Source organism: Bos javanicus, chromosome 12 (assembly GCF_032452875.1).
Source record: "Bos javanicus breed banteng chromosome 12, ARS-OSU_banteng_1.0, whole genome shotgun sequence".
Taxonomy (NCBI): domain Eukaryota; kingdom Metazoa; phylum Chordata; class Mammalia; order Artiodactyla; family Bovidae; genus Bos; species Bos javanicus.
Window position 1 is genome coordinate 40658685 of NC_083879.1, and position 72089 is coordinate 40730773.

Here is a 72089-nt window from a genome sequence, read left to right on the forward strand (position 1 = left end):
AATTAGTGAAATGATAGTATTCACTAATTTTAGTTTTTGTAGGGGAACATTTATTGAGGTGTTTTGTTTTTTGGTTTTTTGCTGCATTTTAATCACCTTTCTCTTTCCTGAATTTAGTAAAATGTTAGATTCTCAATTATATGACTTCTAATATACATCTTCAAATACATATGTTAGATTTCCAATTAGATCTCTTCAATTATCCCTTATACCATCTTTGTCAATTCATGTTTTCTGCAGCAAGGAATTATCATGTTCTCACCTGTGTTGTACCTGATTAATAATGTAAGAATTATGCCATCCAGGCTGTAGTAAAATTGCCTTAGTGTTCTTTGCTGGTTATATAGGTCATGGAATACTTGCAAAGCTAAGTCACCTTTGGCCAGTTAAGTGAAGACTAACATGCTATTACACATTTATACAGACAGAGATATCAAATTAGTAAAATTATTTTATGTTCTAAGAATTTAATGTTGTTTATATATTTAAACAATAATTTCCATTTAATAACAAATTATTAATCAGTTCAGTTTGTTAATTGGATTTTCAAAGACGATTTTCTAGTTACCATTCAGCATTTTAAAATTACATTTCATACAGAGATCATAAAAGTTTTTTTAAGTTACATTTTCTATAAATGACATAGACTGTGGTATTTGAAATGATCAAATGACCTCCTCAAGGATTTAAAGACTAAAATTTTCAACTGTAATATACTAGTTCTATATTCCAATCAAGGTTAAAAATAAAATAAAATTCTTTTGTGCCCTGTACTTCAAAAGTTCCTTTAATCCAGATGTCTTATTATGACTAACCGACATTAATCAATCAATCACAGGAGCTCTTCTGTCACAGCAGGTTTTATTGTCCCTGTCTCACAGAAGAGGCTAGACTATTATTCTGTATTTCTAGGAGAGGAGAAGGTTGGAATTATGCAAAAAGAATGCTGAGGATTATTTGAGTTATCACTGTTTAGAAAATGACAATGCAGAATTTTAACACCACAAAAAGACAATTAGCACCTTTTAAGGTTGTGCAAACTGGCAAGTGTAGTAAGCTCCTTGAATCATTCTTTTGCTTCAGTATTAGCTCTTTTCTTTGAACATCTTTCTTTCTTTTTTTTCTTCTTTTTTTTAAGGAAAACCTAGGCCAAGGTCGGAGAAGGCAATGGCACCCCACTCCAGTACTCTTGTTTGGAAAATCCCATGTACGGAGGAGCCAGATAGGCTGCAGTCCATGAGGTCACTAAGAGTCGGACACGACTGAGCGACTTCACTTTCATGCATTGGAGAAGGAAATGGCAACCCACTCCAGTGTTCTTGCCTGGAGAATCCCAGGGATGGGGGAGCCTGGTGGGAGGCTGTCTATGAGGTCACACGGAGTCAGACACAACTGAAGCGACTTAGCAGCAGCAGGAGCAGACCAAGGTATTCAAATGGCAAAGGAAAGCAGGTGACAAAAAGCTTCACTGTTTGAATGACTGAACTAAATTTATCCCAATTTGCTATATTTTTATGACTGACAATGATTATAGATGTCAAGTTTGTAGCTCTAACAGTTACTACACTATAAACTGACATTTCCAGTGCCACTATTTTATCATGATTACTGTGTAAATAAAGAAAATATTGAACTTTCAGATTTCATTATTGGTTGTTTAAGACTTCATGTAAACATAGATCTCATAACAAATGTTTTCCCCATCCCAGAAATGACTCAAGTAATCACTCAGGAAGTATGAAAAAATGATTTAAAGATAGTAAAAAGAAAATTAATATAAGCTTAATTTTAAATACTTTGATCATTTTAAAGTCATGCAATTTTAAGTGACATATACAAAACTTTCTATTTCTTGTGTATGTATAATATTTATTTTTGTAGCTAAGAACTGTTCAATTAGAATATCAAGTTTGATCAATTCATATTTATATAAATGATAAATGTTCAAACATAGCATGCACATTATTTGAAAACACCTCTATTTGCACTTAAAATAGAAATAGAAAAATGTTGAGATAAGGACATGTTTCCAACACAACTATATTTGCCCAAAGATAATTGGGAAATTATTTTTCATAGATATTAGATCTTTTTCAATTTAAAATAAATATAGTACAGATTTTAAAACATTTCTTTCAGTAGTCCTACTTCTTATTGTAAGAATATGTTGTCAAAAATATGAATTTATATTACTTGAAACAACAGCATTGTAGTCATTTTCATTCCTTGTTCCCCTCCCCCAATTTCTTTATGCATATATTTCTTTTATGCCTATTTTTCCTGTGTGTGTGTGTTTTTTTTTTAATAAGCTCACATAATAATCTGGGAGCCAAATTTGTTACTTGATATGCACATAAATAGACTAACTAATATATGGCAGAATGAATAAGCCTCATTTTTCTCATATAGACTCCTCACAGGAAACAAATTCAATGGACAGTCCCCTTCTAATTGAATTAGGATGAGTCAGGGAGACTATGCATATTCCATTGACTCCAGCAGCCTCTATATCACTGATAACACCCAAGTAATGAATTTAGGGCCTGCTCAGCCTTTGCTAGATAACTGATACAATCTTTGTTTGGGGTTTGAGTCAATATCATTCTGTTTACAAAAATTGTGTGTGTGTATACATAATTCTTTAAAATAAACTTTTTTCTTAAAAAAAGATCTTATTCCACAGTACACACTAATACAATCCTTTTAAAAATCCTAAAAAGTACATCATCTTTTCAATCCTATGCCTATGAATCAACAGTATGTCAGCCTCAAACAGATTGGTGAAATTTCCAGAAAGGATTGAAAGAGCCTCAAAGAAACTTCTTGGCTTTATGGTATGGGGTCATCATAAGAGATATTCATTTTTTAAAATAGCATACTACAAGAAACATTAGCTGTAGAGATTACAAGAAAGCCTAATTAGGAAAACTTTCCTTGTAAACATGTAACTTGCAAAATATAACAAAGTGCAGTAAGTACCCCTTACAATTTCAAAATGATTAGAAATCTTTCAAGTCACAAAAATATTTATGCAGTGTGTTAATTTTAGAAAGTGAATTGCATACATGTTTGAGTGCAAGATCAGTATATCTAAAGCCTAATTGCAAGTTAACTGTTTAGTTTCTAGAGGTAACGATTATACCAATAAAAGTGTCTTTAACAGTTATGCTGAAACAGTAATGAAATGAAAGAGTAAGTATCTTCTAGTAATATTTGCCCCTCACTAAGGAACTCACCTGGCTTTTTGGCATATTACAACAGATAAGTATATCCTAAAGACCAGGTAACACTTTGGGTAAGCACCACAATTAATAGAAAAATGTGGAAGGTGAGAATTACATGAAAGATTATAAAACACATAAGGGACAAATTTTGTGGTATAAATCTATTCTTTAATCCATCAAACATCTAACTTAAAAACATACTATTTTAAATATATGTTAAAAACATAGCTAATATAGTTTAAAACTCTCCTATATACTCAGCACATAAATATTCAAATAACTATATTTCAAGCATAATTCAGCCAAGGGCTCTTACTGTTTGTTTGCAGTGAGTCACACTATACTGTTAGTCCTTTCTACTTTGCTAATTCTCATCACAATCTCTTTCCTCTGTATTTCAGACTTTAAAGTTTTTGCTTGTTACATTAATCAATAGTTCTAATGCTCAATAGCAGTTTCTTGTTGATATACATAGATATACATCCAATTGTGTCTAATCTTCATATTGTTCCAGAATGTTTACTGAATTTACTATCGTAAGCCTGGTCTTATACTAAAGTTGCATTCTCTACTCATGAGTTAAATAACAATTAATTAACCTGCTCTGTGTTTCTTAACCTTTAACATAAATACAAATGACCTAGAAATGTTGCTAAATTAAAATGCATTCTGATATATTGGATCTGTGGTGGACACTGAGGTCCTGCCTTTCTGTCATGTTCTGAGAGCATCCTAATGCTGTTGATCAGTGGACTAGTTTTTAAGCAGCAAGGACTTAAAAGGCATCCTAGAGACAAAGTGTCATGCCTCAGAGGAATAAACAAAACAAAAAGAGCATTGGAACAAGGCCTATGTCTATCACTGTAACATACAGGGATTCATTCTATTACCAAACAAACTTTCAACACAAGTAATGCTCAGAGGATCAAGAAATTTACACATCACTCATGTATTAATTTGATTTAGCTTGTTTTCTTCCCCGCTGAGATTAGGTATCTTGAGCTAAACTTTCGTTTTACTTTAAACTCACTAGGACTGAGGAAGAAGTCTGTTTGGAGACTGGCCCCCTTTGGGGAAAGGCAGGCTGCATGCAACAGAGAAGGAGGACTCAGGGCATTTACTGAGCAATATGAGGGTAGCAGGCCACAGAGGAGCACAGGAGGTGCCAACAAGGAGGTGATGGAATACATGTGTGGACTCCTAAGCTCACAAACGATTTCTACTTTTTTGAAATGTATCTCCCTATATCCCATCGACATGAAAAGCAAAGCAACTATAGTCACAGGGTGTGGGCTCCTCCTGCTGCTGCTGCCAAGTCATGGCAGTCATGTCCGACTCTGTGCGACCCCATAGACGGCAGCCCAACAGGCTCCTCTGTCCCTGGGATTCTCCAGGCAAGAATACTGGAGTGGGTTGCCATTTCCTTCTTCAATGCATGAAAGTGAAAAGTGAAAGTGAAGTCGCTCAGTCATGTCTGACTCTCAGCGACCCCATGGACTGTAGCCCACCAGGCTCCTCCGTCCATGGGATTCTCCAGGCAAGAGTACTGGAGTGGGGTGCCAACCTGCCAGAAATTGTCTTTCCATTCTGCCAACACTTGATTATGGTTTATGAAGATACTTCGTTCAAGAGAGACAAATGAACCCTTTTATCAAAGAACCTAGATTTACAAAAGAAACACTGCAAGATCAATCTAATCACTTTCTGAACAGGAAGTGATGTATATTCAGGCGTAACTAGAAGCAGTAATTTTCATTTCATGGACCAGAAACCCAAAGGAAGGTTGAGGAAGAGAATAAGAAAAATGAAGATGCACAGAAGAAACCAGAGATGGAGAACTCCTTACAAGCTATTAGCTTTAATAATATCTATTGAAAGTAGTGAAAGTGTTAGCTACTCAGTTGTGTCCGACTCTTTGAGACCCCATGAACTATAGCCCTCCAGGCTCCTCTGTCCATGGAATTTTCCAGGCAAGCATACTGAAGTGGGTAGCCAGTGCCTTCTCCAGAGGATTTTCCTGACTTACAACCAAGAGTCTTAATTAATACAAGAAACTAAGCACAGCGACTTGGTGGTTTTGCTTGACTCTATTCTTGATTAAATTATCCTTTGAAGGACTAAAATATGAACTATGATAACATGATTTACATGTTATAATTGTAAGGGAGAATTGAAAGAGTAAAAAATCAGATGTTTGTATTAGTGGTTTTCAACTTGAATTTATCTCTTAGGAGACCTTGTTGAGGTAGAGGCCAGGGATGATGCTAAATGTCTACAATGCGTAGAAATGCCCCTCCTTCACTTGCCCCCCAACCCACACACATGATGATGGCATGGTGTGGCATGCATGTTCGGTGGAGTCTAACTCTTTGTGACCCTATGGACATTATCCTGCCAGGCTCCTCTGTCCATGGAATTTCCTAGGCAAGAATACAGGAGTGGGCTTCAATTTCCTCCTTCAGGGTATCTTCCTAACCCAGGGGTCAAACCCACATCTCCTGCATTGGCAGGTGGATTCTTTACTACTAACCTACCTGCGAAGCACACACATACACACACACACATACGCACACACACATATTCCAAATAATTATCTGACTGAACCTGGCAGTAGCACCAAAGTTGGGGAACATTTCTTCAGATGTGTAGTATTTGCATTTTTATATATTACAATTAATTTCAGCAAATTTATATTTAATTATATATCTTAATAGCCAAATCAAGAGTTAAAATATTACTGGAGTTAATTTGATAACCTTTAGGAAAATGGACAAAATATGTTATAAATTTTGTCTCTGGAATACTAATTGAAATCTGGATAAAACAAATCTCTCTTCCAACTATTTGTGACAAATTTTCTATTTTTGTAGAAGGCATGGAAAATCTATAAACCAACTATTGAGTCTAAGTGTGACCATTTCTGTCCATCCTTGTTTTTAGAAAATGTAAGATTTTTAAATGTATATATGAGGCATTTTTATTGGTTTTATATTAATGTGTAATATATCCAGTATAAAAGTTAATTTTATTATTTTAAGTCATTATGTCTATCAATTCACAATTAAAAAAAAAATCTATCCACTCTCAAATTCTCTGACAAAATAAGATTGCCTTAGTTTCTGTGATATGTTTGTGACTTGTTTGGGCTGTTCCATCAAGTTAAAAAATTAAAAGTGCAGTTACTTCAAATAGAAGAGGAAGACCTCCCTTGGTTATAAAACTGTAAGTTCCAACAAAACATAGATGTGCTTAATCGCTCGGTCATGTCCGGCTCTTTGTGACTGTAGCCGGCCAGGATACTCTGTCCATGGGATTCTCTAGGCAAGAATACTGGAGTGGGCTTCAGTTTCCTCCTCCAGGGTATCTTCCTGATCCAGGGGTCAAATCCAAGCCTGCCCCTTCTCAGGCGGATCTTCCCGACCCAGGGATCGAACCTGGTCTCCTGAATCACAGGCAGATTCTTCACCATCTGAGCCACCAGAGAAGCCCTAAAACATGGATAAATCCATTCAAATATGCGATTATGTACAAGTTAAAAAAAAAAAAAAGACTAATGTAATTCATCTGGTTAGTTGTTAAGATTTCTTTCATCCTGGTTATGATAGTCTCAATAACTTATTTTAATTCCTTCAAAGGATACTGATCACACATTTTTATTCTCAGGTTTTTAGGTCAACTTAATTGTTCCTGGAAATTTGCACAATAAACTGCAATAATAACCTTGTAAGTTACCAAAAACTTGCCGAATTAGGTTAAATATTCATTCAGAGAGAAACAAATATGCTGAAGAAAAATTGAGTACTAGAAAAATGAATTTTATACTATTTAACTCAAGAATCAGAATAATTTCTAACTGATAAACAGCGCCATCTAGAGGACTTTTTCTGAAATGCATATTAAAACTGTCTAAATGCGTTAAATGTATGATTTATGCTATAATTTTTATTTTCTAAATTTCATAAACCTAGTAAGTTATTTTCTATCTTTCATGAAATTAACTTTGTGGAAAAATTAAACTAGTAAACCATTTTTGCTATGATTTCAAGTCTAAATACTAATACATTGTCAAAATATTATTTGATATAATTATTAATTATAATGTTTTTGCAAGATAGTAATGTATTTTTGATATTTAGTAAGCTAATTATAATATCATAATTCTAGTCCTGTCCTTGTAAAACTATATTCGAGTCAATAGCTAGAAAACCCAGCAATACAATGACGTTTGTATATAATGTATACACATTACAACAAATGTTTCTTTCAGAAAAGTGATAAAATTGCCTGTGCTATTCTTGTTATTTCCTCCTTTCTTTCCTCTTTTGTGTTAGTTTCAACATGAACACTTTTCAGTCCTGGTTCATTAATGTACACATTGTGCTGATTTCTAAGGTCTATTTTTTGAAGAGTTAATCAGTGGTGGCTGAGACTCTGTGGGGTTCTCAGGACCTAAAAAGGTATAAAAAGAGAGATACCTTGCTGTGTTGCCTATTTAAATAGAAATAATAGTGCCTTAACACAAAGTTTCCATTGTCAAAAATTGGTGAAAAAAAGAGAAAAATATCCATTCTAAAGTTGTGACAATCAAATATATGCATATCGCTAATATTATACAAATAGTACTTACTGAAATTTATTTTTATATGCTCTTGAATTCCAGATTGGTTACTAATGAAATTTGTCAAACAGTCTACTTTGTATCATTTGTAATCATGTGAGGTTTATTTACAATTTTTTTGAGATGACTAGGATTCTATTTCGGTATAATCTTTATATTACATCTGCACTTAAACTGCTAGAGATTATTAATTCTGTTATTAGGAAGACAAAGAGGAGTGTAAATTTCAAATCAAGTCAAACAAGACAGATACATAGCATTAAAATGTAGTTCTGCAAAGCTGCTATAAAGCTGTCCAGATGCCTAGTTGAAGGGAAAATCTATGACAAGTGAGTATAAAAGTAATTTTTCTTTTCATAATTTGATGTTTTAATTACAATGAATATCCCTGATAGAGTCCAATACAATTTCATTCTATTATTGTTTTACATTTATGTGAGAAAAAATTACAGGGTTAACGACAGTTATGGAATGCTGACTGGCATAACTATTACCATTTCACATCTGCTGTTTCAGTTGGAAATGATCTCTGGTGGGAAAGGAAGGAACTGAATCAATATCAATGCACATAAGAATAATCACTTATTTTGTAGTGGAGACTTTGATATTTTTATATTATTTGACATTACACATTTACATATTTTATTTTCTAATCAAATTAAGAAATACATATGGAAGAAATAGTATACCACAGAGTAACAGAAAATGTGGAAATGTTGGCCACCTTTCTCTACTTGAAGCTTTGGACCCTTGCCTTTTAATAAGAAAAATGTTATGTGTAGAAAAATAGTACAATCCTCTATCTAGATTCAGCAATTTTTAGTATCATCTCGGATTTCCTTGATCTCTTCTCACATTTGCTCAACCATCTGAAAGTAAGATACAGACCTGTCATTGCAAAATTATTCAGAATGCATTTCCTAAGAATAAGGACAGTCTCCTCCATAATCTCAGTATCATTATCACACTTAAGAAAGTAGTAATAATTCCATAACATCATTTAATATCTAGTTTATTATTCAATTTCTTCTTCTCATTCTCAGAAAGTTTATAGCCATTCACAAATGGCTCTTCTAAATACAATGCAATCTAATTTATGGTTCGGTTCAGTTCAGTTCAGTTGCTCAGTCATGTCCGACTCTTTGCGACCCAATGAACCACAGCAAGCCAGGCCTTGCTGTTCATCCCCAACTCCTGGAGTCTACCCAAACTCATGTCCATTGAGTTGGTGATGCCATCCAACCATCTCATCCTCTGTTGTCCCCTTCTCCTCCTGCCCTCAATCTTTCCCAGCATCAGGGTCTTTTCAAATGAGTCAGCTCTTCGCATTAGGTGGCCAAAGTATTGGAGTTTCAGCTTCAGCATCAGTCCTTCCAATGAACACCCAGGACTGATTTCCTTTAGGATGGACTGGTTGGATATCCTTGCAGTCCAAGGGACTCTCAAGAGTCTTCTCCAACACCACAGTTCAAAAGCATCAATTCCTCGGCGCTCAGCTTTCTTCACAGTCCAACTCTCACATTCATACATGACTACTGGAAAAACCATAGCCTTGACTAGATGGACCTTTGTTGGTAAAGTAATGTCTCTGCTTTTTAATATGCTGTCTAGGTTGGTCATAACTTTCCTTCCAAGGAGTAAGCCTCTTTTAATTTCATGGCTGCAGTCACCATCTGCAGTGATTTTGCAGCCCAGAAAAATAAAGTCAGCCACTGTTTCTACTGTTTCCCCATCTATTTGCCATGAAGTGATGGGACCAGATGCCATGATTTTAGTTTTCTGAATGTTGAGCTTTAAGCCAACTTTTTCACTCTCCTCTTTCACTTTCATCAAGAGGCTTTTGATGAAATTTATGGTTACATTGCCCTTATTGTTACATCTCTTTAGTCTCAGTTTAAAACAGTTCTCATTTTATGACAATTTATTTTTGTTGACTTTAGGGTAGTTGTACAGTGGACTATTTCACAATCTTATTTGCTTAATTGCTTCTTCTTGGTATCATTGACTTGATTCTCTGCGACCTGTATTTTTATCTTGGAGTTAGATGTAAAATGGTGTTGTTCACTGAATATGATTTGGATCACACACATAATTTTAAATATTATAATAGTTAGTTTTAAAAAATAAGAAAAATAAGGTAAAATTAATAACATATTTCATTCAGCCCCATACATCTAAAATGTAGTTTATCATGTAACCAATATAAAAATGTTAATGATAATTGTTAACATATTTTACCTTCTTTTTTTAAAGTTCTTTATCCCTAAAGTGCTAACTCCTGGACATGCTCACTCCCAGAAGCTATTGTGTCTCCATTTCCCCAAGGATAAGGAAAAATGATATCCAGCTTGTTGTTTGGCAGAAAAAAAATAGTCTTTAGTTGCAGCATCTTGAGTATAAAGACAGTTTTCTCCACTTCATCATTCAGCAGATATTTAACATTAAAAGAAAGAAGGCTACTTGTAATTGAAGAAATGAATTCACGGCTAGGTGGCTAGGGTTTCTACTATTTTTGCAAAGCCATTTGAGGAAGAGCCGGGAGAAAAGGAATCTCTGTTCTGCTGTCAGAGTTGCCATGGCTTCTGCACTGTCTTGAAAAGCCTGTACATAATCACTTCCCTGATAGCTCAGTTGGTGAAGAATCCGCCTGCAATGCAGGATACCCTGGTTTGATTCCTGGGTGGGGAAGATCCGCTAGAGAAGGGATAGGCTACCCACTCCACTATTCTTGAGCTTCCCAGGTGGTTCAGCTGGTAGAGAATTCGCCTGCAATACAGGAGACCTGGATTTGATCCCTGGGTTGGGAAGATTCCGTGGAGAAGGGAACTGCTATCCACTCCAGTATTCTGGACAGGAGAATTCCATGGACTGTATAGGCCATGGGGTCGCAAAGAGTCAACACAACTGCGTGACTTTCACTTTCAATCGCTGCTCATACAGGGGAAAACACAGAAAAAAAACAGAGAGAAAAAAAAAAAAACACACAGGACCAAAAAGCAAACCAAAGAAACAGATTTCCCCAGACCAGCGAGAGCTTTGTGTTCCCCATGAAGGGTAGAGGTGGGTTCTTTCCTACCTCAGCCCTGAGTTGCTACAGGCAGCCCACATATCTTCAATCAGTAGCACTACTTGGAGTACATGGGAGCCCAGTTCACCAATAGGTGAGGCCAGCAACCTACCGGAGAATGTACCAGGAATCCTCAATGACAGGAGGAGGCCTGAGAATGAACTCTGTGGGGCTCTCTCCTCCCTCCTTCACTGAATCCAGCACGCAGACCAGCCTTTCTACTGTCCTCCTGATTTTCCCTTCAGGACTCCTCAGTTCCCACGCCTGTGCAGAATCCAGCCTGCTGGGCAGTTGTTCTGATGTGTCAGGCTCTCTTTTGTCCCCATCCCTTTTTGGGAATAGATCTCAATTCATAGAACATTCAGTTCAGTTCAGTTGCTCAGTTGTGTCTGACTCTTTGCGATCCCATGAATTGCAGCACGCCAGGCCTCCCTGTCCATCACCAACTCCCGGAGTTCACTCAGGCTCACGTCCATCGAGTCCGTGATGCCACCCAGCCATCTCATTCTCTGTTGTCCCCTTCTCCTCCTGCCCCCAATCCCTCCCAGCATCAGAGTCTTTTCCAATGAGTCAACTCTTTGCATGAGGTGGCTGCACGCCGTGCATTTCTCTTGCCACACAGAATTATCTCCGTAACCGCACTCAGCTTCCTGAGTGAGGTGAAACAAATTTCTAGCCTTCTGTTAACATTTTATGAGGTCTCAGTCAGGAAGCAAGTAAAGAGTTTATTTTTTTCTAACAATCTTTTTTAAAGCTTGGAAAAAGAACGCAAGAAATTACATCTGCAAGAAAAAATATGTAATTTTTCTTTAAATATACTTTATTATTAAGACTTCATATTTTATGAGATTCATAGATGTATTGCCATCTCAAATAATTTATTCTTTAAAAAAGATCACATCCACACAGTACTTAATTACATTTGTGGATATTGCGGTTTTCCAAATGTGGCCATTTTATTGATTTTGTTTCAAAAGTACTTTCATTTATTTCATATTTTAATTAATGAGAACCTGCTTTATAGTAGAGGGAACTCTACTCAGTGCTCTGGTGTGACTTAAATGGGAAGGAAATCCAAAAAAGAAGGGATATGCATATGTATAGCTGATTCACTTTGCCGTGTAGTAGAAACTAATACAACATTGAAAAACAACTATACTTTAGTAACAGTTGTTATAAAGGAAGGATATTTAAGAAACAGGAAAGTCTGTTATCAGTATGAATTATACTTGCTGTTTGCAATTGTGATAATCTGTTAGGGTACACTGACTTCATTTACCACTTTGTATCTGAAATTTATATAATCTATTTAAATTCAAGCTTCTAATACAATGCTATCAGTTCAGTTCAGTTCAGTTCAGTCTCTCAGTCGTGTCCGACTCTTTGCGACCCCATGAACCGCAGCACACAAGGCCTCCCTGTCCATCACCAAGTCCCGAGTTCACCCAAACTTCTGTCCATAGAGTTGGTGATGCCATCCAGCCATCTCATCCTCTGTCATCCCTTTCTCCTCCTACCCCCAATACCTCCCAGCATCAGAGTCTTTTCCAATGAGTCAACTCTTCACATGAGGTGGACAAAGTAATGGAGTTTCAGCTTTAGCATCATTCCTTCCAAAAGAACAGCCAGGACTGATTTCCTTTAGAATGGACTGGTTGGATCTCCTTGCCATCCAAGGGACTCTCAAGAGTCTTCTCCAACAACACAGTTCAAAAGCATCAATTCTTTGGCGCTCAGCTGTCTTCACAGTCCAATTCTCACATCCATACATGACCACTGGAAAAACCATAGCCTTGACTAGACGAACCTTTGTTGGCAAAGTAATGTCTCTGCTTTTTAATATGCTGTCTAGGTTGGTCATAATTTTCCTTCCAAGGAGTAAGCCTCTTTTAATTTCATGGCTGCAATTCCCATGTGCAGTAATTTGGGAGTCCCACTGTTTCCCCATCTATTTCCCATGAAGTGATGGGACCAGATGCCATGATCTTAGTTTTCTGAATGTTGAGCTTTAACTCAACTTTTTCACTCTCCTCTTTCACTTTCATCAAGGGGCCTTTTAGTTCCTCTTCACTTTCTGCCATAAGGGTGGTGTCATCTGCATATCTGAGGTTATTGATATTTCTCCCAGCAATCTTGATTCCAGCTTGTGCTTCTTCCGGTCCAGTGTTTCTCAGGATGTACTATGCATATAAGTTAAATAAGCAGGGTGACAATATACAGCCTCGACGTACTCCTTGTCCTATTTGGAACCAGTCTGTTGTTCCATGTCCAGTTCTAACTGTTGCTTCCTGACCTGCATATAGGTTTCTCAAGAGGCAGGTCAAGTGGTCTGGTATTTCCATCTTTTTCAGAATTTTCCACAGTTTATTGTGATCCACACAGTCAAAGGCTTTGGCATAGTCAATAAAGCAGAAATAGATGTTTTTCTGGAACTCTCTTCCTTTTTCCCTGATACAGCGGATGTTGGCAATTTGATCAGTGGTTCCTCTGCCTTTTCTAAAACCAGCTTGAACATCTAGAAGTTCACAGTTCACGTATTGCTGAAGCCAGGCTTGGAGAATTTTGAGTATTACTTTACTAGCATGTGAGATGAGTGCAATTGTGCAGTAGTTTCAGCATTCTTTGGCATTGCCTTTCTTTGCGATTGGAATGAAAACTGACCTTTTCCAGTCCTGTGGCCACTGCTGAGTTTTCCAAATTTGCTGACTTATTAAGTGCAGCACTTTCACAGCATCATCTTCAAGATTTGAAATAGCTCAACTGGAATTCCATCACCTCTCCTAGCTTTGTTCATAGTGATGCTTTCTAAGGCCCACTTGATTTCACATTCAAGGATGTCTGGCTCTAGGTGAGTGATCAGACCATCGTGATTATCTTGGTCGTGAAGCTCTTTTTTGTACAGTTCTTCTGTGTATTCTTGCCACCTCTTCTTAATATCTTCTGTTTCTGTTAGGTCCATACCATTTCTGTCCTTTATAGTGCACATCTTTGAATGAAATGTTTCCTTGCTATTTCTAATTTTTTTGAAGAGATCTCTAGTATTTCCCATTCTGTTGTTTTCCTCTATTTCTTTGCATTGATCGCTGAGGAAGGCTTTCTTATCTCTTCTTGCTATTCTTTAGAACTCTGCATTCACATGCTTATATCTTTCCTTTTCTCCTTTGCTTTTCCCTTCTCTTCTTTTCACAGCTATTTGTAAGGCCTTCCCAGACAGCCATTTTGCTTTTTTTGCATTTCTTTTCCATGGGGATGGTCTTGATCCCTGTCTCCTCTACAATGTTGCGAACTTCCGACCATAGTTCCTCAGGCACTCTATCAGATCTAGTCCCTTAAATCTATTTCTCACTTCCACTATATAATCATAAGGAATTTGATTTAGGTCATACCTGAATGGACTACTGGTTTTCCCTACTTTCTTCAATTTAAGTCTGAATTTGGCAATAAGGAGTTCATGATCTGAGTCACAGTCAGCTCCTGGTCTTGTTTTTGCTGACTGTATAGAGCTTCTCCATCTTTGGCTACAAAGAATATAATCAATCTGATTTTGGTGTTGACCATCTGGTGATGTCCTTGTGTAGAGTCTTCTCTTGTGTTGTTGGAAGAGGGTGTTTGCTATGACCAGTGCGTTCTCTTGACAAAACTCTATTAGACTTTGCCCTGCTTCATTCTGTATTCCAAGGCTAAATTTGCCTATTACCCCAGGTGTTTCTTGACTTCCTCCTTTTGCATTCCAGTCCCCTATAATGAAAAGGACATCTTTTTTGGGTGTTAGTTCTAAAAGGTCTTGTAGGGTCTTCATAGAACCATTCAGCTTCAGGTGCTTCAGCATTACTGGTTTGGCCATAGACTTGGATTACTGTGATATTGAATGGTTTGCCTTGGAAACAAACAGAGATCATTCTGTCGTTTTTGAGATTGCATCCAAGTACTGCATTTCGGACTCTTTTGTTGACCATGATGGCTACTCCATTTCTTCTAAGGGATTCCTGCCCACAGTAGTAGATATAATGGTCATTGGAGTTAAATTCACCTATTCCAGTCCATTTCAGTTCTCTGATTCCTAGAATGTTGACGTTCAGTCTTGCCAACTCCTGTTTGACGACTTCCAATTCGCCTTGATTCATGGACCTAACATTCCAGGTTCCTATGCAATATTGCTCTTTACAGCATGGGACTTGACTTCCATCACCAGTCACATCCACAGCTGGGTGTTGTTTTTGTTTTGGCTCCATCCCTTCATTCTTTCTGGAGTTATTTCTCCACTGATCTGCAGTAGCATATTGGGCACCTATGCACCTGGGGAGTTCCTCTTTCAGTATCCTATCACTTTGCCTTTTCATACTGTTCACGGGGTTCTCAAGGCAAGAATACTGAAGTGGTTTGCCATTCCCTTCTCCAGTGGACCACATTCTGTCAGACCTCTCCACCATGACCCGCCTGTCTTGGGTGGCCCCACACGGCATGGCTTAGTTTCACTGAGTTAGACAAGGCTGTGGTCCGTGTGATTAGATTGACTAGTTTTCTGTGATTATATTTTGTGTGTCTGCTCTCTGATGCCTCTTGCAACTCCTACCATCGTACTTGGGTTTCTCTTACCTTGGACGTGGGGTATCTCTTCACAGCTGCTCCAGCAAGGCACAGCTGCTGCTCCTTACCTTGGACGAGGGGTATCTCCTCACAGCCACCCCTCCTGACCTTGAACGTGGAGTAGCTCCTCTCGGCCCTCCTGCGCCTGCTCAGCCACCACTCCTTCCTTGGATGTGGGGTTGCTCCTTACACAATGCTTTCAATGGCTGACAAATAGTATTCCCCCATGTAACTTATGAAAATTCATTGTAAACATTTTAACGAGACCAGGTTAGTAGCTAAATTATTTTATTTAGTTCCATAAAAACGTTGTGATCTATTCACATTAGTGATCAATTCCACTTTAAATTTATTTTACTTTTAATACTCTTTTTATCCAACAAAATATGGCATTCATATGTGAAATGTTTTTCAGAGTTGCAGTAACTTCTTAAGTTATAAAGTTATACAAACTCCTGAGGGCAAAAGGAGATCTTTAAAAAAACAGTATGATATAAAGGGTGGATGATTCCTCTCAAGTTGTCTTTTTCGTATTACCCCAGTTCAGCTGCCAGTAGACTGTTGTATGTCACCTCAAGGCCCTCTGAAACCCCCATTGTCCTCATCTTCACTCCCACCACATTAGTACATCCAGATAAGTATGTCTTACATATTTATATCTATTTCAAAAAACATCTTTGTGTGTGAATACTCAAAGATCAACTTTATCAATATTGGTGGGGACATTCTAGAAATTTAATCATTCCCATATGCTTAATTTTTCTAAAATACTAAGGTATATTGGCCATCACAATACATGTGTCTTCAATTCTTTTGTATCTCTATAGATAAATATATAAAAATGAGATTGTTGGGGCAAAGGAAATGCACATGATGTTGATAACTATTTCCAAACTATAACCTTCCTGATAGATATCAGCTTAAATATACACCAAGAATATATACTCAAATTCTTTCCAACATTGAATGTGGTCAATCTTTTAATTTTTTTAAATCAATCTGGTAGGATAATGTTATTTTTAACTTTCATTTATTTGAACACTACTGGATCAGTGACTTCTAAACATGTATAGTTTCATTGAGTTAGACAAGGTTGTGGTCCATGTGATCAGTCTGGTTAGTTTTCTGTGACTGTGGTTTTCATTCTTTCTGCCCTCTAATGAAAAAGGATAAGGGGCTAATGTAAGCTTCCTGATGTGAGAGACTGACTGTGCGGGAAACTGGGTCTTGTTCTGACGGGCAGGTCCATGCTCAGTAAATCTTTAATCCAATTTTCTGTTGATGGGTGGGCTGTGTTACCTCCCTGTTTGACCTGAGGCCAAACTGTCCACTGGAGACTTTAGGACACTCACAGGCAAGTCCAACTCAGTCTCTTGTGAGGACACTGCTCCTTTTTCCTGGTTCCTGGGGTCCATGGGGTATTTTTTGTGCCCTCCAAGAGTCTGCTTCCCCAGTCCTGTGGAAGTTCTGTAATCAAATCCCACTGGCCTCCAGAGTCAAATTCCCTGAGGGTTCTCAGTGCTTTTGCTGGTTCCCCAAGTTGGAAAATCCATTGTGGGTCCTAGAACTTTCTTAATAGCTCGAGAATTTCTTTAGTATAATTGTTCTGCAGTTTGTGGGTCATCTGTTCAGCTCTATGGTGGGTAACACTGCGTGACCCAGGTCTGCTGCAGCCACAGACCCTGTCCCAGTGGCAGGCCACTGATGACCCATGCCTCCGCAGGGATCATTTAAACACTCAAAGTGTGTGAGGCAAAATGGCAAAATGGTTGTCTGAGGAGGCCTTGCAAAGAGCTGAGAAGAGAAGCTAAAGGCAAAAGAGTAAAGGAAAGATTTAGCCATCTGAATGCAGAGTTCCAAAGAAACACGAGGAGAGATAAAAAAGCCTTCCTCAGTGATCAATGAATGCAAAGAAATAGAGAAAAACAATAGAATAAGAAAGACTAGAGATCTCTTCAAGAAAACTAGAGATATCAAGGGAACATTTCATGCAATATTGGGTGCAATAAAGGACAGAAATGGTAGGGACCTAACAGAAGCAGAAAATATTGAGAAAAGGTGGCAAGAATACACAGAATTATACAAAAAATATCTTAATGAGCCAGATAACCATGGTGGTGTGATCATTCACTTAGAGTCAGATATCCTGAAATGTGAAGTCAAGTGGGCTTTGGAAGTATCACTATGAACAAAGCTAGTGGAGGTGATGGAATTCCAGTTGAGCTATTTCAAATTGTAAAAGATGATGCTGTGAAAGTGCTTCACTCAATATGCCAGCGAATTTGAAAACTCAGTAGAGGTCACAGGTCTGGAAAAGGTTAGTTTTCATTCCAATCTCAAAGAAAGGCAGTACCAAAGAATGTTCAAACTATTGCACAATGGCACTCATCTCACATGCTAGCAAAATAATACTCAAAATTCTCCAAAGCAGCCTTCAACAGTACGTGAGCTGAGATCTTCCAGATGTTTAAACTGAATTTAGAAAAGGCAGAGGAACCAAAGATCAAATTGCCTACATCCGTTGGATCATAGACAAAAAAAGAGAATTCCCTAAAAAAGTCTATTTCTGCTTTATTCATTATGGCAAAGACTTTAACTACATGGACTACAACAAACTGTGGAACATTCTTAAAGAGATGGGAATACCAGACCACCCTACCTGCCTTCTGAGAAATCTGTATGCAGGTCCAGAAGCAACAGTTGGAACCAGACAGAGAACAATGGACTGGTTCCAAATTGGGAAAGAAGTACATCAAGGCTGTATACTGTCACCCTGCTTATTTAACTTATATGCAGAGTACATCATGTCAAATGCCAGGCTGGATGAAGCACAGGCTGGAATCAAGACTTCCAGGAGAAATATCAATAATCTCAGATATGCAGATGACACCACCCTTATGGCAGAAAGGGAAGAGGAATTGAAGAGCATCTTGATGAAAGTGAAAGAGGAGAGTGGAAAAGTTGGCTTAAAGCTCAACATTCAGAAAACTAAGATCATGGCATCTGGTCCCATCACCTCATGACAAATAGATGGGGAAACGATGACAGACTTTATTTTTGGGGGCTCCAAAATCACTGCAGATGTTGCCTGCAGCCATGAAATTAAAAGATGCTTGCTCCTTGGAAGAAAAGCTGTGACCAACCTAGACAGCATATTAAAAGGCAGAGATATTACTTTGTTGACAAAGGTCCATCTAGTCAAAGCTATGGTTTTTCCAGTAGTCATGTATGGATGTGAGAGTTGGACTATAAAGAAAGCTGATCGCCAAAGAATTGATGCTTTTGAACTGTGTTGTTGGAGAAGACTCTTGAGAGTCCCTTGGACTGCAAGGAGATCAATCCAGTAAATCCTAAAAGAAATGAGTCCTTAATATTCATGGGAAGGAATAATGCTGAACCTGGAGCTCCAATAATTTGGCCACCTGATGTGAAGAACTGACTCATTGAAAAAGACCCTGATGCTGGGGAAGATTGAAGGCAGGAGGAGAAGCGGACAACAGAGGATGAGATGGTTGGATGGCATCACCAACTCGATGGACATGAGTTTGAGCAAGCTCCAGGAGTCGGTGATACACAGGGAAGTCTGGCATACTTCAGTCCATGGGGTCACAAAGAATCAGACATGACTCAGTGACTGAACTGAAAAGACATTTTGATATACTGTATTGTGTACTTTTTGTTAGATACTTCTTCATGTCACTGTTTTCTAAGAAATTTATATTTTTCTTCCATAAATATAGTAGATTATAATGCATTTTGAGAAGTAAAACTGTCAGAAAAATGCAACTATTTTTGTCTCTTGTTTGCCTATCAGCCTCAATTATGGTATCTTTTTAAAGAACCAGTTTAAATCTAAATTTAATCAAATCTGTCAAGTGTTCCTTTTCAATTCTTAGTTTCATGTCTTAGCTATAAGCGTCTTTCAGTTCAGTTCAGTCAGTTCAGTCGCTCAGTCGTGTCCGACTCTTCGCGATCCCATGAATCGCAGCACGCCAGGCCTCCCTCCATCACAAACTCCCGGAGTTCACCCAGACCCACGTCCATCGAGTCAGTGATGCCATCCAGCCATCTCATCCTCTGCCGTCCCCTTCTCCTCCTGCCTCCAATCCCTCCCAGCATCAGAGTGTTTGCCAATGAGTCAACTCTTCGCATGAGGTGGCCAAAGTACTGGAGTTTCAGCTTTAGCATCATTCCTTCCAAAGAAATCCCAGGGTGGATCTCCTTCAGAATGGACTGGTTGGATCTCCTTGCAGTCCAAGGGACTCTCAAGAGTCTTCTCCAACACCACAGTTCAAAAGCATCAATTCTTCTGCGCTCAGCCTTCTTCACAGTCCAACTCTCACATCCATACATGACCACAGGGAAAACCATAGCCTTGACTAGACGGACCTTTGTTGGCAAAGTAATGTCTTTGCTCTTGAATATACTGTCTAGGTTGGTCATAACTTTCCTTCCAAGGAGTAAGCGTCTTTTAATTTCATGGCTGCAGTCACGATCTACAGTGATTTTGGAGCCCCCCAAAATAAAGTCTGACACTGTTTCCACTGTTTCCCCATCTATTTCCCATGAAGTGATGGGGCTGGATGCCATAAGCATCTTTACTCAACCAAAAATCCTAATAAATATTTATTAATTAATTAGTTACAGGCTTTAAACATATTTTACTTAACTATCCTTTATACAAATCTACTCTAACTTGACAATAATAATAAAAATCAAATCTCAAACGTGAACAATATTTTATAGAAGAATATTGATACTTTTTTTTTTTTTTTACCAGAAATGTATCCAAGTTTTGAAGAAAATTTGAACAAAACAAACATGTAGCCCAGCTATAGCTTATATACATGGAGGAGAGCAGCAACCCACTCCAGTATTCTTGCCTTGAGAATCCCATGGACAGAAGAACCTGGTGGCTACAGTCCAGAGGGTCACAAAAAGTCAGACATGATTGAGGACACATGCAAGCAAAACTTATATAACATGTCACAAGTTAAGAATGCAAGATGAGTAAGAAGTCAGTAAGTTTTTCTGACTTCTCACAGCTGTTAGGTTGAGGTAGATGATGGGAGAGATGAAAAATCTCACTTAAAAAACTGATTTCTGTTTCATATGATTTCTATATTCCACCTAGCAATATTTCCCATAAGTATTTACTCAGCTCTTATGCAAAGATAAAATATAGATCTCAAGAAATAGGTTTCATGGTCAACTAGTTTTAAAATAATCTATTTAAAATATGTATAGTTCAGGATTTCAGATAACATTTCATATGGTAATAGTTATTATCATTTAATAGTAGAAACAATGTTTCCCAAATTGTTTTACTGAAAAAACAGTCTTACAAAGTAGTAGTAATGAAAAATGTCTGCTTCAGAAAACAATAAGAAGTGTAATTTTTTACGATATAAATGTAATAAACATATATTGCTTTATATGCATATATGTATCTATATACACACATTAACCTGATTATTCTGGGAAATTCAGATTTTTCACCTTTCATGCCTCTGGGAAAGGAAAAGTTCAGATAACTTAGAAAGACAACGCTTATCTTTTGAATTTCAAAATATGCTTTAATATTCATCTCAAAGGCATTAATTTGAGAGAAACAAAAATTGGGTTCCAAAAGCTTGGATTTGAGAGCTAAGCCCTCAAAGTCTGTGGGGTCTTAGTTGTGAGATCCAGCAAAATTATCATTTAAAAGTCTATGCTGGTTTCATGTGATCAAGCTCTGCCTGGCTCCAGTGCCAGCTCCAGGCAGCTGCATGGAAGCCCAGAGAATAAACACTTTTTTGCTATGTGAGCGACTACTACCCACAACTACATGACCAAGAAACTACTTTGTCCTTTTCATTTCTGTCCTGCCAAAAATAAACAAACTTAAAAAAAGTATCTCAGTCTTTTCTTATTTAAGAATGTACATTTTAGGTGTTAATTCAAAGTTCAACTCCATCAGAGCTATTTATCTCATATCCTCAGATTTCTTCTCTACGGCCCCTCACCCCAAGGTCATTTTCCCTTTCTTCATTTCCTTAATGCCACATGGCAAGGAACTCTCAAGTAGGGCACCTCTTCATCCAGAATATCTATAGCCTTAATATTTACTTTTGACTTGTAACACTAACCCCCACCAATTTCTTCAGTCATCTGCTCTTTTCATTCTGTGGTATCTGTTTCATTCAGTGCCCCCTATACTTATTTCCTGATATGGAACATGCATTTCTTTTGACCCAAATAAACTAATATTTCTGAGGTGAGGAGAGTGTGTTGCATTCTTTTCCTTTGAATGCTTTGTATTTCCTGGGCACCTGATAGGCTCTATATAATTACATGTTTCATAAATTATTTTGTAAAAAATGTAAGCACTCTCAAATATTCCCACAGCAAACTTCAATACTTACTAAACACTAGAAAATGGAACTAAGGATCTAGTCATTACTTAATACAATTTTTTTTTTTTTTAATCCTTTGGGCTTCCCTTGTGGCCCAGCTAGTAAAGAATTCTCCTGCAATGCAGGAGTTCTGGGTTTGATCCATGGGTCAGGAAGATCCCCTGGAGAAGGAAAAGGCTGCCCACCCCAGTATTATTGCCTGGAGAATTTTATCCTTTAGACCCCTAAAAAGTTTCACCTATTTTTAACCTCTCTGAAAAAAACAACAATGACAACCACTGTTTTATTATAAATGTTTCTCTCCATGCTGCTACAGAAAAGGGTGAAATGACAAGGTCTCAGCATGATAAGAGCATTGATAGAATAGGAGGTCTTCAAAGGGGCAGTGCTGCAGTCACTTACTTTTCTGTTTTCAACCTAGAAATTGACCATATTTCCCTATTTTCAACCTCAGCAATTTCTTCCTGGCAACTCATTAGGTATATCCAGGGATAATTTCAAGAAAGCTGTTAAAAAATGGTTAAAGTTGTTCTGATCCCTAGCAGATTTATCAACTCAGTTCAGTTCAGTTCAGTCACTCAGTCATGTCCGACTCTTTGTGACCCCATGGACTACAGCAAGCTAGGCCTCCCTGTCCATCACCAACTCCCAGAGTTTATTCAAACTCATGTCCATTGACACAGTGATGCCATCCAACCATCTCATCCTCTGTCATCCCCTTCTCCTCCCGCCTTCAATCTTTCCCAACATCAGGGTCTTTTCAAATGAGTCAGTTCTTCACTTCAGGTGGCCAAAGTACTGGAGTTTCAGCTTCAGCATCTGTCCTTCCAATGAACATTCAGGACTGATTTCCTTTAGGATGGATTGGTTGCATATACTTGCTGTCCAAGGGACTCTCGAGAGTCTTCTCCAACACGACAATTCAAAGCATCAATTTTCCAGCATTCAGCTTTCCTTACAGTCCAACTCTCACAGTCATACATAACTACTGGAAAAAACATAGCCTTGACTAGATGGACCTTTGTTGGCAAAGTAATGTCTCTGCTTTTTATTATGCTGTCTAGTTTGGTCATAACTTTTCTTCCAAGGAGTAAGCATCTTTTCATTTCATGGCTGCAGTCACCATCTGCAGTGATTTTGAAGCTCAAAAACATAGTCTCTCACTGTTTCCACTGTTTCCCCATCTATTTGCCATGAAGTGATGGGACCAGAGGCCATGATCTTAGTTTTCTGAATATTGAGCTTTAAGGCAACTTTTTTACTCTCCTCTTTCACTTTCATCAAGAGACTCTTTAGTTCTTCTTCACTTTCTGCCCTAAGGGTCGTGTCATCTGCATATCTGAGGTTATTGATATTTCTCCTGGAAATCTTGATTCCAGCTTGTGCTTCATCCAGTCCAGCACTTCTCATGATGTACTCTGCAGATAGGTTAAATAAACAGGGTGACAATACACAGACTTGACATACTCCTTTCCCGATTTGGAAACAGTCTCTTGTTCCATATTCATTTTTAACTGTTGTTTCTTGACCTGCATACAGATTTCTCAGGACACAGGTCAGGTGGTCTAGTATTTCCATCACTTGAAGAATTTTCCATTGTTTGTTGTGATCCACAGAGTCAAAGGCTTTGGCATAGTCAATAAAGCAGGAATAAATGTTTTTCTGGAACTTTCTTGCTTTTTCAGTGATCCAACAGATGTTATCAATTTGATCTCTGGTTCCTCTGCCTTTTCTAAATTCAGCTTGAATATCTGGAAGTTACGGTTAACGTACTTTTGAAACCTGGCTTGGAGAATTTTGAGCATTACTTTGCTAGCATGTGAGATGAGAGCAATAGTGCATTAATTTGAGCATTCTTTGGCATTGCCTTTCTTTGGGATTGGAATGAAAACTGACCTTTTCCAGTCCTGTGGCCATTGTTGAGTTTTCCAAATTTGCTGGCATATTGAGTGCAGCACTTTCACAGCATCATTTTAGGATTTGAAAAAGCTCAACTGGAATCCCATCACCTCCACTAGCTTTGTTCATAGTGACGCTTCCTAAAGCACACTTGACGTCACATCTCAGTATGTTTGGCTCTAGGTGAGTGACCATGCCATCATTATTATCTGGGTCATGAAGATCTCTTTTGTCTAGTTTTTCTGTGTAGTTGAGCCACCTCTTCTTAGTATCTTGTGCTTCTGTTAGGTCCATACCATTTCTGTCCTTTATTGAGCCCATCTTTGCATGTTTGCTCTGATTTTCTTGAAGAGATCTCTGTCTTTCCCATTCTATTATTTTGCTCAATTTCTTTGTACTGATCACTGAGGAAGGCTTTCTTATCTCTCCTTGCTATTCTTTGGAAATCTGCATTCAGAAGGGTATGTCTTTCCTTTTCTCCTTTGCCTTTCATTTCTCTTCTTTTCATAGCTATTTGTAAGGCCTCCTCAAACAGCCATTTTGCTTTTTTGCATTTCTTTTTCTTGGGGATCGGAGAAAGCAATGGTACCCCACTCCAGTACTCTTGCCTGGAAAATCCATGGACAGAGGAGCCTGGTAGGCTGCAGTCCATGGGGTTGCTAAGAGTCGGACACGACTGAGCGACTTCACTTTCACTTTTCTCTTTCATGCATTGGAGAAGGAAATGGCAACCCACTCCAGTATTCTTGCCTGGAGAATCCCAGGGACGGGGGAGCCTGATGGGCTGCCGTCTATGGGGTCACACAGAGTCGGACACGACTGAAGCGACTTAGCATTCTTGGGGATGGTTTTTATCCCTTCCTCCTGTGCAGTGTCATGAACCTCCATTCATAGTTCTTCAGGCACTCTGTCTATTAGATCTAATCACTTGAATCTATGTGTCACTTCCACTGTATAATTGTAAGAGATTTGATTTAGGTTAGATCTGAGTGGCCTAGTGGTTTTCCCTACTTTCTTCAGTTTAAATATGAATTTGGCAATAGGAGTTCATGATCTGAGCCACAGTCAGCTCCCGGTCTTATTTTTGCTGACAGTATAGAACTTCTCCATCTTTGGCTGCAAAGAATATAATCAATCTTATTATTCTGTGATATTGAATGGTTTACTTGGAAATGAACAGAGATCATTATGTTGTGTTTAAGACTGCGTACAAATACTGCCTTTCTGACTCTTTTGTTGACTATAATGGCTACTCTATTTCTTCGAAGGGATTCTTGCCCACAGTAGTAGGTATAATGGTCATCTGAGTTAAATTTACCCATTCTAGTCCATTTTAGTTCGCTGATTCCTAAAATGTTGATGTTCACTCTTGCCATCTCCTGTTTGACCACTTCGAATTTGCCTTGATTCATGGACCTAACATTCCAGGTTCCTATGGAATATTGCTCTTTCCAGCATCAGACTTGACTTCCATCACCAGTCACATCCACAACTGGGTATTGTTCTTGCTTTGTCTCCGTCTCTTCATTTTTCTGGAGTTATTCCTCCACTGTTCTCCAGTAGAATATGGGCAACTATCGACCTCAGGAGTTCATCTCTCAATGTCCTGTCTTTTTGCATTTTCATACTGCTCATGGTAGTGTTTATCAAGTCAGCATTGGTTTATTTGAAAGCATCTGTGATTCAAAGGTGATAGGATTTAGATATGTTGAAGTAATTAATTCAAAGTCACTCTTTGTATCTTGAATAAACTGCTCTTGGTTATCCTATGTTGATCTCTATTATCTAACTAAAAATTTTAAATGGATGTAGTTTTTATTTTCTTTATGCTGTACTGCCCTTTTTTTTAAAAAAAAAAATAAGGATCATTGGCTAAGAGACAAATATAATTTTAGAACAAATTAATGTTATTAATCCCAGGCATCATATAAAATCCATCCTCTGAAGTAAAGTTCCAATAGTATATTAGCATTAAAGCCATTCTAACCTGCTTTCCCACTCCCTTCACTTTAGGAAAAATGATTCATCATTGAGCACGATGGCAAATACTTTTTGAGTGCTTACTCTGCAAGACACTTCACTATTTTACAAATGCCTCATGTAAGCCTTTTCATGCATTTTCAAACTTATATCTTCACTTTACGGATAAACACTTTTATTTAGAGAGGTTAAATGCCATGACAAATTCATATTGTTTATTAGTGGCAGAACAGGACTTAAAAATTATTTTATTCTTATTTCAAAGTCCAGGCTATTTTTCTAAGACAGACTTTTCCAAATCTATAGCAATCAACTCAATTATATTAATAGTTCTTCAAATGTTAATTTCTCACTAAATTTTCCATTTCCTGTAGTTATTCCATTAAAATGCTTGAAACTCTTAAACTGTGCCTAAGATATATAGCAAATATTTGGAAAACTTTGCTAAATGAAATCAGCTCCATAAACCAAAACACAACAAAGTAAAACCTCACATTTTTGAATGCAGGTATTTAAATGGATTTTGTGTCATTGTTCTCATTTTTTAATGATCTCTTTGTTCTTTCTCAATTTGTTTCCATTATGTATTCTATTCAAATATGGTATTCTGTATTCTGTGATGAGATTGTATAAGCAAGTAGATTAAAAATATGTTGGAGCCCTTGCTATGTTTTGCTTAATGACAGAACTCAGCAAATATTTAATCTTTGATTAGTGACTTTTCCACCAAACCTCTGTGATCCTCATTCCTATAAATTATTTTAATTTTACCAGTATTAACTTCTGTATTAGTTGGTTTAATTTTATGAGTCTTGATTTTTAACTGTAAAAGTAAATATAATATCCCTGGATGTTGGGAGAAAATCTCTGTATGAGAAACTAAGAATCCTTTACTAATATTTACATTTTAAATATTATATATATGTATATGTATCAGTTGGTATGTTAGCATATAAAACTAGGTAATATAAAATATCAAAATTTTACTTGCCTTTAAGCTTTCTTTAAATGTGAAACATTTCAGTTCAAATGTATATATATTTGGAAGTGATTTATTATCATCTTAGAAAATACAGCAGATAGTTTGGTATATTTAAAGGGGAAAATTCTAAACTATACGTGCCTTGAATAACCTTTGTGAGAATAAATGATTTTTAATGTCTTTTCAAATTGTCACATGCAAACATCCTTTAAAAGAAATACAAAGTTTACCAACCTCAGAATTCTAAACTTTCCAGAATTCCAAACTTTGTTCACCATTATAATGAGGACTTCACATAAATCTATTCTGCTTCTGCTGCTGCTGCTAAGTCGCTTCAGTCGTGTCCGACTCTGTGTGACCCCATAGACTGCAGCCCACCAGGCTCCGCTGTCCCTGGGATTCTCCAGGCAAGAACACTGGAGTGGGTTGCCATTTCCTTTTCCAAAGCATGAAAGTGAAAAGTGAAAGTGAAGTCTCTCAGTCGTGTCCAACTCCTAGCAACTCCATGGACTGCAGCCTACCAGGCTCCTCCGTTCATGGGATTTGCCAGGCAAGAGCTCAAATCACTTCCAGTTCTTACTCAACTATTGAGCCTGATTCCTGTTCCCTGGAAGAAATGGTGAATTTCAAAATTAGTATGAAATAGCAATAATAGAAAAAGGCAAATTGCATTTGCAATGGATATTAATTGCTCCAGGACACCAGAAGTGAAAGAATTGTGACTTTTGTTTTTCTTGCCAAGCAAATAAAATTCAGTTCTGGAAGTCCATTTGCAATGGTCATCATAAAGCTCAATGGCATACATTCCTAAATACACAGTTAGGGCCATGGTTTATTCTGGGGATACTATTAGCCAATAAATTTGGAGGAAATTGTGTAAGCTGGAGTAGGAAGATGCCCATGGTCATCAACCATTGTGTGGTAAAACACTTGAAACACAGCATTTTAAAAGAAATATTACAGACAATTAAATAGGCAATTACCAAGAAAAAATATGGAGAATAAAAGATGAGGATAAAATTATGAAAATGTGGTATTGTGTGATTAACAAGTAGTTCCTTTAAGAATATCAATTGATTTCATTCCTGAGAGGGACATCTGGGATAATTTTATGAATTATAGCCCAGTTAGTCCTATTTGCATACTTATTTTTGCTTAGTACAATGCAGTAAAACATAAGATTATGGGACATTTATGGAATTGTATATATTGAGGAAAAGATAGGAAAACTACTATAAGTGGAGATCATTTTGGTTAATAATTGCAGGTATCTTTTTTTGTTGTTTTTTTACTTTTTTCTTAAAAATGGAAAAATTAAACTAACAACATTAAACAATTTTGAAAAGTTAAACACAATGTTGAAAAGTGAAAAGGGAAATCAACTAAACAAGAGATAATGAATAAACAATTGAATTAATGCCAATGACCCTGGATCAGAAATAGAGAGGTAGAAAGCTGTGAAAGCAAGGATTTCAAAAAATATTCTTAAGAGATCATATTTACTTACTCCTTTAATGAGATTTCTGAAGTGATTAGTAAGCCTGCCAGATTTATAGATGTCACTTAGTTTTTAAAGAATGAAATAACATATAAATATAAAAATCTAAAGATGATCAAACAAGATTATATAAATGAAGGGAGGAAAAGCATATGAACTTCACACTAGATAGTGCATAGTGACATGTAGTAGATATGAAAAACTTGCGTCATTTTTTTTTTATATGCCTAGTCACCCAAGGTGTCAGATCTCACCACATCGAATAACCAGCTTTGTCTCTTTATGTCATTAGCCTTTACATAAAGAATCGTTGTTGCTTTTCTTGTTTAGTTGCTAAGTCATGTCCAGCTCCTAGTGTCTCCAAGAACTGTAGCCTATCAGGCTGCTCTGTCAAGGGATTTTCCAGACAAGAATATTGGAGTGGGTTGTCCTTTCCTTCTCCAGGGGATCTTCCCAAACAAGAGCTCAAATCTGCATCTCCTGATTGGCAGACAGATTCTTTAGCACTGAGCCACCAGGAAAACCCAAAGTTATTTCATTTTTCATTTGATTCTCTATTAATCAGTCATACTCCAGGATAAAATAGTTACTTGTGAGCTTTGCCTAGAAGATTTGCCAAGAAGTTGAGAATTTTTAGTGAGGAATGTCGAACACAAAACAGACAACATTATTGTGTGCTTCCATAAAATACTGATATACCCAGTCCTGAAACACTTCAAGCAGGAAATTACCACATTGAGAAAAGTCCATAACAACACAATAAATTAAGGCAATGATCCCCAGTTGGTTAGTGGATGATAAAATAAGTAACCATAAATCATGGTCCACAAGGCCATAACCTCCAGACTTGAATTATACATCAAACTCACCTTGACATTCTTTGAAATTTCAGATGTTATAGCTGATTCTTGAACAACAAAAGTTTGAACTGTTCGGGTCCATGACTATGTGGGTTTTTGTTTTTCAATAGTAAGTAGTATATTGTGACACGATCTTCTGTTGGTTGAATCCACAAATATAGAACTGCAAATATGGAGGGAACCTGGGATGTGCAGGAATCCATTATATGAAGAACAGGCTACACATTATATGTACATTTTCCATGAGGAGGGTCAGTGTCCCTAAGTCCCATGTTTTCCAGGGGTCAACCTTATTATGCCTCATTGGAAACATAATGAATCAGAATATCTTGGGATGTTTAGATGTCTGTATTTTGCAAAGTTACCCACAGAGGGTAATCATAATTATAGCATACATTAGTAATCTACTTCTTTACTAGTGGCTCCCATTAAGGGTTGAAAAGACAAAATTGGGAACTGTCATCAGTACCTAGGTCTGTGTGATAGTTTCCAAAATCTTAATTTTCCAGCCAGTAGGGCAAGAACATCACAGTTAATATCTTCCTCCCTTTGTGTATCATCTTCATATGAGCATAAAAGGCATATGAGGACCAAGGCATCTGTTTTGTGTGTGTTTTCAACTGCTAAATGCATTTACCATAGATGAGTTTTCAACATATATTTCTTAAACAAATAGTTAAATTTACTTGTGACTTCTAGGAGCTAAGCACTATTTTGGGACCTTGCATATATTACATCTTTATTTATTTTTTTTACATCTTTAATTTTTTAACAATCCATAAAAGTAAGTGAAATAATCTATAGATTAGAGTAACAGCAAAGAGGACTTGACTTTAAGTAGTCCAAACTTAAACAACTAGTTAGGTGTATGCTTTGGCAGCGTCAGCCCACAGCCCCTTCTCTCCACACTATTGATAGCAAGGCTTCAAAAAAGCAGACTCTACCCTCATTACAAAATCTTGAGGCCACAGGAATTATGGAACAGAAAGATGCTTCTATATAAGCAGAGATTTTGAAAAAAAAAAAAAAGAATTCATAAACCCGGAGAAAATAAAAGTCAAGAAGGAATGCTGTGAAAATCCATAAATTCAAAAATATTATGAGAGGATGGACATGAGAAATTTTAGCAATCTGAGAATATTTGAAGAGTTTGTCCCCAGAAACTCACAAAAGATACTTTTTAGAACTAATAAAAGACACTTCCATTTTATAGAGCTAGATGTAAAACTGTGAAACTAAAAACCTTGAAAACGCTCCATGTTGAATATCAATAAATTTTAAGAGAGTAGAGAAAATTCCATAGGTGGCAAATTCATAACAAATTGAAGGAAAATTAGGACTTGAAGGCCAATATAGATCCAGCTTTGACTTCTATTAAAGAATTATCTCAATTTTAAGTCTAAATTCTTTGAATTTCCCACTACTCTTCCTTCTAGTTGCCTAATTTTTTAAAACTAGTGTTTATCATGGTTGCTGTTCAAGTAGCAAAAATAAATCAATACTATAGTTCTATTGTAAAATAGTCATTGTAATGATGTATGCTATTATGTATTTAAAAACCAACAGCAAGTTAATAAAATTACAGTAAGTTAATAAAATCCATATTTTATGGGACTTAAAATAGGAGTATGCATATTTTTATTTTTACACTGCATTTCATGATAACGGAAGAGAGTTTTAACCTGTGATTCTTATCTCAGAGCAATTTTGCCTCTCATCTTCACCCTGGGGGACATTTGGCAAACTTGGGGGACATTTTTGAGTGTGAAAACTTGGGGTGGAGAATGTAACTGTCATCTAGTGCATCAGTGCCCAATCTTTTTGACACCATGACTAGTTTCATAGAAGACAATTTTTCCAAGGACTGGGGGTGGGGGTGGTTTCAAGATAATTTAAGTGCATTACATTTACTTTGTTAATGGTAATTCATATTTGCAACCATTCCCCAGTGCTAGCATCACCACCTCAGCTCCATCAACAGGCATTAGATTCTTGCAAGGTGTACACAAGCTAGACCCCTTTCTCACGTGGTTCACAGTAGGGTTCCTGATCCTATGAGAACCTAGTGCTGTGGCTAATCTGACAAGAGATGAAGCTCAGGAAGTAATGCAAGTAATGGAGAGTGGCTGTAGATACAGATGAAGCTTTGCTTACTTGCCTACCACTCACTTCGTGCTGTGCAACTCAGTTCCTAACAGGTCATGCACTCGTATGGGGCCAAGGGTTTGGGTGGTCTAGTGGGTAAAGGACAGGGATCCTGCTAAATTAACTCATATTACACGGAGCAGAACCCACAGCAAAGAATTATCTCATTAAATGGTAGGGAGGATTCTAAAATGTCCCTGAAGATTTATCACCCTCTCTGTGTACACACCATGTATAATCCCAGAACTGCTAATAAGATTCTATGCATGATTATGTTAAACGGCACAGTTGACATTAAGATGGGGAGATAGCCAAGTAGGCTAATCATATAAGCCCTTCAAAAGCAGAGTTTTCTCCTGATGGTCGTAGAAGAGGAAATCAGAGAACTTCTGAGTTTGAGAAAGATTTGACACATGCGAGGAAGTTCTTTGCTGCTGAGATTCTGAGGCCCACAGTCAAGGATCTGCAAGTGACCTTCAGGAGCCTACAGTAGTTCTGGCTGACATCCAGAAAGGAAATAAGGACTTCAGTTCCACAACCATAACAACTATGCTCTTCCCAAAACAAGAATGCACTTTGAAGAAGACCTCCAGCCTCCAACAGCTTCCTTGGTGGCTCAGATAGTAAAAATCTGCCTGCAATACAGGAGATCCATGTTCAATCCCTGGGTAGGGGTTTCCATGGAGAAGGGAATGGCTACCCACACCAGTATTCTTGCTTGGGAAATGTCATGGAGAGAGGAGACTGGCAGGCAGCAGTCCATGGGGGTGGGGTAGGGGATAGTAGTAAAAGTCAGACATGATTGAGTGACCAACATACACACACTTCCAGCCTCCAAGTCAGAACTCATCCTCAGCCAGAGCAGAGAACCATCTATGCTATACTGGACTTCTGACCTACTTAACTGTGTTAGTATATGGGTATTATTTTAATTCACCAAATTTTCTGTTTATTCTGTAACAAAAGAAAATAAACATGTCAATAGTGCTAAGGTTGAGAAACCATACTTTAAGCATTTTAGTCTGTATAGGCCTGAATGGATATTATAAGGTTGGTATTAAAAAACACAATGAATAAACTCCTGAGGAAACAGTTTTATTTAACTTAAATCAAGCTAAAGTTATTACTTTACTGTAGATATCTTTGAAACTTTAAACTTCTTAGTTATACTATGAAGCTGTAAGAGAAGAGCTAATTCTGTAATAATTAAAAAAAACATTTGAACAAAGATCTGTTGTTCTTGGCAAGTGATATTTTTTGTTCCTAATATCATAGTATCTTTTGATCCTAAGTTTTCTTATGATTGAGTTTTGTAAAACACACAAATTAATAAACTTAAACAAAATCAATTTGAGCTTACCTTTCTAATTTCAAAAAATTAAATGTATTGAAAAATATGCATTACTCTTTATAATTCTTTGTATCCTTTGTAGTCTTTCTATATTTCAGTAGTGATGCTTCTTGATCATTTATTATTATAGAGGGCTTAGAAGAGTATATAGAGTATCTTGAACTTTAATGTATATCTCAATGATTTATGCATGGGAAGAGTTAGGGCTGAGGAAAATGCATATTAGACATTTCATCAGGTTCTATTTTTATTAGTTCTGCTATTCCTTCTTTTCAAGGTCTTCTTCTGGTCAATTATATAGCATTTCCACAGACCTGGATAAAACTTTATTTTTTGTATTTTAGTAACATTCTCACAGATTACAGTTTTGTCTACAATCTCAGAATACAGAGACATGGAATGTTAGGTTTTGGTATAGGACTGGCTACCTTTCTTTTCACTTCCTGAGTATCCTCTCTTGGCCTCTATGAGTTTCAAAATGTCCTTATCTCTATTTGTTTCTGCTGTTTGGACATTGGCTTTTGGCACTGATATTTGCAACTGCTATAACCCATTGAGCACCAATCCCTTCTGTTTTACTTACAAGTTCCACATCTTCAGTTTTCATTGGCAGTGATGTCAGCATTTCCTAGTCCAGTATTCTCCCCCTTGTGTAGCTGCAATTTGATAGATGTCTGATATTTGCTGTATATCATCATGCAGATGGTAACCAGTTACTGCTGACTGGATCCAGGCTATGGAAAGGCTGTGTGTGTGTGTGTGTGTGTGTGTATGTGTGTGTGTGTATTATATCATTAACTCTAGAGATGATTTAAGAGTAAACAACCATATCTTAATGCAAATAACTTTTGGAATTTTTTCAAGTCATTTATTAGTTGAATAGATATTTTCTAACTTAGTATATTTAATTTTCTAAAACTTTCATGTTGCCATCTATTAGTTACCAATAAATATAGCTAACATTATTTTTAATATTATTCCAAAAATGACTATTTTCAGCTTATCTCATTGCATCCCTTTTATAAACATCATTTTAGAGAAAGATATAGATAACATGATATAGAGAACATCTTCAAAATATAGGATAATAGATTGTTTAGGTTAGAAAGCACTTTTATTCTATGCATTGCTTATTAACAATTAGTCTTCACATTCTATTGAGCCTGTTAAGTGCTGAATTAGACCTCCTGGATTGAGAGAGTTACTTTCCACTTGCATTGAAGAACTGCTATAACATAGAGCCAACTGGTTTTTACAGTCTAATCACACATTACCACCCTTCATAGGGGTATTCTCTAGTCAACTAAATTTCTCACTGTCGTACACTCTCAACATTTAAATATTTATGTTTATTCTTTCCTCTGCCCAGATCAAATGAGAGTACATAATAGTATATGCTGTAATAGCAAACAGCCTCAAACTCAGTGTCATAACTCAACAAAAGTTTGTTTTGAGCTAACTCTTCTTGAAAATATTTGTGTAGGGCATTGGGGACAGGAGGCAGGCAGAGGGAATAGTTTGCTCCAGGAAGTCTCTTAGAGACACAGATTGATACAGTCTCTGCAGGTTATTTCATCTTTTTACATTTTCTCATCAATAAAATATGAATAAGAATGCCTGCCTCTGCAGGTCTGTCATGAGGATTAAATACGTAAAGCACTTTTCTGATGTCCCAAAGAGAGCAGCCACCTCCCTACCTCTCCCTATTTCTCCTTTTCCCTAGTACCTGTAACAAACATTCCATTTCTCATTTTGCTTTGTACTATAATTACTTTTTTGCCTGCTGGATTATAAATGTTGGAGGCCACAGCATGTGTCTTTTTCATTCTTGTGTCTGTATGAGTATCCAGCATAGTTTCCCATAGACATTTAAAAATACTTTTAAGTTCAGAGAACTCATGATTCTCCAATATATATGAATGGCTTTCCAAGAATTCTCTGCAGTCCTAGTTCTGTATTTATTCTAAATTTGAAAGAGAAATAAAGCATTAAGCATTTCATTTTTAAAAATTCATATGAAGTGTAAATGTATAACTAATTTTAATTTTAACTTTTTTCTCCTCAAACCTAGCTTTTTTTTTTTTTTTAATTACATTAAACTTTATGGATTAACAAACTTTTTTCAAGAAGCATGGGACCTGGCATATAGTAGTTGTTTAATACATATTTATGAGTAAAGTCTGATCCATTTGCAGAGAAGCTATACAAGAGCAGAGATATTAATTATACATCTGTGAAAATATAAATTAGTATTGGCTTTTGTGTAGAGTTTTCTTCAGAATATCAGAAGAGAAGTATTTCAGAATCTTGAAGTGGAAGTTCTTAAACCATATACATTTTGAAGAAGTTTAGTAATTTTTGTACTTTTAAGGAATTTTATAGGTATTTATGTAAGAGGAAGAAAGAAAGTCTTAATTTTACAAATGTTATTTTCAGTATTTCTATGGCTTATTGAAGTATCTGGCTTGTGTAACGCACTTGGGTTCCATTCCTGACTATCAACTGCATAATTCAAATGTGAAAATATGAAAAAGTACTTACCCATTCTAATATAGTTGCATCACTCATTTTTTCCTTTTTTATGTTTTTATATATTTCAATTTTATGTTATGTTTTATGGTAGTTGGTTTATAATGTTGTGTTAATTTCTGCAGTAAAGTGATTAAGTTATACATGTATCTATATTCCTTTTAATATTCTTTTCCATGATTTATCACAGGACATTGAGTATAGTTCCCTGTGCTACACGGTAGGGCTTTGTTGCTTATTTATCAGTTGCCTCACTTATGTGAGAATGCAATCAGATATAGTAAGTTAACTGAAATGCAGTGTTTTGTTTCTATAGATTCATTTCCTTTAGCAATTGTCATGTGCAGATTTAGATTAATTCTAGCAAATTTTCTCCTAAAGAAAAAAAAAAGAATATATTATGCCACTGATTTATTCTGTTTAGAAAAAGCAACTTAAAATTCTCAACTACATGAGTAACTATATATGTGTTTATGTTTAAACATGCACCTTAGACCTTGAAAATGTGTTGGGAAAAAAATCTTACTAACTTACTAAAACTATTCAGAATTATTTTAGGATGAGATACATCTTTTAAGAAAACATTCATTTCTAAAATATGCATTTTTACTTATAAATTCCTTGTGTCTTGATATTCTAGGTGTCAACCAATTTCTCACCAGAATTTCAAACCATAAAAAGAAGTTGTAAATTTAAAACAATGAGAGTGTGGTTCTAAAATAAATACATCACAAAAGGGTGAATAAGAAAGAAATGCGTTGTTTTGGCATAGGCAGGTATTTCTCCTAATTTATGGAACTGTTTGTCCTGCTTGTAAAATTCCATTTTTTATGGAATAAAGAATTATTGCTGCTGTTAAATGTAACAAAATCGCTAAACGCCTGAGGAAAATATAATAAGGACATTTGGGTTAAGAATATAATATTCAAAAGCTTTTGCTGGGAAGTTAGATAAATGGATCTTAGTTTCCTTCTAATAAATTAGGGCAGAATGCTGATTTAATATTAAATAAATATAATAATCTGCCACATATATTCTAATGTAATCCCTTTAAATATTGGACATATGATCTATATACATTAATGTTAAATTCATGACCAAAATTCCTTTTTTTTTCTGTCTTAAGAATCACAGCCATTTATCTGATTTGGGCTAAACATTAAATATTCCAATTACCTCCATTTGTTGCACATAACTAAGCAAATCAAAGATCAGAATTTTGATAAAAGGGAGAATGGGTACTAGACAGTGCTGGTTGTGCACTCAAAATTCATTCTCCACCATCCTCCCTTTTTTTCTACTAACAGAAATCCAATTCAGTTTGGTGTGGTAATGTGCCCATCTAAATACTTGATTTCCCAGGCTGTTGCCCATCTAAGTGTGGCTTAACTGATATTATTTGTGGCCAACAAGTTGTAAATGGAACAATATTAGACAGGATTCCCAGGAGAGCTGTTTATTCTTGGATTAAATGAGACAGGTTTAGCTGTCATTTTCCTTTTCCTTTTATTTTTCCCCTTTCTCTCTCATATTCTGGAAAGTCTTTGAGATGCATGGGAGTACAGATGCTCTGCTGCAATTGAGGAGAAAAGTCACATTTCAAAAATTATAGACCCCATAGTAGACATTGGCAGAAGTGTTGATGGTATCTTAGGGTCACTGCCCTAGTCCTAGATTCTTGTTATATAAGGAAAATAAACTCCTTTTGCAATGCTTGTTGTATACTTCTCTTCCACATGGTGCTAAACACAAGAAAAGATGAAAAAGCAAGGAGACGAGGAAGGAAGGCAGTAAGTCCATGTTTTTAAGGCAGAAGTAATAGATTTTAAAGTAGGCAAGAATTGTGAACTTCTTCCTGCTCCAAAAATTACTTTAAGTTTTATGATTTAAAGACAGGAAGTATGAAACAAGACGAGGGTAGAAGAGTAAAGGAAGTTGAGAAAGCCCTCTTTGAAGAGGGCTTCTAGAAAATCCAATGGACACAGGAGCCTGGCAGGCTGCAGTTCACGGGGTTATAAAAAGTAGGATATGACTTAGCAACTAAATAGCAACAACTTGGGCCAAAATAATCCTATATCCACCCCTAGCTTTAATGGAGCCTGAAAAATATATCTCTTTACCTTAGTACTCCAACAACTTTGGATTTCTGTTAGCACATAGGAAGCATAAAATGATAATTAAGTATAAAATTGCCACTTAATCTCTGTAACATTAATCTCATTTAATGATGTTGTTCTTTTTTCCCATTATCTGCTTGAAAATTTGAGGTAACTTCTTACTTTCATCTTGGTAGATATTTTTAAATATATGTCAGCAACGTTAAATTGTGATCTCAGGTTCACCAGGAATCAAACTCCAAACTCAAAATAGGGCTGGATCAGTAATGATAATCTTGAAGTGGGAAAAGGTGACTTGATTTCCTCTCTAGAACCCTGGCCAAGACAGACATGTTTCTTACATTCTCTCTGCTGGTGGGTTAATCTTTCCTGATGCACTATTTCATTGAGGTGAAACTCTTAGTTTCTTAGTCTCTTTGGATCATTTTTTTGATAACAGTCTTAGCTCTAGGTGGCTATCTTATTTCTATTTATTCATCTGTTTTTAAAAAGCAGTTTTTCGTCACTGTGATGCTTCTAAAACATGTTTGTAAATTCTCTGATGTTTGTCCTGGACAGCAGGCTTATTAGCCAGGTAAGGTTATTGTTTTAAGATTTATTTTGCAGCCACAGCAATTGGAACAGTTATAGAGATTATATCTCCTTCACCAGGTAGCTTACCTCCCTAACTTTCAGTGTCTTTATTTGTGAGATGTGGTGAATTCATCTTTCCAGGAGCACTTCACTGAAAAATAGAATTCTATTCAGGGGAAATATATCTTTAATATTTTAGTTCAGAAAATCTTGTATAAAAATCAGCAATATGCTAAAAAGAAACATCAAGTAGCTGGACTTAGTATATTTTGTGTACATGATATAACTTCAGCTACAGATTCAACTTAAATAATAATTATAGACTTTTCAGTTCTTTTTGACTTCCTGAGTCAGTCAGTTTTCAGTAAACTCTTTTCTTCAAAAAATTGTTTATTTATCTAAGATTTTGCTTTATTTGATATACATTCTATGACTTTCTCATTCTAAATATGTTTAAAATATATAGTTTCATCTCCTTTTAATTGTGACTTTATGTTTTTCTGGATTAATCTCACCAGTATTCTGTCTTTGTCAATTTTATAAATAATTAGATTTTCTCATTTTGTTCTTATCTATTGAATCTTTAAATTTTTTAAATTGTTTATTTTTTAGCCCTCTTTCTACAACTTTAAGAAATTCATTCTGGCATTTATATTCTCTTCAAAGTTTAAAATACTTCTTATCTCTTTTTTCTCATTGCAGAATCAAATATTTTTAACCATTCACAATATATAATGCATTTGATTTTTTTTTAAAGATATGGTTATGAAAGGAATAGAAAGTTGTGGTAAAAATGAAGATAAAGACTAACTTTTTAGACCTTTAAGGTATACTCTCGGGAGGGAATTGATCAAACAGAGTGGTAATAGAGGTCACAGGATAAAGAATATTAAAAAAAATAGACTTGGTTGTTTGATGGGTATTCAAGTAGATATGTATATTTCTCAGTCTTAGGTCAAGATGATGTAAAGCTTCTTTACTTTAGTTTAACTCCTGAATGAATGTGGGCAAGTGACCTACCCAAACATACTAATAATAAGAAAGAAAGAAGGTTAATGTGAAGGAAAGAGTTTTATGTGAACATGAAAGAATAAGAGTCAATCTTTGAAGACTTGGTTAGAAGAATGCTGACTTTGCCTCCTGACTTTATGGTCAATAATGTGAGGTGTGAGAAGGACCAATTTTCCCTGGTGAAGAGTGCAGAAAAAGCAATTTCTGGGGGAAGTCTAGGTTTCAGTTCGTGGAAGGAAATAAATAGAAGGTTCTCATAGAAAGAATACAACTGCAGATAACCTTCTTTTGAAATGTAATGAAGCTGAATTATGCAACAAGGTAGAGGAATGGAAAGGTGTATACGAATCAGAGAGTACAAGAAATGGGCAAATAGAGGTATACATGTCTTAGGAATTGCAGCAATGAGAGATGTGTATGGCATCAACTCATGAACATTAAGTGGAGTCAGTGGAATATGAGCATCCATGACAGGGAAGGTGCTGGTGAACTGATCTAGGGGGAGCTTGGATTGGCATGTCAATCTCAGAAAGTGTTCTGTAGCCTGACTCTCAGTGGAAAAGAATGCCTGCTTCCTGTGTTCAAGGTTGGCCAGAGTCCACCTGCTGTTCAGCTGATGACATGACTCGTGGTTCCTGCAAAGTGACAGTAGTTTTGACTGCTCTGTTTCACTAAAGAGGAGAGGTGGCATCTTGTAAGTGAGGCTTCTTGCTTATAAACACTAGGTCAAGATTGAGAGTAAAAGTGATATTAAATTATCAGATAAAAAGATTAAAAGATATAGAATTCAGGTCTGGCAATATTTTAGTGTGTCACTGACTCTGGCAATTATAGAATGTTGGTATTTCAAGGTGCTGGGACCAAGAACAGCACTTTGGTGTTAGGTTGTATTGGTGGGCATCCCTTCCTTCTGCTTTGGAGGAGGGATGGGTCTTTTCTGATAACAGGAATAGAAGAGCACAGATTTTACATGACATATCACACAAGACACGTCTTTCCTGGTGATCCTTATAGCTTGATATTCTCTTAACCAGGCTTTTTGGCTATTACACTGTACTTTTTCAGCATTAATATTCCCATTTTCTCTCTTAAATTGCCCAATAAGAATGATATAAAAGTTATTTCCAGTACATTTTCATTTAAGGATAATGAACACTAATGACTACAAAGCTGAGATTTCTTCAGCTCAGAAAGTTTGAATATATTAATAGATAAAATGAGCAAGGCTGAATATTAATGATAAATATTGAAGACTAGCCTTCTTATGGGCATAAAGAAAAATACTTATATGGCTAATTTATAATGAAAATGAAAATAAAACCTATAGTTGCTAAATAGCTGTTGCTTAGCTACTGTTTATAAACAAACTGTTCTTGTATCTTTTTATACTAAACTTTTATTGGTCTTGTTTCTAATTTCATTTTAAGTTTTGGAGACATTCCTAAATTTGCTGACATTGTCATGTCACACTTTCCTCTCACACATCACCAGTCCCTGCTTCTAAAGCACAATTAACATATTTTCACCAAGTCTGTAATAGCTACAAGTATGGGTCCATTTTGGCTATTTCATTTCAAATTTATTCTTGATCTATTAATAAATTTATATAAAATTGTATATAATCGATTTAAAATTTGTTTAAAATTGTATGTCATTTCCTTTTAGCATTTTTATTAAATCTGGAGACTTCCTTTATTTATCTTATTTCCATCTTTTTACTTTTATACTGGCCATCCTATTCTATGCTAAAGCAAATGATGAGTATTGATCATTTTCTCTCACTTTCAATGTTTTACCTTATTTCCTCAGGTTTTGCCTTCCTCAAACTCTGCCTCCTGGGACTACTGATGTCTTCTCCTGCAGTCTTAACTGACAAATGTTGCTCACTGATCTTTGGTCTTCCTGGCTTATACACAGACAAAGATTAGAACCTCATGGATGACATGTAGGAGTCCACTGGCTTCTGGGTCACAGTTTTCTGTTGTTGTTGTTGTTGTTTGGTAGTGGCTTTGTAAGTGGAACTGCATTGTGTCTTAGAATTCTCCTATCTTAAAGTGAAACTAAATCAGTTCCTCAAGTGGTTGCCTTTTGAAGTTTTTCCCTATCCCTCAATTTTATTACTTTAGGAGTCTGCCTTCCTGGGCATCTGAACTGTGGATATTAAGCTTGCTTATCTCTTTTAGAAAACGTTGCTCACCACTATCTGAGATCATATGAATTTTGCCAAATTGTTTGTCCTATTTCCTGTCTGCTTTGATTTACCTCTAGAATCAGTCTTCACAGACATTTCAGCTTTCTCAGTGTAGTTCATGACCAGATTGACATGTATTCAAAGTCTTGACTCCATGTGGACAGTTGTGCCATGAACATGAATTTCCATAAGGTGATGCATGACTGTATCATATATCTTCCAATATCCTAATAATCACCTGGTTTGCATCTATGCTAGCACTCTAACTCTAAAATAGCTCACCTGATCTTGGCCATAAAGATGTCCAATCTTGCCTAAGTAGGATTAAGTAGTCTAGTCTAAGCAGTATAGCCCACTGTATTGACTCTGGAAACTCCATATTAACTATGGTAGAGGATATTAAAAAACAAGAGTGAAAGTTCAACACTCTATAGGCCTGCTTTCTGATGTAAGTAGTTTGTACTAAGTCACTTCAGTTGTGTCTGACTCTTTGCAACCCTATCGACCATAGCCCAACAGGCTAATCTGTCCATGGGATTCTCTAGGCAAGACTACTGGAGTGGGTTGCATGCCCTCCTCCAGGGTATCTTCCTGGTCCAGGGATCAAATCCACACTTCTTACCTCTCTTGCATTGATAGGTGGGTCACAACTAGCAATTAGGTGTGATTGTGGGTCACAACTTCACAACTAGCAACACCCAGGAGGGTCATGTATGGTGTATATGCACGTGTATTATATGTGATAACTTTGTATCATTTAATAATGCTAGATTTATTTATTACAAAATATTTTACTAGAAAATGCCATACTCTAGAGACCAAAAATTGCACTTAAGCTACTCTTTGTCAAGTAGAAAATACTCAAATATATTATGGTAGTAGTAATAATTGACAATATAGGTACCTAATACATATGATGGAGAATTGCATTAATATGAAGAGAAGGTGGACATTCATCAGTTTAGAATTGGAAGATGGATAAAGTAGCTTGAGTCAAGCACATTTGCCTGATATCACTTTCCAAAAAAAATTTATCATTTACCATTCTCTATCCTTTTTCATAAAGTTGGTTTAACTCTATTGACTAAGTTTTTTAGGTATAAGGACAAATCATTGAACTTCCTGAAGCCTCTTCTGGTTTATACACCACAAAATACAATGACAATTTTCTATGTAATATCCTTAGTTTTATGAAGAAAAAAGCAATCTTAAGTGAGTCATGGTAGCATTAAGAAACCACTTGTTTTGGTAAATATAAGTTTGTTGTTTTGAGTACTTTAATTTGGTAAAAATAGACCATATACAACATTGATCATTCAGCCTTACAGTTAATTAAACCACATCTTTGTATATAATCAGTTCAGTTCAGTCACTTAGTCATGTCCGACTCTTTGCTACTCCATGAACTGCAGCATGCCAGGCCTCCCTATCCATCACCAACTGCTGGAGTCTACCCAAAGCCATGTCAATTGAATCAGTGATGCCATCCAACTATCTCATCCTCTGTCATTCTGTTCTCCTCCTGCCCTTAATCTTTCCGAGCATTAGGGTCTTTTCAAATGAGTCAGCTCTTTGCATCAGGTGGCCAAAGTATTGGAGTTTCAGCTTCAACATCAGTCCTACCAATCAACACCCGGGACTGATCTCCTTTAGGATGGACGGGTTGGATCTCCTTGCAGTCCAAGGGACTCTCAAGAGTCTTCTCCAACACCACAGTTCAAAAACATCAATTCTTCTGTGCTCAGCTTTCTTTATAGTCCGAGTCTCACATCCATACATGACTACTGGAAAAACCATAGCCTAGATTAGATGACTCTTTGTTGACAAAGTAATGTCTCTGCTTTTCAATATGCTGTCTAGGTTGGTCATAACTTTCCTTCCAAGGAATAAGCGTCTTTTAATTTCATGGCTGCAGTTACCACCATCTGTAGTGATTTTGCAGCCCCCAAAAATTAAGTCAGCCACTGTTTCTCCATCTATTTGCCATGAAGTGATGGGACCAGATGCCATGATCTTCATTTTCTGAATGTTGAGCTTTAAGCCAACTTTTTCACTCTCCTCTTTCACTTTCATCAAGAGGCTTTTGAGTTCCTCTTCACTTTCTGCCATAAGGGTGGTGTCATCTGCATATCTGAGGTTATTGGTATTTCTCCCAGCAATCTTGTTTCCAGCTTGTGCTTCCCCCAGCCCAGCGTTTCTCATGATGCACTCTGCATATAAGTTAAATACGCAAGATGACAATATACAGCATTGACGTACTCCTTTTCCTATTTGGAACCAGTCTGTTGTTCCATGTCCAGTTCTAACTGTTGCTTCCTGAACTGCATACAACTTTCTCATGAGGCAGGTCAGGTGATCTGGTATTCCCATCTCTTGAAAAATTTTCCACAGTTTATTGTGATCCACACAATCAAAGGCTTTGGCATAGTCAATAAAGCAGAAATAGATGTTTTTCTGAAACTCTCTTCCTTTTTCCATGATACAGAGGATGTTGGCAATTTGATCTCTGGTTCCTCTGCCTTTTCTAAAACCAGCGTGAACATCTGGAAGTTCACGGTTCACATATTGCTGAAGCCTGGCTTGGAGAATTTTGAGCAGTACTTTGCTAGCATGTGAGATGAGTGCAATTGTGCGGTAGTTTGAGCAGTCTTTGGCATTGCCTTTCTTTGTGATTGGAATGAAAACTGATCTTTTCCAGTCCTGTGGCCACTTCTGAGTTTTCCAAATTTGCTGACATATTGAGTGCAGCACTTTCACAGCATCATCTTTTACAATTTGAAATAGCTCAACTGGGATTCCATCACCTCCACTAGCTTTTTTCATAGTGATGCTTCCTAAGGCCCACTTGACTTCACATTCCAGGATGTCTGGCTCTAGATAAGTGGAAGTGATCACAGCATCGTGATTTTCTGGGTGGTGAAGATCTTTTTTGTATGGTTTTTCTGTGTATGCTTGCCACCTTTTCTTAATATTTTCTCCTTCTGTTAGGTTCATATCATTTCTGTCCTTTATTGAAACCATCTTTGCTTGAAATATTCCCTTGGTATCTCTAATTTTCTTGAAGAGATCTCTAGTCTTTCCCATTCTATTGTTTTCCTTTATTTCTTTGCATGATTGCTGAGGAAGGCTTTCTTATCTCTCCTTGCTGTTCTTTGGAACTCTGCATTCAAATGGGTATATCTTTCTTTTTCTCCTTTGCTTTTTGCTTCTCTTCTTTTCACAGCTATTGGTAAGGCTTCCTCAGACAGCCATTTTGCTTTTTTGCATATGTTTTTCTTGGGGATGGTCTTGATTCCTGTCTTCTGTACAACCTGTCACGAACCTCTGTCCATAGTTCATCAGGCACTCTATTAGATTAAGTCCCTTAAATCTATTTCTCACTTCTACTTATAGTAATAAGGGATTTGATTTGGTCGTACCTGAAGGTCTAGTGGTTATGGGCGTCTGCTAATATTATTGGCATTAAGGTTTAGGGTATAAGATTATTTTCAATATCATTTGGTTTGTTCTTTTCATAAAAATGTAGAGTTGGATTGTTATGTTAGAAAAAATTGACCTGCAAAGGTAATTTTTCAATTTCATGCATCAACTGATTACAGTTATGCATGTTAATGAAAATGTGTTGTTATTGTGTTTTCCTCTTTAGTTTGAGTACAATGTACATTTTAAGCAATGTTTTAAGTTATGTATTTTGAATAACATTGAATTTATATGCAATGTAGGTAGATAGGTAAAGAGTGTGTCTTTTTCCAATTGAGTACCATGGTAATCTCGCCTGCTCTTACTTATGTACCAGATGGTTCTATTTCATGAAAGTAGCATAAATTACTTTCCTATGCTTTATTCTCCTTTCTTTTCTTCTTTTTTTTTTGCATTAAGTTACTTTCTCATCTCTTTTGTTATTACTATTCATTCTGCAATTTTTGTTTATCAATTCCCTATATGTGTTGCAGCTGTGTATATTTGGGATTTGAGGAAGTTATATAGTCTCAGCCCATGAGAAGCTTTGAAACCAACCATTAAGAGAAGAAAGGATGCATGCATTTTAAAAGTACATTGCCAGTCAATTGACAAATTAGTAATCTGGAATAATATGTATTCTTTTTATAACTGCCACCACAGCTACTATGATAATATAAGAGAATATATATGAAACTATCATATGTGCACTTCTTTCCTTAAAATTATATGATCAAAGAAGATTTCATGTGTCTGAAAAACTGGAAAGTATCCAGAGTGAGCACAGTAGCATAAATCAAAGAAAACTGACAAAGAAAAGATGGCAGAGTATGCGGTGTCCTAACACTTCTGTTCTTCACACCTAATGAAACAAACAAGCAAAGAAACAAAGTAAAAAATAGCAAAACATACACTAACATTAATCAGACTAAGCAGGGGTAAAAACTCATATCTGGCAGTTGGAAAATGACTGATCAGAGTAAAAAAAGTTGTGGCTAAATATGTGAATGTTTTTCTACCTACCTCATGGGAGCATATTAGTCTGTAAGCAGGTAGTAAGGGTAGTAGAAATTGTTTATTCCCCACCATCCAGTGTTCTTTTCCCTTTTACCTAAATTTTTTGTATTAAATTTTACTTTAATTTCTGGTGTTTATATTATACCAGAAACCATGCATAAATTTAATAATTCAAATTCCACTATAAATAGTTATTGATAAATATAATCATTTCAATTATACTTTTTGTCTTTGGAAGATGAGTATTTTATTGTTAATCTGTTTGGGATTAACCTCATTCTATTGCTGCATGACAAGGTTACTCCTTAGCAACTTAAAACAATAAACATTTATTATATCACAGTCTCTGTGGTTCAGAAATCTTACTGTAGCTTAGCTGGGTCTCTCAGCTCACTGCTGCTACTGCTGCTAAATCGCTTCAGTCGTGTCTGACTCTGTGCGACCCCATAGGCGGCAGCCCACCAGGCTCCCCCGTCCCTGGGATTCTCCAGGCAAGGACACTGGAGTGGGCTGCCATTTCCTTCTCCAATGCATGAAAGTGAAAAGTGAAAGTGAAGTCACTCAGTAGTGTCCGACTCTTCGCTACTCTGTCTCATAAATTTGAGATCAAGTTATGAGCTAGAACTACATTCTCATCAAGGCTAGATTAGGCGGAGAGTGCCTTCCAAGCCCACTACTGACAATAGTCTCAGGTCCTTGTTGGCTATTGGTTGGAGACTTTGGTTGTTTTTTTTTTTTAAACCACTTGAACCTCTCCATTGGGCAGCTCAGATGTGGTAGCTGTTTCCCGTCAGAGCAAGTAAGCCAAGAGAGTAAGAAAGGGTGTGAGGCAAAAGCCACAATGCTTTATAAGTCAATCTTTGAGGGCACAAACCATCATGCTTGTCATCTGTTCAAGCATGAAGACTGTCAGTGGGTCAGCTCCACATTCAAGAAGAGGGGATAATACCAGACAGTGAATACTAAAAGGCCAGAATCATTGACATTATCTTAAGTTTCTGTATCATATTCATATTAAATGCCATTGTTCAATTATTATTGTAAATTAGAAAATAAAGATTCCAAGTTTGATTTCCACTTTGTCCAGACAAAAGGAAAAAGTTACAGAAATCCAACTCAAATTGGCTTCAGCAAAACAGTAATTTATTTGTTTATGTAACAAAAAGTCTTAAAGTCTCAGGGTTGTCCTGACAATCAGGCAGGATTCTGTTCTCCCCACAACATTTACCTCTGCTTTGGAAATAGTTTTGAAGGGTTCCTATTGATCTATCTTGTGCTCCATCCCCATCAATATGGCCTGGGGGAATAGAACTCCCCAATTGACCAGTCCAGAGTTACCTACTCAGTCCTGAAATCTGGGAGAAAGTGACAGGAGTAGAAATATAAGTCATCTGAACTGAGACTGTGGGGAAGGAAAACTGAGGTTTTGTTACCACAAGGGATATTAGTTAATAGGCAAGCAAATCACTATTGCCCACTGCACTCATCTGTCCCTATGGTTTCACTACCTGTTCTGACTCACGCAGTTGGCTGTTTGTGATGAACCTAAAGACGTACATGATAACTCATTTTATCTTGCTGACAGGAATGAGATGGTAACTATCTTCCTGAATAAAAGAGTTCATGCTAAATAATTGTATAAAATTGACAACAAATGGTAATATATAGTCTTTATATGCAAGTGTGCCCCTATAGAAGCACAATGTTCCCTAAACCTTTCCCCCCAGCTTTACTGAAATGCATTTGACATATAGCACTGTGCAAATTTAAGGTGTACAAGTGCGTTGATTTGATACACTTATATCATTGCAAAATGATTACTACCATAGCATTAGCTAATACCTACATCATGCTACATAATTCTATTTCTTTTTTTGTGGTGAGAATATTTGAGTTCTACTTTTTTGGCAACTTTCAAGTATTTTATAATGCATTATAATTAACTATAATCACCATATTGTACACTAGATCCCACGAACTTATTCATCTTCCCATTGGAAATGTGTTCTCCTTGACAAATCCCCAGGCCTTAATTAACTACCACTCTAAATTGGTTCTATGAACTGGTTCTCCCTCTCTTTCTTAGTTATAGAAATTTGAATTTTAGCCTAATTCTGTGTGCTTGGAACACACAGAATTAAGACTACATTTTCCAGTATTTTTCAAAGTAGAATTGAAAATGACTTTAGTTTTGACCAACATACTATAGAAAAAAGTGGTGTGTGCACTTGAGATCAGTCTCCTTGGAGGAAGGGTGCATAATCTTTTCTTCATCTTTTCCATTTTTGTAAGCTGATTGGAACTAGTGCTTCCAGAGGAAGATTTCTTGAACAAAATTCCACAGAGTGGAATTTAAGAAAAGATTTAAAGAGACACAATTTGAAAAATGATTGACTCCCTCAGGATGCTGGAGTTGTGCTAACAATCTTGTACTACCTGCAAGATTAAGTGATAAAGAATTTAAACTTCTGTCATGTTTTAGCCACATTTTTGGACTCGTTCACAGATAAAAATAATCTCATTATTAATGTAGAAGAAATTCAACTAGAGAAATATATCTGTCTTTTATTTTACTCATCACTTATATCTTTCCATTCAACTGAAAGTTCTGAAGTTCCTATATGGAAGGGTCTGCTTTCCTTTTCTCTTTTCTTGTCTATCCAGGGTGAGAAAGCGATGCTTGTTTATGTCAACATTTCTGGTTTACAGACTTGAATGTATCCTCAGTGTGCTGTCAAGACTGGGTTGATTGAATTTAGGCTCACTCCAACTGCTTTCTCCAGCACTTCTGTTCTTGATATACTCACTTTAAACATGGCCATTAGTTTAGAAGGTAGGGAAGAGAGGAAGTGATTAGTGGTCTCAACCCCAGTAGATGTTTAAAATGGGAAAAATCTTCACCTCAAAATGTAGAAGGATGAGAGTGCAGAATACAGACAGAAAGCAGCTCAGAGACAAAGACACAGCATATAACCCTGGTCTAGGCCCTCTTTAAAGCTGTGTGTGGGCAGAAAACATAAAATTGGCTAATACAAGTTGATTTTTCTCAACTGGAAGAAAAGTGCATGAGATCCATAGCATAATTGTGACACATTGTTTTCTGGAAAAAATTAAAATAAAAAAGGCATAGCAGAAGGAATCAGAAGGAAATGAACAAAGAAGAGATGCCGGAAGTTATGGGTGTATTGGAAAAACACATAGACAGTCTGAACAGTTGAGCCTCTGTTAGTGTCTGCTGAAGAGACCGTATGGTCCTCATGTGTCCTACTCGGTGGAGGTAAGGATCAAATGAAAGAGACTGAATAATGACCAACTCTTTAAAGAGCTACATGTATGTCAGTATTCCCATTATGTCTTTAGTCTTCCATCATCTATTCTTTTGGTTTAGAAAATTTCTCTTTTTGGAACATTTCTCACTGATTAGGGTATATATCTGTAAAATTTGTGCTTCTTCATATTAACTCTGAACATTTTTTCACATTTTCACCCTAGAATGTTGAAATAGGGTACTTCTTTGGACTCTTTTTTTTTTTTCTTTGGACTCTTCTAATCAAAATGACTTTTGGGGCCACAGTGTTTACTCAGCAAGCATCATAAATGTCAAGTTGCCATCACTTCCTTGTTTAAACTTTTTTTTTTTAGTATAAAAATTTCTAATTACTTGAATCAACAGGTCATCGAAATGGTTTTCTTTGGAAAGACTTATTTTCTCTATTTCCTGTTATCACTCCTAGGTCTTTTTAAAGCTTATATTTTCATTAACAGATTACTATCTATGTGTCTGATTAGTTTTGTTGCCTTTCACGTTTTATCACTTGCATCTCACTGCATTAACCCAGCCACAGTAATTTTTCCAGGTCATTTCAAAGTTTATTTTCTGTTTTCCTCAGATGATGTAATTCTTGTAATGTTGATATCCTTGAAAAAATTTTGAGCTCAGTAGGATTTGCCAAAGGGGGAAAAATTCAAGGCAAGAATAGTCTTGACACATAACTTGTGTTATAGACCCATAAAAGGTAATTTTAGTCAAAATGATATAAATCAGATGTGAATTTTTTATAGGAACAATGGTAAAATATTTCTGACAGAGAGGCACAACACTGAATTTTTAAAGAGATGCCCATATATTTTATACTTAATCCAGTATGAATAAATTTAAAAAAAATTAGAGTACTTAATCTTCTCAAATATTTTACTGGAACAAGCTTACCAATTACAATCACATTCAATTTTATTTAATATATTACTTAGTATTGATATAGTTATCATATTTTGCCATAGTTAAATCTATCTTAATAAGTCCAGAAATATTTATTTTGGAAATGTAAAGAGGAAATATTTTTCTAGGTCAAACTGTTCTGAAATGCTTTTTTTCTTTTGCTAAATAATAACAGATATATTAGAGGAAGCTTCTAGTCTTTCCTGGAACCCTGTGGTTCCTGTGGAGAGCTAAAAGAAAGCTGCAACTTTAAAATGGGGTGACTCCTTTGATAAGCAAATCAAATAATATTAGAATAAAATCATTTTTGTTGCTCTATGTGCTGATGAATTGATAATTTGAATGTAACCAGCTGAGGTTCATAAATGCAAAATTTTAGAACCAGTCTACTCAACTGCTTCCCTCGGGGAAAGACTTGCAAAGAGAATCTGAAGTAGATTTCAGATGGAAGTAGTCATACTGAATTTTGCCTGCTAATCACAATGTTATTCTCATAGGTCAGGACGATACTGAACTCTGTAAATTCTCACTAAAAATCTCTGTGTAAGAATGAGATAAATTAATATCTCATATATTCCTTGGCATCCAGTAAACTAGTAGCTATTTATTAAACAGACAAGTGAACTGATGGCTTCTGAATAGCAAAACGACCAATTGAAATGAAAAATAAATGACTTTGCTTTTGTAGAGCCCCAAACAAGAATCTGAACCAGGAGTTTGACCACATTCAACCATTTTCTCCCGTCAGTTTATTCCAGCCCATTTTTATGTATTGAGTCAGTGCAGAGGCAATGTGAGCACTAATCAAATACACTCACCTGCAGATTTACTCAAAATTTACACTTGAGAAGTCGGACACACCATAAATATTCTGCTAACCTTTCTCTTAAATCAGCCTGTAAGTACCTTCCAGGATGATGGCAGTATAAGGTTTTCTACCTTCATCATATTTACAGTAATGAGTAGTTAATTGACTTCCCTACAGCAGAACTCTCTTGCTTTTAAATTAAAGTAAGAGTAAAGACGGGGATATTAAACACTATTAATAGCTTAACATGTAATAAATGGCTCAACCAGAAATAGCTGACTCAGAGACAGACGAAGATATTTTAATTTCTCAACAATTCATAGGGAAGGACTGATTCCCTAAGCAGAGAATCAGGGAACTGTGGGTTCTGCATCAATTACTCCAAGACTCAAATCTGAGAAAGGAACCTGTGTTCTTTAGCTAATTTTACTGGTGGAGATTGTACATTTTAAATTTTTCAACCATCCCTTACACCTTACAGTTTCTCCTATTAAATAAAGAAACATTTTCTCAATTATGGTATGCTTTCTCTTAATTTAAGCATTTTGTTCTATAAAATTTGGCCGCACTGACAACTGACTAAAAATTCCTAAGAGAAGTAATAAAAACAGTAGCTGAGCATCATATGGATCATAGCATTCATAAATATTTTCAAGAAAAAAAGCAATGCAATTAATATTGGTAGAGGAAAAAAAATCATTAAAATGACCATAACATTTGTCAGTAGTGGCTACAGACTTACCAATATGCCTTAGGACTTTGTCCTGTGTATAACTTCTAGTGCCCAGCTCATTTCATTTAATATTTTGATGTTTATTACTTGCACACTATAGGAATTTTGTACAATTTCTTTCATTTTCAGTGATAACAGTATTTTTAACCTGAATTCTTGGTGTGTTTTTTACCCAAACAATTTTCAAATGTAAAAGAGCCTGTGGAGAAGATGCCTGACACGCAGACACACAGCAGACATTCCATAAGGTCGTGTTGAATGGATGATCTAATATATCTTCGTGTTTTGCACACAAACATATTCTCATGTAGTTTAGTCTCTGATCTTTCCTTTTTTCTCCCCCTTGGCATTCTAATTTTATGTTAAAGATGTAACTGTCCCCCTCCCCCAGTCTCTCTGGATATATAAATATTGTGAAATATAATCCTTTGAATTAATATTTCTCTGGAAATTATCTTTGTTGTTGATCTTAACTGCCATTTTTATGTCTACCACTGTACCCCTTTATCTATCTGCTAGTCTCTGGTTGTCCAATTATATTCAATAAATAAACAGTGGAAAGGTGATATTGGTTATTGGGTTTTTTCTGTGGTATACAGTGAATGATTTCTCACCTTCCTAGACTGGGAACTCTGTAGGGACATCGATATATATGGGGAAAAGTTGGGAATGACTGGCAGTCATTACTTCAAGGTGAACAGTCAGGCACCTGACTATTAGCCAAGGACTCTAGAAACCCCAGAATCTGAGACTCTAGTATTTCATCAGAAAGCTTTGACTCACCTTATTTCTATTTTAATTTCTTAAGAGAAAAACCACTTGCACTTTGCCAGAAGTTTTGCTCTGTGTGTGTGTAATGTGTATACTGGTGGGATAGAGAAAGACATAGTGCACATTTGTTCCTTTTTTAGACATTCAATCAGTCCTCTGGTTTTCAGCTCTGCTTCTCACTCTGGCCCTCTATGTTAGGTACGGACTTCCACCTCTGTGCTTTTCTGGGATTTGAAGAGTAGATTAGGTATACATTTCTGCTGCAGTCACTTGTAACTCAGCTGGTAAAGAATCTGCCTGCAATACAGGAGACCCCAGTTTGATTCCTGGGTCAGGAAGATCCTCTGGCGAACGTATTCTTGGGCTTCCCTGATGGCTCCATCTGTGAAGAATCTGCCTGCAATGAGAGAGACCTGGGTTCAATCCCGGGGTGCAGAAGATCCCCTGGAGAAGGGAATGGCTACCCACTCCAATATTCTTGCTTGTAGAATTCCATGGACAGAAGGGCCTGGCCGACTACGGTCGATGGGGTCGCAAAGAGTTGGGACTGACTGAGCAATTCAAGAACAACTAACAAGCAGAAACTTTGGGAGACCAGCAGGGGGAGCTCTGAAGCCCTGTGACAAGAGGAGAGACCAATAGGAAAAGGCACCTCTTCTTTCCTGACAAGGACTCAGCCAATGAAAATCTGAGTACTCTGTTTACTCTGCCCTCCAACTTCATTTTCCCTTATATAAAAACATGGCTCACCATGATTGCAGATCTCAAATTGCAATTCCCTGCTGATTCCAATTAAACCTATCTTTGCTGGAAAAATAACAGGCAGTCTATTGTTTTAGGGCTGCATGTTGGTGACCCAAATACGAACTGGAGAAGACCTCCAAAAGCCTCCACCTCTAGAGCTGGGGAGCAAACAATTGTGATACTTAAATTTGAGACTGTTGCGCTCACAGCTTTTCTTCTGGCTCTGGAGTTTGAAAGTGGGCCTTTATTCTGGATTCAAACTCACATGGTCTTCATGTTTGAAGCACTGTAGACTTATTCAGGATCTGTTTTAAGGTTTTGTTCTTTCCAGTTAAGGCTATGTTCTGTGTGTGAGTACTCCTTTGGGAGTTTGGTCTGATTTTGGATCAGGCTGTTTCAACCTAAACTGGCTGAGAAGACATTATTTCATTCCTGTGGGTACAGGGGCTGCTTCAGCTTGCCAGCTACTTGAATTGAAGTGCTTGAGCCATAAGTTTTTAAAACTGTTTGAAAATTATTTCAATCTAAAGAAAAATTTCTGAGAAATAGAATCCCAGTTATATAAATATTTTGAGTGGATCCCCTCTACCAGGACCATGACTGATTTTAATGTTTAAAAACTTTTATCCTTTCTCATGCATTTTTATGACTGAGACTGATCTGACCAAAGTCTATTTAGAATATCAATGGCTATTATGAGGAACTTTTGTAAGTCCCAAACCTAATTATAAACAAAACAAACAAACAACAAAAATCAAATTGACTTACAATAGCTTAAAAATTTCTGCTACTGAGTGCAATACCTATTTTTTTTTAGTATTTTGAAGGTTTTAAATCTTATTAAGAGTCTAAAATAGCCTATCTTCACAATTTGATTGTAAGATTGAGACAAATGATTAAAGAAAGGTAAAATGGCCTCCGAAGTCTCAAGCCCTTCTTCCTTGGCTTCTTTGTCTCTGGCCCCACCTCTGGAGCCTCTTATCTCCCTTAGCTCTGTGTGGCCAGACCCTGTTTCCAGCACCATTTTCTCCTTTCCTTCTAAGTCATGTATGCCTTCTCAATCCCTTACACTAATTCTCTTACCAAACCCCTCTTTTCTTCTGAATTTGGCAGAACCTATCCATATAAAATTAAGCCTCCTAAGGATCCAGAGGCAAAACCTTTAATTTCTTATATTTCCTGGACAAAATCTGAATTGTGAGCCATAGCTAAGCTAAGTCACTTCAGTCGTGTCCGACTCTGTGAGACCCCATAGACATTGTGAGCCATAGTCAAAGATTTTTCCAAAGTAACCAAAGATGCTCACAGATTTGCTAAGGATTTTAATATAGTCCTTGAAACTTATCAACCTGACTTCTTATATCAGATAGTTTATATGCTTGTCCCTGAAGGCCAGGCCTAGCATTGATAAAAATCACCAGGGGAAAATCCTGTAAGATCTCTAGAATTATAACTGGGAAAGTAGGTTAATAACTTATATGATCAGGCTTGAGCAATCACAAGGTGTCTCATGGAGCAATTTCTAGAGCTTTTCCAAAGCCCATTGATTGGAACAAAGTTTAACTTGTGCCCAACAATCTGACTAAACCCTTCATGACTATTGTAATTGACTTCAGATTAGTTTTAAAGAAAATTCTGGTGTACCTTTAGATGTTAATTCCATTTGGGTTGCTTTTATTAATGGGCTGACCTGGGACGTTTTCTCTTCTTGTAAAAGGACCAGGATGGATTAGGAAATTATGTCCACTCCAGGTTTAGTTAATCTGGTAAACTAGCTCTCTAGCACTCTAGATGAATAATCTAAAAGGAAGGCAGCTAAAATTTGGAATCTTCAACTCCAGAAAATGAAGGTTCCTAAATGGAACCAAAATTTTCCTAGTTTCTGCTATTAATGCAGAAGCCAAGACATAGAAAAAGAGATTGTTAAAAATGTAAGTGCTTTAGGCACTTTTCAGATATCTAACCAGCCTTTCCAATGTCCTTCCAATTCTCAATGATAGGGCTCTGAGGAATTAGAGGAACTCTTCTCCACGCTCCTCTTAATTGGCTTGGAGAAACATTTCTCCAGATTGGGTATGAGTCTCTCCAAGTTCTAACTGATACCAGAGCCACATTCTCAGTGCGCAACCCCATAGCTATAAAGCAGCCCTTGCCTCAGAGAACTAAAACATTTCAAACAGTGGGGGATCTCTAATGAACCTCAGGAAATTCCTGCCTCAGAACCTGTTTCCTTCTGTTTAGGTCCATTGAGAGATACATACCCTTTTCTCCTCAGTTCCTTTGCCACTACCTTTTCATTTGCCCACGACTTATTTAAAAATATCATGTCCGAATTTCTTCCTCTCAACTAAAGGAAAATAATTCTAGAATTTGCCAGTAGTCATCAAAGTAACCAACCAGGTGAATTAAATCATCCTTTTGATATCTTTCATTTGTATTCTCTCTGATAGCACTAGAGTTAATTCTGGGAACACTGGTTATTTATCCCTATTGAATCTGTGACCATCTTTCTTACGGGCAAAATTTCCGATGTTGGTTAAATTCACAGAGCACCTCCCATCAAGATTTAAACAGGGCTTTAAAAACCTCTTCACAGAGCTAATCAATACCCTATAAGTAAAGAATCCCTTCAAGACTTAAGGCCCATTTTAGAAGATAATAGCACTCAAGGTCTATCACCTTGGTCCCTCTCCACACATCATTTCTGTAACTCTTCCTTTTTTTTTTTTTTTTGTTTTGTGAGAAAACCTAAGAGCCAAGGTTGGAGGTTTGTCCCAATCTCTGAGCAATTACAACACTGTTATATCTTGATACCCTGTCATTTTCAACCATCATATGTTGCTAACATTCATTCCTACCAGAAGTACATTCTTTCCTGTAACTGATTTATGCAGCACATTCTCTAGCAATGAAACTAGCTAATACCTTTTTGACTTCATTTTGGAAGAAAAACATTTCACCAGGACAACAAGGCTTCAGGGTTTTACTGAAAGTTCTTATTTCTCACAAATCCTGAAAGATATGGATCATATGAAGCTCCCTAGAAGTTCTACTTTGTTGCAATATGTGGATGACTTGCTTCCTTACTCTCCTTCCCAGACTCCCCACAGGAGAGAGCACCCACTTGCTAAAGCTCTATCCTTCAAGGTACACAATGTCACCAAAGAAAAACTGCAACTTACCAACCCAAGCTCAATATTTAGGACATCTGTTATTAGAAGCAGAGCTACACCCTAGATCCAGATAGACTTCATGGTGTTCTAAGTTTCCCCCAACAACAAAATAAGTGCAAAGGTGAGGTCTTCTTGAGCTAGATGGCTACTGATAAAAGTAGATTCTCAGTTTCTCTCTTATTGTCAAACCTCTGTGTGTTTTACTAAATAAAACACTGACCCAATTTATGGGGAGAATCAGGTAAATGTCAAGGCCTGAAAGGAGAGTTTGATGAACCTACAAGCTTTTGATCCTCTAATCATTAGATCACCTTTTTCCTTTTCATATATGAAAAGGATGATAAGCTACTCATCCCAAAACGTGGGGGAATATCATTGACCATCAGATATTATAGACATCAGCTAGATTTTGTGGCATAGGGATACTCCCCCACCTTAAAACCAGTATAGCCACTATCCTTTTGGTTAGGGCCATTGAACAAAATTGTTGTGGCATCCCATTTAACTACTTTACCTCATGGAATAGCTGCTGCTGCTTCTAAGTCACTTCAGTCGTGTTTGACGCTGTGTGACACTGTAGACGGCAGCCCACCAGGCTCCTCTGTCCCTGGGATTCTCCAGGCAAGAATACTGGAGTGGGTTGCCATTTCTTTCTCCATTGCATGCATGAATGCTAAGTTGCTTCAGTCGTTTCTGACTCTGTGAGACCCTATGGACAACAGCCCACCAGGCTCCTCTGTCCACAGATTCTCTTGACAAGAATACTGGAGTGTGTTGCCATTTCCTTCTCCATCATGGAATAGAAATTCTCCTAAATTCTCATCACAGTCAACAATTCTCAGTCAGCTACCTCACCTCTTTTGAAGTCTTTTTGTTAAGTGCTCCTCACATAACTCTTTTACATTGTAACAACCTTAACCCTGCTACTCTTGTTCCCTCCATCATCAATGAGGTTGTTCAAGACCACTTGACACTGACAAGCAACATTCTGACTCCTAGCGATCATTACAGAGAGTACAGAAATACATAGATCATTATCTCTATGTAACGTGACTTCTCATGGTTCAACTGATTGATCTTATTTAAAAGGTGACAATGGCAAACCTTATGTTGGGGTGTTATTACAACTCTTTTTGATGTTGTGGAGGTGGCATATTTACCAATGGCTAATTCAGCCCAAAGGCTGAATTATACCTTCTTACACAGACTTGTGCTTCAGCCAAGGACAGAGTTGCCAATATTTATGCTGATAGTAGATATGTTTACAGAGTAGCTCATGATTTGGGAATGTTGTGGAAGCAACATGTCTTCCTTACTTCCAGTGGAAATAATATTAAAAAGACCCCTATGTTCAGAAATAATTGGATGTAATACTTTTACTTGTTCCTTTAACCATTATTAAGATTCTTCAGTATTTTAAATTTGACTCACTGGAAACTAAGGGATATCAGTTTGCTAACATTTCCACAAAGAATAATGCCCTTAAAAGAACTAATCACCCCCTCCACCAGATCTCTGTCATAGTTCAAAAGGATATTTCCCCAAATAATATCTTAGAAAAATTGGCTAGAGAAGCCCAATAATTGGCCTCAGAAAAGAAAAAAAAAAGAGTTTGGAAATTTAACAACCGTTGTTTCGATATACAGGGAAAGCTCAGGTTTGGACCAAATAATAGACCAATCCTACTGAAGACTAAAATATCCACTCTTAACCACTATACAAGCATCATATCATTGGTCTACTGACAAAATGAAAGCATTCATGAATCAATAGTGGCGAGGAAGCATTAATGAGTTAGTAGTTCCTATGTCACTCATCCCATTTGTCTAAAGTATAACCCAGAAAAGCTTGTTTATATTGCTCCTGGACATTTAAAACTGACTAATGGATCATTTGAGTTCTGGCAAATGGATTTCACAAAACTTTCTCTGTCTAATGGATATGAATATGTCTTAGGCACACTCTGTATGTTTTCACATTGGACTGAATCCTTTCATTGTAGACAGACTACTGCTCATCTGTGGTTAAAGTCCTTTAGGAATAGATTATTCATACATGGGAAACTTCTCTCAAGCACCATAGTGATTGAGGAACCCAGTTTACTGGCCTGATGCTTCAACAAGTCTGTGCTGTATGGCTGATTTTATAACACTTTGCTTACTGTCCTCTATTCTCTGGCTTAGTTGAATGTACTAATGGTATTGTTAAGACTCAGTTGATCAAATTTGTAGAGGCTCGCCAAACAGCTTGGCTAAAAGCATTGTCTTTTGTTCTTCTAAATCACAGATCTACTCCTTTTTTTAAATTCATAATCTCTTACCCTATGCACTTGGCTCCTGCTTTTTTTGATCCACAATTGACTAAAAGAGACATTTCAATATTACATAGGCCTAATTGCTTTTATTAAAAAATAACCATGGTTTGGTAGAGCAGTCTTTTCACAGTGTACCTTTAGAGGACAAAGACACTAAACATCACACTCTATCATCTGGAGATTTTGTGCATTGGAAAGGCATTTCCAGAGGAACTTTCAACCTCCCTGAAAAGGTTCCTATTAGGTACTGCTAACCAACCCTTATACTGCTACTCTGAGGAATAGGCTCTTGAATTCATGTGATACACCTAAATAAAGCACCAAACTCTTGCTGGACCTGCAATACTCTGGTAACCTGTTATCTGCTTCCTGAAACTGAAGCAAGATAACATCTGATAAGATAGCTTTCCAAAGTTATTTGGCACAGGCCCATTACAGTTTGTAGCCAAACCTTTGATGATTGCATAACACTTCAAATGATCTCCAATGCCTATGATCATGATAATATATGACTTTTAGATAAAAGGCATCTGGGAATTCTTTCTCCTACTCCTTGTTACTCGAATGTATTTTCAATAAGTTTCCAATCTGTGCACTTTCCTGCTGATGTTAGACACAACTCCCAGGAAATGTCCTTCCTGGCACTGAAGAACAAAAAAGGGGAAATGGGACACTTTCAAGTGATTCTTTCAGAGAAAGATGTTGATAAAAAGGGAGAAATTAAAAAGTAAAATAAAAATTTCAATTAAATTGAGTAACGTAGCCAGATGGGGAAACTCTCAGGACCTGTGATGATAGATAGCCAAGTCAAAAGAGCAGTAGAAAGACTCCTCTTTTTTTCTTGGTAAGGACTTTGCCAATATAAAACATGGACTCTGTTTACTATAACCTTCTCTACTTCTTTTTTCCCTTGTTTAAAGCATTCTTCCTCCACCATATGGGGACTTGCACATGATTTCTCATGGTTGCAGACCCTGAACTACAAATCTCTGCTGATTTTTGATAAACCCATCTTTGCTGGAGAAATGACTGACAATCTATTTGTTTTAGGTCACACATTTCTGTTAAATTTCTTAGTGGTTTTGTTTTGTTTTATTTAGCTTTCTGATGTTAATTTCACATTTTCAAAGAATGTGACATTTGTAGGTTTGGACTGTGACACTATAGTAAGTCTGCTTTTCTTCTTCTTTGTTTTTTCTTTTTCTGGTACTGAGGACGGGCGCCACATAGCAAATTCGACTGATCATCACTTGTGTTCTCTTCCCCTGCTGGAAAATTCCCCTCCAAATGAATCTTAGGGTGAGGCAGAAACATTCACTTATGATCGAAGCTGGTGGACCAAGCTCACTTCTGCACTTGTCCTGGAGATCAGAGCAGTATCTGGCTGCTGTAAAGGGAGGGTGCTAATGAAATGCCTTGTCTTAGGTCAAATCTTTGTCATTACTCAAAAAATATCTACATTCTTTTATTTTCTGCCAGTGTAGAAAATACACTGAGAATGTGTTTCACTGAGAATGCCTTTCAGTTTAAATGCAGTTATGAGTAGGACATAGCAAAGGAGGTAAAATGGAGACTAGTTAGAATGGAGATTTCACTTTTCTCCTGGAGATTTTTCTTCTTTTGTACTTTTTAGTGTAGTCACAATTCAATCCTGAATTGGAGATCTTTCCTACCTTTTTGTACTGAATTCTCCATCTTGGACTATCTACTTGATTTATCAAGTGACTCTTAAGAATGTAAGTCACAATCAGTTTTGATCCTGCTGAAGTTTTCAGACCTCTTCAATCACTCCCCCCCCCCCACACAAATACACACAACTGCACACACATAAATATGTGCTTGCAGGAAATATTAACTCCTTCATAGTGAAAACTGGTGATTATTTTTTCTGGGGGAAAACAAGTCCACTTGTTTCTGTTTATCCTCTTTTCCTATGTTTAATCAAGTGCTTTTTGAAATAATTGCCTTTTTCCTTAATTCAACCATTTTGTTCCTCTATTTAAAAAAATGATCCAAGTTTTTTTCTGTTTATAGCAGTTCTCTTTTAGAATTTATTATATTTGTTTGATAATATCTATTATACACAAAAGAAATAAATGTAAAACATTCAGACTCATTTCAACATCTTAAAATCAATAGTTTATTGTCTGCATTTTCTTGTAAAAATAGAGCATTCATAACCCCTCCACTAGCATGAAGCTATCTGGCTTTGTGTCGTATAATTTCCTTTGTAGCTTTAGTTCCATATAATTTATTTCATTGGTCTAGGCAGTGTGCATGATTTCTTATAAGTACTCAGATGCAAATTATTTTAAGGATCTGATTAAGCAAATATATAGTAAGTATAAACATCTGGCATTGAGGGGTACATTTTGTATGCACACTTAGAATCTCTTAGTAAACTCACTTGTTAGATGTCAATTTAGCTAACCCCAAACAATTGACACATGTTTGCTCTTTAGGTTGACAGGGACAACTTTTATGAAGGCCTTTATCTCCATTTAGACTTCTTCCTGTACTAACTTGTCTTGATTAGAGTTCGGCCGCCTCCATAAGTTTCCTTGGAAACATTTTTATTGAAGCTTATTATTTTCACTACTTTTACATGGTTAGCCCTTCTATATAAATTCTATTCTACTCAATCATAAAATTAAATAAGAAGCCATTTAAACTCCAAATTAGTCAAGCTATCCCTATTTCTAGAGCTCTGGATACTATTCTCCTACTTTTTGCTCAGGAGACATATATTAGATAACAAAAGACATTTGGGTTTTTGGAATATTAATGAAAGTCCAAATTCCTCAACATAAGTAGCATATATAAAAGCAATCTTCTTTTTCTATCTGTATTTTTTTTTAAATTATACTTTATCAAAGGTGAAACACTAATAGCCAAAGTCAGGTAGAGAAAGCAGAAAAATGGTGTATACCTCCACACTCTAATGGAGGGAGGAGGACTATGATTCTGTTTGAATAGAAGAGTTTGCCAAGAGACAAAACCTTCTCCAGTTAGTATAATGGATATCAGCCAAGTTTGCAAGGAGGTAGACAGTATGTCAGTACAATTTTGACCACAAGCCAAAGGGATAAACCTGGGGCCAAATAGGAAAGAATTCCTGACTACTCTAGAGGTCCAGAAGAAGAAAGGAGACAATATCTTGAGCCAGAAGTTGGAAATGGGAAAGGTTAACTAGACCAGCCGCAACCTTTGAAGTTGAGAGGTCTGCAGAGTAAAGGAGAATGATGACAGGTGTGCTGTGAAAATCTGTACTTTGAAAACTATAATGCTTGGTGTTTTAGAGAAAAATACACCAAATATAAAATTACTTGTAGTAAAGAAAAGGTGGATGTGAGAGTTGGAATATAAAGAAAGCTGAGCGCAGAAGAATTGATGCTTTTGAACTGTGGTGTTGGAGAAGACTCTTGAGAGTCCCTTGGACTGCAAGGAGATCCAAACAGTCCATCCTAAAGGAGATCAGTCCTGGGTTTTCATTGGAAGGACTGATGTTGAAGCTGAAACTCCAATACTTTGGCCACCTGATGTGAAGAGCTGATTTGAAAAGACCCTGATGCTGGAAACGATTGAGGGCAGGAGAAGTGGACGACAGAGGATGAGATGGTTGGATGGCATCACTGACTTAATGGACATGGGTTTGGGTGGACTCTGGGAGTTGATAATGGACAGAGAGGCCTGGCGTGTGGTGGTTCCTGGGATCGCAAAGAGTCGGACACGACTGAGCGACTGAACTGAACTGAAAGAAAAGGTTAGATATTAATGCTTCCTATATTATTTTAGAGAATTTGAGATTGTTAAGTAAGAGATTCTTGCCTTCACAATACAAACACAACCATCTCACTCCCTTTCTATCAGGTTTAGAGACAGAGGTGCTTCTGTAGCCTTCTAAGCCAGTATCTCCATTTATGCTTTTAGTTTCATCTTCTACTTGAATCTTCAGGGAACTTCATCGTTCCTTTCTCCTTTCCTGCTAATCTTCAACTAATTTATCCTGAATACTTCTTTCACATCTAAACACATTTAAACAAATATACACTCTATTTAAAAAATAGTTCTCAATTATAACGTCTCTCACTAGTTAATACCCTACATCTCTTTCTCCCTTATTAGTCATGTTTTGTGGAAATTACTTATTAATTTTCAAATTTTTAATTTCCTTGTGATTTAATTTACTCTAATTGACACTTCAGCCCATTGCAGTGTGACATAGCTCCAGATACTCAAATATTACCCTTTTATATTGCCATTAAGGAGTTTTTTGCAATTAAATCCAATGAGGGTTTCTAGTCCTCATTTTTATTTGCTTCACTAAGTAGGTGACTTTTCCTTTACTACTATCAACATTCATACATGTCTCTCTCTAAAATGAATTTCATGAGACATTTTGTTTTCTTTCAGAGAACTCTAGTCGGTGAGTTTGTGCATATTTAACCATATAGATAGCAAAACATCCCCTGAAAAGTGGGATGTCTAAGAGAAAGTAAGAAAAAGAAAAAACAGGATTTCAGAAATGGACCCTTAGATGAGATATTTTCCTCCTTTGATTGTTGAGTTCAGAGTGCAGATCAGAAACCAAAAATCACTCATTGAATAAGATATTGTGGTGTTTCATTTCAACATAGGAAGCAGTTTTATTGTTCTTCAGCCACTCAGTTGTGTCTGACCCTTTGTCACCCCAGGGACTGCAGCAGGCCAAGCTTCCCTGTCCTTCACTATCTCCCAGAGTTTGCTCAAACTCACGTCCATTATGTCAATGATGCCATCCAACCATTTCATCCTCTGTTGCTTCCTTCTGCTCCTGCCCTCAGTCTTTCTCAGCTGAGTTGGCTGAGATCAAAATCTTTTCTGCTGAGTTGGCTCTTTGCATCAGGAAGCAACTTGGCCACTTCCAAAAGGAAGCAACACATGAACACTTTGTTTATTGCCTTTGTAGAAGTATGACCTCACGCTTACAGAACACATTTCCCCTCTTATTCATTCTGAAAGAACAGTAACAATTTCTATTTGTCTCTTAATATTTAACATTGTACAGAACCTAATTAAGAATGTCTAGTCACGCTCTTAAATGTATATGTCACAATAGATGTAGTAATAATTAAAGATTAAGAATATGCATTTTACAAATTTAAAATGAGTTTTAAAAATTGAAAAATTCAGATGATACTGGGAAAGTTGGAAATATTTACTCTCTATATAGTATAGACTGTGAAAATATGAGGCCAGAGAATGAGGACTCATAGAAAGTATTAAAGTTTTGAAAGCTACAATTTTGATATATTTTCCAAGTTGAGAATTTTTTTGAAAATTTAGAAAATGCACTTTCAAATGAATAGTTTTAAAATGGATATTCTAAAATGATATTCACCTTCATCTCTACTTTTTATTATTTTGCTTTCCCTTTGAGTATTTATAAATCTCCACAAGCATTAAAAACTCTGAAATAGGCATGGCTAATTATACTGGTTTCGCATATTTGGTAGGAAAGAGAGAATAGGAGATTTCTCTCATATGAGATGCAAATCAGAAAATATATGTGATTTAATGGCAGATTAGCATCATTTATTTTTATATTCAGTGCATTTTGTTATTTTTAATAGAATTCCATTTGCCAGGATTTGGCTCCAAAATGTAAGTTATTTAACAGATATCATTAGGTTGCTAAGCATTAACACTTAATTATCATATTAATAAACAGTTATTACTCTCTTCTACACTGAGCCTTGCCTTTGCTGCATTAGTATGCATGCACTGCTCTTAGGCAACTTAATTGTCCTTAAAGGAAATCATTACAATTTAAATGAAATTGGGAGCTACTGGTTAGGGAAGGCTGTAGGGCATGCACAATACATACTAAACAAGGAACTGTAATTTCCCAAAATCACACTTTTTTTTTTCCAGTAATTTCACATCACAGCACTATATCTATTGCGTTAAGGGGGAAACTATTATTTTGCCTTGCAGTTTTGCAAGGGCACCATTTAACCAAGGACACACAAGACTCTGGAGTGGTAGCAAAAGAACTTGAGGTAAATCAAATAATTTCTTTGCTGCTGGTAAACTGTTGTTAGCATTTGCAACACAGTCAATGAAGCAATAAAGTATAGCATGGTGGGCAGCCATCAACCACACCGCGTCTGCCTCTAGGATGAAGGGCAGCAGGAAGCCAAAGACTTTATGGAGACAGCTGTTGCCTCTCCCCATATGTGATTTTGTTTGTTCACTTCACAGCAACACACTTCACATGCTGCCACAAAAATGGGGAATAGGGTCATTCTCTTGTGTCATATTATCCCCTTCTCATAGCTGTGAGCTCATTTTTTGCATCCTCAATTGTTAAATGACTCAGTTTAGTGATTTGAGTTGAACACTCTCTGCTATTAAAATGCAAAGAGTTTAAGTATCCCTGGACTCTTATTTTTGATAGATAATTAATCAGTGTTTTACACAATCTTAAACAGCCCTTCATTTTTAGTAAGTTATTCATGATGAAAATAAGGATTTAATTCATGTGGGTATTTAGCAATTTCACATTAATTAGTTAGCAGCTGAGAGTTAACCTTATTAGTGCCCAACTGTGTGGGACTACATGAGGGATGATAGTGAAATGAATAAGCACCCTCCATTTTCTGGAATATATAAACAATAAAACAGGCAGTGAAACTATTACAATTAAACCATAGAACTGCCACACGTTGCGGAAGCTGAACTAGGCACCTGCAAAACACATTGCAAATGTTACTTTTCACTGACACAAGTTAAACATGTCCATTTTAATGCCTAGAAGAAATCTCATTTTACTTACTAGACAGTTGAGATAGGAAGAACTTGTCAACTTTGCCTGGGTCTCATAGTTACTGAATAGCTTTAGTACCAGTTTAGATTCTAGTTCTCTCTGCCTCTGTAGCACATCTTCATACTTAAGCACCTCACAACAAACCCTCAGGCATCTGTACTATTATCACAGACCATCTTGTTACATCTTGGACTTTCTTAATGCACAAAGAAAAAATGATTTAGTAATTTTAAAAAGGACTTACAGATATTTCCTCCTCTTAGGCAATAAGGGTTACTGTATTTTTCTGTGCTTCTCCATCGGTAGGAATGCTTTATGAATAAAGCCTATATTATGGCAGCTCTTCACAAAGTTTCATCTTCCTTTGTCATAGGAAAAAAGAACAAAATTGACAGGCAAAAGTGGGGAATGAGAAGTGACAAATGTGATACATAAAGCTGAGCCAAATTGTAAAATGTTTCTGTATTCCTGGTATTCTTATGGCAGATTACTGAATTTTCAGATCAGTGCTAGTATGTCCTTCACCTCATGATTTCTTGGAATGTGAAGTTGGGTACACTGTTTAGCCCATTCTGAACGTCAGCTTTCAAGTAAATAAAACAACAGTAATAACTTAAGCCATACATTCTATAAAGTTTTAAATAAGGTAAAATTATTTTCATGAATTTTTTATACTACAAAGTAATGAACAAGCAGTGATTTGTTTTTATTAAGTTGCATGGTAAAGTAGAATAAGCAGGGGACTAAACTCAGATAGACCTAGGCTAGAATCACAAACACCAATTACCTGATAATGGAATGTTATTTCATCTCTTTTAGCTTCAGTTATAGTGTTTCTAAACTGAAGATAATGATACTTGTATCACAGTTATAAGGTTTTTAAAAAAATGTATGTTTCTAGGATACAGAATACATGTAGAAAATGATTCTGATTGCAATGATCAATTTGCATATGAGTTGAGTAATTTACTAATAAAAGCAAAAATATAATTCCAAGAGTAATGTACATAATCTATATTTAGATGTTATAATTTATGCTATTGGGCCCAAAGAATGCACTTACTTAGATTCGCTAATTCTTACTTTCCTTCTCTGTTGTTTGACCAAAAAAGGACATGACCAGAGCAACCTCCTCTGCCTAATCACTAAATCTCTAAACACTGCTGGCTCTCATATTTCTCTTGGGTTAAGGACTAGGCAGTCTCCATTATCTGTCCTTCAGTGGAAGTTGCAGTAACTCTAAAGTCCAAGCCCACATATTGTGAAGGTGGGACTGCTTTAATAGAAAACTTATATTTGGTTTCTTTCCATTCTTATTGCATGTTCATCTCTACCTACCTCTTACTACCTAGAATTTCACCCACTAACAAAGCATTAGAGTACAAGCCTTAGCTAAAGTTATAATTTCAAGGGAATTTGGGCTGAAACAATTGACCAATACTGGCCTTGGAAAGTCAATTCGCAGGGCAGATTTTAAAGTGGGTTTGCCACTTTTAGTGAATTGTTGGTTTCAATTTGCTAGTATTTTGTTAAAGATTGTTGTGTCTATGTTCATTAGTGATATCAGCCAGTAGTTTCTCTTTTTTGCAGTTTCTTTGTTTGGCTTTGGATGATGTTTGGCATCATCCTGTTTGGCATCAGATGATGGTGACCTCATAGAATGAGTTTGGAAGTGTTTCTGCCTCTGCAATTTTTTAGAATGGTTTCAGAAAGATATGCATTAACTCCTCTAAATGTTTGGAAGAATTCACCTGTAAATCATCTGGTCCTGGACTTTTGTTTGTTGGGAGGTTTTTTAATCACAGATTCAACATCAGTACTTGTAATTAGACTATTCATATTTTCTATTTCTCCCTAGTTCAGCTTTGTAAGATTGTATTCTTCTAAGAATTTGTCCATTTCTCCTGTTTGTCCATTTTATAGGAGTATAGTTGCTTATAGTAGTCTCTTATAGTCTTTTGTATTCTGTGGTGTTGATTACAATTTCTCCCTTTTAATTTCTAATTTTATTGATTTAGGCCCTCTCCCTTTTTTTTTTCTTGATGAGTCTGGCTAAAAAAGGTTTATCAATTTTGTTTTTCTTTCCAAAGGACCAGCATTTAGTTTCATTGATCTTTTCTAATTTTTTGTTCCCTATTTCATTTATTTTTTCTCTGATCTTTATGATTCTGAATGAATTAGGACTTATGATCAGTGGAGTAATACAGTCAATGACATCATAGTCATGTTTCACTTGAGGTGTCAGGGTAAGGCAAATTCAGTTCATCAATACAAGGGTAATGATAATGAAACATTTAATAATGTGGTATGACATTTTTTTATGGCTTTGGATAGCTTATAAAAAGCTCATTGCCAACTGAAGGTAGGCTGTAAAAGCAAAATATACTTAGAATAGATTTTAAAAAGACTTTTATCTTTTGTGGTCACCAGGCAGATTCTGTTGAAAATCAGACCAAAGATATGATTATAGAATTGGTAGAACTGCAAAAGGGTTTTGATGTTGTTGTTAGCCTCAACAGGTGTCTCTCATCAAAGTGAGAGTCATGGTAGTGAAATAGTGTCAGAGAGTGGTAATAAATCCATATAAATCAGAGGTCTACTAGACTAGTGAAATTTTTAGGGATTTAAAGATCTAGGATATCTTGCATTAAATTAAAGGTAAGCTGTTGTTTATAGAACTATAAACCACTAAGGAAGAGCTGTTGTGCTTGATAAGTCTTTTTGCATTATGGATGCAACATACACATCACTTGAGGATATAACTCCTATCCATTGATCAGGAGATTTTTGAATACTCTCAGTACTGAATGAGGTTCAAAGAAGATCTAGTCTTTAGTGCAGGTTGCCCTGCTGTTGTAGTCATTTCATCCATTGATTAGTTTATGCTAGAGGAAACAGTGTTTGAAAAAGATGCTGTGTGAAGTCTCTGGATATGGGACAATCACATTGGTTCCTGGAGTAAAGCCAAGTTCACCTCAGCAGAGAATTACCCTCCATTTGAAAAGCATAGCTTTGCACGCATGTGCTAGCAACTGTTTTCATTTAAACAACTGCTTTTGTCTGAGCACCTGACCAAGACACACCATGAAATTATTAAACCAGAACTTTATGCCACGAGCTAAGTTATTTTGAATTCAGCTAGTCCTAAGGTTAAGCAGGTGCTATAGCAATTGAATATTTAATGGAAGTGACACATTTAAGAGTAGGCTGATGCAGATTCAGAAAGTGCAAGTAAATTAAATGAACAGATGGCCCAGACTCCCTTGTCACTTATTTCTGTTTATCTGATGTTTATTCTTCAGCTCACAACTTGTCCTTATGGAGAGTAAATTTTAACCAATTGATGAGGAAAGTAAAGACTTAAGCCTGGCTCACAGATGGACCACCAAAATGTGTTGACATTTTCAGGAAAGGGGCTACTACCATGTTATACCCACATTCATACATGGTCCTGAAAGATATTAGTCAAATTAAATCATTTGAGGGGCCAAATATGTGAACAAAATACTCAGTCATACATCTCCTTTTACAGAAGGAGATATCATCTAATACATGGATATGAGGAATGAATAATGACTGGGAAGAAATAAGGATGGAAGCCTGGAGATAAGGATGTCTGGAGAAAAGTTACATGGATTGACTTAAAAGACACAGAATAAGGATTTGTCTCACATGAATGCAACCAGTAATGCTCTTTTACCAAAGAGTATACTTTCAAAAATTAGGTGAGAGATGATCTATACTGTGCATATGAGCAAGTCTATTTTCTGGGTCATCTCATTACCTGTAAAATGGGTTTATGAACAGAATAGCTATGGTGGCATGGCTGGAAGCTATGTATTTGTCAAAAATTGTGGGTAGCCTATTGCAAAGGCTGAATTACCTACTGAAGAATGTCCAATCACAGTTCTAGCTCTTTAATATAGTACCATTATGCAGAACAATCATTTAGTGGCACATAGATTGTAACAGGCACTTTGGAGGGAACAGAGATTACTTTCAGTTAAAATGACACACATTTCAGATATGGATCTGCCTTCCCCATTCCTACCAGCTCCACCACTTGATAATCATGATTTTAAAATGCCTCATATATTAATATTGTGCCCCACAAAGCATTGCTTTCAACTAAGGGAAGCATATAATAGAAATGACATATGATAATAGGTGTATGATGATGGGATTTTCTGATTTTACAACCTTTTTTATTATTAAAAATGATTGTCCCCATAGAATGATGGAATTGCTTATTGAAGTCACTGCCACAGTGTCAGCTTGCAGTCAACACTTTGAAGTGTTGGAGGTACTCTTTGGTCATCTATTGCTATAAAACTACTCATTCTTACACTAAACGGCTTAAACAAGTTATTATCTCTCACTCTTCTGTTGTTTGAAGAAGTTAATCTGCAATGTCTTCATTGGAGGTTGGGGCTGAGGCTGTAGCTGGACCTGCAGAAGTCTTTGGGGGCTGATAGCTCATTCACATAGTATCAGGGGCTCAATTGGGGCTGATAAGTGAAGTCTGTATACATGGCCTCTTCATACAGCTTGGATGTGATAGCTATGTTTGGGAAGAAGCTTTCCAATACGAGGTGTTGTAAAAGACATACACAAAAGCTGCAATTTTTTATGTTCCAGCCTACAATATCACCATTGGCACTATTTTTGTTCAAAGTATTCAGTAAGGCTGGTTCAGATTTATGGAAGTGAAGTGGGATTTAACTCCACTTCCTACTGTGAGACTGACATTGCAGAAGAATATATTGAATAAGATATCATGGCCATTTTTGAAAATACAATGAGTTCAAATGCATCGTCCAATTGGAGGTGGGTTCTTAGCTGATCTAGTGGCTGATTTATAAGCTGCATTCTCAAAAGGTCAGATAATAAGAAGGAAGAAATAGGATTGATCCCTTCATTATAACTCCCAGTGACCAAATTGTAGAACTTTTATAATATTTGTTCCCAACCAATAGCCACTGAAATAGATGTTCTGTTTACTATGAGTATAATTTCTACCAGAGGAAACTATGAGTTTCACTGAAATAAGTAGAAGTCAAAAATATCATTAGACCATATTGGGCTCCTCTTTCAAGGGGATTAACAGTCAAAGAAAGAATTACTGGATTGTTTAGTTAAATATAATGACTAAGAGAAGCTGAGGGATATCTCCACACAATGGTGCTGAAAGGAATATATATGGGATGAGTGAGTTTTAATATGACATTACTTGGTGTGTTTATGCAGAAAAATCTGCTAACATGAGCAAGACAGCCACACTCAGAACCTTCAGATATGAAGATTTTGACCACTTCACTACTTTACTAAGCAAGGTGAAATCTTGGTTAAAGTGGAGGGTATGTGTGTGTGGTGAATCTAGAACTGGTTGGAAGAGAAATATCAATTATAGTTTGGGGGAAGCTTGCAGCATTAGGGATTGTAGCATGGTTTTTCTAGCCATCAGCAATATTTTTAGGATTTTGCAATTGGCTACGTAATGATTGGATTTTACCTCCATGAAGAAAGGTGGCAATCTGATATTCATACAATTGTTGCAAAAGGTGAGCAGATCTGAGTTGTGTGAAGGATAGACCAAATGAAATCTAACCTGTGGGCTCCCCCTAACAGGTTTATTCAGTCCCAGTGGTTTTCTGAATTGAGATGCTTACACGTGGACATCATTAGCTACCCTTGTCATTCCTTAATCTCCTAACAGCACCACCTGTCTCAGATGTTCTTGAAGTGAAAATTTGGCCCCCTACTGCACCTACTGACTTGGAGAAGGCAATGGCACCCTACTCCAGTACTCTTGCCTGGAAAAACCCATGGACGGAGGAGCCTGGTAGGCTGAAGTCCATGGGGTCACTAGGAGTTGGACACGACTGAGTGACTTCGCTTTCACTTTTCAGTTTCATACATTGGAGAAGGAAATGGCAACCCACTCCAGTGTTCTTGCCTGAGGAATCCCAGGGATGGGGGAGCCTGGTGGGCTGCCATCTCTGGGGTCACACAGAGTCGGACATGACTGAAGCAACTTAGCAGCACCTACTGTCTAGAGAGAAGACTACCTTCCACAATCAAGTCTTGCCTTGGTGAAGCCATAGATGTTCTCACATCTCACTGTTTCCAGTCTCATACAAAGCAACTCTCTGCTGAGGAGTGGTGGTGGTAGTGATGAATCCGACTTTCCCAGTAACTGTCTAGAAAAAACAGCAAAACCTAGGGCTATAGGAAAGCAGATACTTCCTAAAGTGAACTTAAATCTCTTAGAAGCAGGAAATGGGGAGGAGTTAGCAGATAAATACCTTCTCTTCCTTTTTTCAGTATTCCATACTGTGTGGTATTTTCATATACCTGTAGTTTTATGCCCTCTTCAAAATGTCTTGTATAGACAAGCCACTGAGTGCTATCTTTTGAGAACTAGTGACCAGTTGGAAAATTACCTCCCCCCTTCCTATCCTGATCTTCCTGTTTCTAAATTTTATTGATCACAGCAAATCCCAGTTAGCTCAGATTTAAAGGGAGAAGAAATAGAGTCCATTGCACGACCATAGGGGTTGCATGCATTACAGACATGGGAGGAATTCTTGGCAGGCAGCTTTCTAGAAAATTTATCACTGTATTCTATTTTCCATAAAATTTTCCAATTCTTTTTTTTTAATTTTATTTTATTTTTAAACTTTACAGTATTGTATTAGTTTTGCCAAATATCAAAATGAATCCGCCACAGGTATACCCGCGTTCCCATCCTGAACCCTCCTCCCTCCTCCCTCCCCTACCCTCCCTCTGGGTCGTCCCAGTGTACCAGGCCCAAGCATCCAGTACCGTGTATCGAACCTGGACTGGCGACTCGTTTCATACATGATAATATACATGTTTCAATGCTATTCTCCCAAATCTCCCCACCCTCTCCCTCTCCCACAGAGTCCATAAGACTGATCTATACAGGGTTATTGTTACCATCTTTCTAAATTCCATATATATGCGTTAGTATACTGTATTGGTGTTTTTCTTTC